The sequence below is a fragment of the Cornus florida genome, unplaced genomic scaffold, assembly GCF_030987335.1.
Source record: "Cornus florida cultivar Cherokee Brave unplaced genomic scaffold, ASM3098733v1 CherokeeBrave_3.0.0_Hap2_Chr11, whole genome shotgun sequence".
NCBI lineage: Eukaryota > Viridiplantae > Streptophyta > Magnoliopsida > Cornales > Cornaceae > Cornus > Cornus florida.
In genome coordinates, this window is record NW_026775581.1 from 133,997,298 (window position 1) to 134,049,672 (window position 52,375).

General features: G+C 38.0%; 1 protein-coding gene and 1 pseudogene across 1 annotated transcript; both read right to left on the minus strand.

Annotated features, from left to right (window-relative positions):
• Positions 1 to 7,217: 7,217 nt before the first annotated feature.
• LOC132282184 (proline-rich receptor-like protein kinase PERK1) lies at positions 7,218 to 33,796 on the minus strand (annotated as a pseudogene).
• Positions 33,797 to 40,985: 7,189 nt separating this feature from the next.
• On the minus strand, positions 40,986 to 41,769 carry LOC132282185 (receptor-like protein kinase FERONIA). Its single transcript, XM_059783803.1, has 2 exons — positions 41,554 to 41,769; positions 40,986 to 41,102 (listed from the first exon to the last, which is right to left on the minus strand). Exons 1-2 carry the CDS (start codon positions 41,767 to 41,769, stop codon positions 40,986 to 40,988), a joined length of 333 nt encoding a protein of 110 aa, XP_059639786.1.
• Positions 41,770 to 52,375: the final 10,606 nt, after the last annotated feature.

Here is a 52,375-nt window from a genome sequence, read left to right on the forward strand (position 1 = left end):
TCACTTATTTCAGAGAGATTAATAATTCATACATGCATACAAGATTTGATATCATGTTCGTTTAATCCATTTTTAATCTTTAATTAATCCCTAGAGTCTAACCAGGCATGCACAGAACATGAATTAAAGGGAAAGAGAAGAACAAGACTTGCCTCTAATTTCCGGTTAAAAAACTGAAACTGTCGTCTCTAAGTTTTCCGTCAACGTTGTTGACTATTGTTCTACACCTCCAGCGCTATTGGTTCAACCCAGAAGCACTCCATTACAACCTCCTTGAACCACTCTGCAAGCTCTCAAGTTTCCACTCTCTGTTTTTCTGTGTCTCTCTATCTCACTGTATACGTGAATAGGGTTTTGTTTGTAACCCTAAACATACGTATAACGCAATACATATATAGGGCGTCATTAAACCCTAAGTTTAATTCTACACCAACCCTAAGTCAGCTATATAAAACCCTAATGATACGTTAATACTTTACAACCATATAATTCATTAAACAAGAAATCCAACTAACGTATTTAACTAATTAATATAATTAATACAATTACATCAAATAACCAATAAAAACAAAATCCAATTAACTAGAAAAATTAACAAATAAATACAACACTTAATTTAATTAAGGAAACAAAACAATTAAAATAATTCATCAATGCATCCAAATAATAGCATTCAATTAAACAGTTCAACACTAAAAAAACACTTAAACAAATAAATTAAATTCCAAGACTGTCCTTTTAAAATTAGGAGTATTACACAAACCCACAAACAATCCCTTCTTCCTTGGTCCGACCTTCAATTATGGCCGAAACCCTAACTGGTTCCCTCCATTTTCCTCTCAAGTCTTTCTCTGTTCGTGAATAGGGTTTTATTGTTTTTAAACCCTAAGCAGACGTATAATCTTATATATATAGGCGTATACAACCCTATTTCTAATTATACTTAGAGAAGGAAAAGAAAAGAAAAGAAAATAAACATATCACTAGGTTGGCTAACCCATAATTCCATAAAAACATATAAAACCCTAATAGTATATTATAAATTATATAATGAGTAATTATAATACTAATTTAATTATTAATAATTACCAACAATTTGTGATGACCTGAATTTTTAGGAATTTAAATTATATTTATCCCATAATTTTTAGTTGACAAAATTAATCATTTTAATTTTAAATTGGAGATTGACTATTTAATTGGAGAGTTTATAAGGATTAGACTTGGGTTATTATTATTTGTGTCCTTAGTAATTGTTCTTTGTGGATTTTTTTTTGTTTGTTTTTTTTATTCATTAAATTAGTGGGTTTCATTGTTGGATGCTTGATATGTAGCAACATACATATAGGTAATGAAGAATATAAGCAGATGCCGAAATAGGAGAAGAAAGATAGAAATGGTAATGAAGTAGGGTCTACCACTAGATGATGTTTGGGTTGAATTTGGTTTTTTGTATATATATATATTTGTGGTGTCTCATTTGGTGCATACATCAGCCAAAGGTGGTTATGTGATAAAGAGAGAGAAAGTGATAGGTTGCCATGCACTGCCAACCGTGGGAAAATGAGGGAAGAAAATGGGAATTTGTGGATGGCGGGTCCCACAAGGATTTTTGTTTGGCAACATTTCTTTTGCTTCTGATTTCTTCATGTGGGTTGTAAGCTTTGGAGTGATAGTTAGTGATTAGGTGATGGGTGTTGTAACGAGATGATAAGAAGATAAGATGATGGCGATAGAGAGGGTCCACTAAAGACTTTTTGGGTCAAAATTGTGCTTTATACACGTGGGTTTGTTGGCTAAGGTCGATGGATTTGCATTATTTGTTCAACTATTGTGTGCACTAAGTATACAAAAAATGCAGAGAAGAGGAATGAGAGAGAAAGAGAGCAAACGGAGAGGGAAAGTCAGATAAATTAGAGAACACGGGGAGAGTGAGTTGAGAAAGATAGAGTGAGCAGAGAGAGTGAGCCGAGAAAGCCAAGATGAACAGACAGGGAGAGGTCCGAAAGTTGCAGAGAAGGCCGAAAGTTGGAGGCATTGATGATCTTGTGAGGAAAATTCTTTTTCAAGGTAGGGGTTTCTAATCCACAATTTTTTTTGACTTTTGTGAGTTTTCTTATAAAAGTTGTTAAGTTGTTTATTAAATTATGAGTATTGTTTATGGTTATAGACATTTTATGTATAATGAGCATGACAAGGTGTATATTGTGTTGAAAGTAATAAAAATTGCTTGTATTATTTATTGATTTTGAATATATGAACTTGAATGCTTCAATGTCAATTACTATGTTGTCAAAATTGTTAATTGAGAGTTTATTAATTTAATTTACCAAAAGCATGCAAATGAGAAATAGATGAATTGTATGGAATTGTGAACTTGAATGGTATGGCGATCAAAGCATGAAGCATTCATGTATTGCATTGGGCAAGAGAAGGAAAATTTGTTTTGAAATGAAATGAAATAATTTTGGGAAAATTATTTTGGAAAGTGTTTGTGAAAACCGGAAGTCTAGGAGGCGCCTAATGGTCCGTGGTGTTAGTGTAGTCTAGAGAGGACTAAGGATTGAGTTAACTAGGCCGGATGCGACGCCTTAGAGGTGCCTTGTGATCGTGGATAGTTAGCCAATCCCTCTTTCGTGATGCCTTGGAGGTGCCTTGGGTCGGATTACACTAACAGTTTGGAAGTTGAAACGGTATTGTTTCAGAAATAGGGAGTGACATTGCATGGCATGGCGCATCATTGGCATACTTGGTGCATTTGGTAGTTGGTTGATATATGTATGTTTGTTGATGATACAGTGGTTTTACTCGACCCCCGAGATATGATCTCGTTCTCATGCTTTCTATTCTCTATGTGGATTCACAGGATCATAAGAGGTGTGTCTTAGGCACTTCCTACTGAACAATTTGTTCACTCCTTATATTTAACATTTTTCAGGACACGGACGGGAAGTGGCGGACGACGCTCCCCCACAGGGTTCGATGGGTTAGTAGACCGTTTTGACATACTTTGTAACTATAATCTCATTTTATAATTATTTATTTATTTTTTATTATTATTTTTTATAAACCCTGGGATGACACGTATATTATGTATTGACATAAGAAAAGACGGTAAAGTTTTTAGTTGATCTCGGGTTCGGGTAAGGATCCGGTTAGCAATTCGGACCCTCGGGTACGGGTCGTTGAATAATTAACCTAACCTTATATACATATATATCCATATATACATGTATATACATCCATGGGTAAAAACTGTACCCATTTAATCCCTTATCCAAGCCCAACTCCGTTTAAAATAAAAACAGAAATAAACATATAATTACAACTAACCACTTAATCAATTTAATCAAATAAAACAATTAATTCCCTTTCCACATAAGCATATAATCTCATCCAAAACAAATACTCAATTTAAACAATTAAATAATTAACAAATAAAAACAATCTTAAATAATTAAGTAAAGAATTTAAAATTGCAAGAAAACCATAAAAGAAAATTTTGAGACTATCCTTTTAAATAAATCTTGTCTTATATCTCTTGGAACCATCATATTCGTCTTTGACCTTGTACACCCACTTGTTATGAAGAGCTTTCTTTCCTGTTGGTAACTTGGCAAGTTCCCATGTTTTGTTGGAGATAAGGGACTTCATCTCATTTTCCATTGCAAGCTCCCACTTGCTAACATCTTCAACCTAACATGCTTCGGCATAGCATTCAGGCTCACCAACATCTGTGAGTAACATGTAATCCAAAAACTTTCGATTTGGAATAGGAATTCGTGGGGACTTTCGTTTGGGTATTGGAGTTGGACTTCGCTCTAAAGTTACCAAATTTTTCTATTTATTGGGACATAGATGAAGTTTCAATGGTTATAGATGGGCAAAAGTGTAACTAACCATAAAGTGTAATTCATTCATATTTTGACAAGTGGCAAGTCATGGACCATAAGTCAAATTTTGATCAAACCATTTCATTTCTCTCTTCCTCTCGGCAGAACCCATTTCTCTCTAAAAACCTTCACTTTCTCATTCTATATCTTTCTATATACACTTATTGTCTTCTAAGCCATTGATGAAGAAGCGATAAGCTTGAGAAGAGCTTCTTATTGAGACCAATATTGCAAGGGGTTTAGGGAATTTCGAAAATTGGAAGCTTTAGGGCTTGTTTGGTTTGGCTAACTTCTTTGAGGTAGGAGTTGTCCTAAACCCCAATTCCTTTACCTTTTGTAAATTAATCTCTTAAGTTTTGAACTAATATATGCCTAGAATTGAAATTTTTTACAAGCATGTATATGTTAATTTAATCTGAAATTTTGTAGTTTATATAACAATGATGTGTTATGTGTTATAAATACTGAAATTGAGCTCTTCTAAATGTTGGTCGTGTTATATGCATTAAATTGAAAATTTAATAATTTCAATGGTTATGTTGTTGTTGCTTACAAGCTGAAATTCCATGTTTAATTTGCTTCAACTATTGGATAGTTTTGTTGTAAGCTTGGTGGAGTTGTTGTGAATTAAAAACTGCCTTCATAGTTTGTTACTAAAGCTAGAATTATGGTTGTGATACTTGAGGCTGAAATTAGCATGTAACATAACATTGAATGGCATGTAATACTCATGCATTGCATGACTAGAATTAAATTTTCTTTACAAGTATGTTGTGTAATTGAAATGCTGAAATTTTTTAGCTTTTATATTAATGATGCATTGTGTGCTTTAAAAGTTAAAGCTCAGTTCCTGAAATTGTTGAATGTGTTGATGTGTATAAAACTGAAAGTTTAGTAATGATAATGGTTGGGTTGTTGTAACTTACAAGCTGAAAATTTTATGTTAAACTTACCTCACATGTGGGACTATTTTGTTGTAAGGATTGTTGTTGTTGTTGTTACACAAAAACTGAAATTTTTAACTTCTTTTATGGTGCGTATTGTGTAGTTAGAAACTGAAATTAAAGTTTCCTCAATGTTGGTTTTATTCGATGAGGTTGAAACTGAAAATTGCATGCTCAATTGTATTGCGTAAAGTGATACTAATGTTGAAATCAATATAATTTGTATATGTTTAAAGTACCTTGGTGATGTTGCTGATTTGCTGCATGAATGATTGAGTTGTTATGTTTTAAAAACTGCCATGTTAACTTGTTATTAAAGCATGGTGTATAGAACTGAAATTTTGATGTGGAATGCTATGACATTATGAGACTATGAAGTGTGTCATTCATGCATTACATTGGGTACTACTTGGGGCAGAACATATTTTTGAAAAGGAGAAGATTGTGTTTTTGAAATGAAAGCAAAATCTGAAATTTAAGGAAAATGTTCGCTAGAATTTTGGATAATGGGGAGAGACATTGGCACCTCATTAACATTGCATTCTGTTGCATTTACGAGATTGTATTATGTGATGATTATTACTTTCCGAACAAGCATGACCCTTTTTTTTATCGCTATTCTTTGTTTGGATTCACGGATGCATTAAGGAGTGTGTTTTAGGCATATTCTACTGAGCCGTTGTGCTCACTCTTTACTATTATTTCTCAGGACACGAAAAGGATGTGGCAAAAGAAAATCCCCACAGGCTTAGACAGGACTAAATAGACTTTCTTGTGTTAATTTTCCGTTGTATATACAAGTTTTGTAAAACTTTAAACTTGTTTTGTATTTCTTTCGTAAGCTTATGTTCAGGGACTATAATCGAATGTAATGTATCATGTAAATGAACTTTTAGTTTTTCGTCTGTGTGAGATTATGAATTTTACCATTATAGATGCATGTGGTGACTATTGTGGGACAGGGTTAGCCTTTTATATGGCTCACAGATGAGTTTGGAAATTACAGGACTTTAGAAACTTAGAATCTGTATTTCAGTTTTCAGATTTGGTATGATGTGTTCCCTTGTAGTTTAGAAGTGGGAATGACTGCAGTGATAGTAGATGACCTTGGGTTCGAGTAAGGACCCGGATACGGTTCAGACCCCTAGGTTCGGGTCGTTAAATTCGCGATGTACTCTGATCGATGCGTTCATGCTGTGAACTCTCATCTATCTAATCCTCATCATCTTTTGAGTCATTATCCAACTCGACATACTCAGAGCTCCTCTGTACAGGACTAGTTGACTGTGTTGCATCTCTATCCTTATACATCACTTTCTCTACTTCTGATGATTTTCTTATTCTGGTTATCCCATAGTCGATAACCAAGTTCATCCCCACCATAACCAATGAAGATGCATTTTAGTGACTTAGGGTCGAGCTTTCCCCTAGTATGGTCACTAATATGTGCATATGCAATACAGGCAAAAACTTTCAACCATAAAAGATTTACCTCCTTGCCACTCCATACCTCATCTGGTATCCAAAACTCCAACGGCACCGACGGTCCGTGATTAATCAAGTAGGCTGTCGTGTTAACTGTTTATACCCAAAACTGCTTGGGTAGACCCGCATGTATGCGCATACTTCTGGCTCTCTCCTTCAATGTTCGGTTCATCCGTTCTGTCACCTCGTTCTGCTGTGGGGTTCCTTACATAGTTCTCTTCAGTCTAATTCAATTCTCAAAATAGAACTTCTTGAACCCAGTGTCGTTATACTCTTCACCGTTGTCTGATCTCAACCTCTTGATCTTCAAACCTGTCTCATTTTCTACCATGGCCTTCCAATTCTTGAACAGCTCAAACACTTCAGATTTGTACTTCAAGAAATAAACCCATACCTTCCTCGTGTGATAATCAATAAAAGTCATGAAGTATGATTTTTTGTTAATAGATGAGACTGTTGCTGACCCCCAAACATCTGTGTGAACTAGCTCAAGCTTCTCCTTCCTGAAAGTTCTGCCACTCCTTTTAAAACTAACCCTCTTTTGCTTGCCCATCACACAACTCTCACAGAAGTCAATATTAATCTTCTGTATGCCTAGTAGTTTTCCTTTTGAGTGCATGATCTTGAGCCCCTTTTCACTCATGTGACCTAGCCTCCGGTGCCAAAGGTTGTGATCCTCGTTATTTTTTGCAACTGCTATTGACCCAAAAGCACTGGTGGTTGTGTAGAGAGTGCCAGCCTTCTTACCACGTGCAATGGTCATAGTGCCTCTAGAAACCTTCCACGAGTTTCCATTGAAGGTTGTAACGAAACCTTCTTCTGACAGTTGAACCATAGAAATCAGATTCTTCCTCAAGTCAGGGATTTGCCTCACATCCTTTAACTTCCATACAGATCCATTTAGCTTGATCTATATTTCACCCTTATCGACGATACTGCAGGGTTGATCATTCCCAAGATACACCTTTCCTAGGTTACCCAGTACATAGCTCTTAAAGAGCTCTTGACTTGAGGTTGCATGAAATGATGCTACGGAATCTAGAACCCATGATTCCGCCTTGCTCTCCAAAGAGCATATCAGTGTATCGTCTGATTCTTCTGAGACCACATTCGTCTCTATCTTGTTCTCCTTTTCATTCTCCGAAGATTTGCACTAGTTTTTGTAATGACCAGTTTTGCCACAATTCCAACATTTAACATCATTATGGTTTGTGGAATTCTGGGCATTGTGACGTTGTAATCTTCCGTTCCTCGACTTGGATCTACCTCTATACTTATTCCCGCTGCCCTTATTCTTGTTTGAACTTCTGCCTCTACTGTCAACATTTATGGCTGAGCCACTAGTGGAAGCTCCTATTGTTTGCCTTCTAATCTCCTTAGTCAAAATCATGCTTACAACGTCGTCAAACGTCAACTTAGTCTTCCCTGCAGAGCCACTGATTGCCATAACTGTGCCATTCTAACTCTCGGGTAATTGCCCAAGAATTAGTAATGCTTGGATCTTGTTTTTGAAGTCAATTTCAACAGACTCTAATTGGCCAACAATCTTGCTAAACACATTTAGATGCTCGTTGAATCTTCCACCTTCAACCATTTTCATGTTGAACAATTTCTTAATCAAGTGCACCTTGTTTGCTGCAGATGGCTGTTCATACATACTGGAAATGGCCGCTATGAGAAACTTCGTTGTCTTCTCGTTCTTGATGTTTAAGGCAATTGTTTTTGACAACATCAATCTGATAGTGCCAAGAGCCTTCCGATCAAGCAATTCCCATTTTAAACTTTTTGTCTCCTTCGGCTTATCCCCCAGAGGTTGATGCAAATTCTTCTGGAATAACAAGTCTTCAATTTGCATTTTTCAGAAACTGAAGTTTGTACCGTCAAACTTCTCGATTATGGATGATGATTTATCTTCTGACACCATTGCTCCCATTCTAACGAACAATTTTGTGAATAGTACCGTATATTAGAATAGTGCCGTATTCAGCTACAACGACGTCTTCTGAAACGGTTCTGTATACTGGAATAGTACCATATACTGGAACAATATCGTGTTCTACTATAGTGACTTCAGCAGAACACTATTTGCACAGTACCTCAACAGTACTTGCATAGTGTAATGACGGCGAACTGGGTTCTGATACCAATTGTTGGGAGAATTAGACGCCACTAATTCCTTTAGGACCCTGCCATCAATACGCACAATAACATGCACAAAATCACAAGACAAGAATTTATACATGGTTCGGCTAACTTTACCTACGTCTACGGCGCACACCAGAAATTTACTATATCTGTTGAATAATTACAAGATGTGAATCACTAGATTCCACACACACATACACCGTGTATCTCTCTTTCACTCCTGAAAAATACACTGTGTTTTCTTGCTTACTCTCTGAAAAATACTCACACTGTATTTCTTCTTCTTCTTCTTCTTCTTCTTCTTCTTTTTCTTTTTTTTCTTTTTTTTTTTCTTTTTTATTTTATTTTTGTGAAGATTTGCCTTCAACTTCTTCATCCTATTTATAGCTGAAAATAGGAGACAACATCCCTTAAAAATAGCCTTGAATCAAGGCCTATGGAATGCAAAGTCAAGTGGTGCGTGGCTGCCATCTAGAAGGCAGCCATAAATGTTGAAAAAATGAGCCATATTCTAACAGTGATAAGTTCGTTAATTCCATGACATAAATTTTGTTTTGGTAAATTTCAGTTCCATGAGATAATTGATTTAAGTCATTGTAGTTAATCAGAGTTGGAGAGTTTTTTTGGTTCTACTTTTTGAACTCCAATAAATTTTGAAATTAGAGCTGTGCCACATAATAAATTTTAAAAATATATATTTGCAAATTTACCGGGCAATGTCTCAAATTTTGTTTCAATCGTATTTAATTATGAGTTCCGTGTCAATTCAAAAGAAATAATTGAACTTGTATCAAAATTGTGTCTGTGATACCGTCAATGTCACTTCCGGCGTCATTGACGTGTTTCCTATACAAAAACTAATGAAAAATAGGACGAGAACACCAGAGGCCTTAACATGTGCAGTGAGAAAATGTACCACGTAATCAAGTTGAATTGCTTTCTTCTCTTAGGGAATGTTTGCTGTATCTAAACACTCTCTCCATCATCTAAACACTCTCTCCATCTTTTTTCTGAAAATTATTTATGTTGAAAACATACCAAGTATTGGGAAAGATTATTACTATTATTATTTTTGTTTTCATGAAATTTATTGATACAACTATTGGAACTTTTAAAATATGAAGAAGCTACAGAACCGTTGGAATCATGGTTCAAAACCAAATTGAATCGGTCTTTCACAATTTGGTTCGGTTCAAAATAAAGTATCAACGATTCCAATTTTTTAGAAATGGTTGGAATCAATCTGGTTCTGATTTAGCCTGAAATGCCAATGATGCATTTGTAAGTCTTCATTAAAATGATGAAATTGCCCCCTAGAGAACAACTCCATCACTTGCAATGTAAGCTGGCAGGGACCAATTTTGGATAATATTTGGATCAATTTTGGATAAGCCATATAAGGCCGCAGCCATTAGGAGCCCTAATTGTCACTACTAATAAATTCCCCCAATGCATAATCAATGATGTCTCAACAAACAATAGAAATAACTATTAAGTTTTACTGCTAAAATTCTCAAATGCTTAACACAAATCACCACTACAACAACAAAATTCCATTATATATATCAAGACATTGAATAATAGAGGAAATAGGGGAGTTGAAGGATGTAAGAAACAACCAACAAAAACATCCATGCAAAGAGCTCTTCATAGGAAGTGTAGTAGCAAAGTCTTCACACTAGTGGGGCTCAGTGTGGCTAGGCTTGATTTTTATCTTACCCTTGGATGAGGTGGAGAACGATGGTGCAAAGGTTGCTAGGCTTGACTCTGGTTTTTCATTAATGGTTTCAATCAATTCTAGATTCTCCACAACTTCTTTCATTGATGGCCTGTCTATGGGTTCAGGTTCAAGACATCTTAGAGCAAGTTGAGTCATTTGTGTAGCAGCTCTGGAAGGATATGTCCCTTCAAACCGGGATTCAATTACATCCTTCAACTTCCTTCTGTTATATAAATGTGGTTTGATCCAGTCAACCAATTTTCGTTTCCCATTTGGGCGGTTTGGGTCAACAAACCGTAAGCCTGTTAGCATTTCAACCAATACAAAGCCAAAACCGTACAGGTCGGTCTTTACATACAGATGTCTTGTTAAACATGACCCCATTTATTTAGTTGGCCAAGCTCAAGTGGCTTTAGATCATGCAAAGGCCAAAACTTTGATTCTGATCAACATTTACCCTTAGAAGCAACGAAGCTCAAAAAGGTTCAGGGGTTACCTGTGGCAATATACTCAGGAGCATATGTGCCCATAACTCGTGTTGTCACATGGGATTTACTCTTGGAGGGGCCCAATTTTGCCAGACCAAAGTCTGATATCTAGGCATTATAAGACTGGAAAAAAAAGACAACAAATGAAAAAAAGATAGAATCAGTTTATTGCATAGTGTTGACTGCACATAACTTACCGCACCAAGCAATATATTTGATGTACGTATTGAAGTCTCTATGAATTATTTGTTTTTCTGATGTGTGCAAGAATTCCAGGCCTCGAGCTGCTACCATTAAAATCTTAAGCCGTGTGCCCCATGGAAGTGACTGAATAGCTGATCCCCCTGCACTAGTCAAAGCATTTGGTGTAGAAAAGTGTGTTAATATTCACTGATGTTAGCACATTTGCATTAATTCACATACACACAGTCTGTCTTCCAAAAAGGTGGTTCTCCAAGCTACCCTTTTGCATGAATTCATAGACAAGGAGTAGCTCTTTATCCTCCCAACAGTATCCCAGCAACTTAACAATGTTAGGATGAGAAAGCCTTCCTAGGAAATTCACCTCAGACTGCAGAAATAAATGAAAAAACAAATACATAATAGCATTTAGAAGAACTACTATAAAATCCTTTTATTAAAAATAAAAATAAAAATAAAAATAAAAATAAAAATGGTGAAAAAGAACTAGTTCTCCACATGTCAAGGGGAAGAGTAAATTCAATGCAGTAGAGTATTAAGAACTTATAAATTTTAGCCACATTAAATAAGAATTTATTTTTTTCCTAGTTGGTACTCATAAACCCCCCTCCAAGGAATTGTTTGCACTTAACAGGAATCGATACTGAGACTAGATACTTCATGAAGCACCAGGACCCAAATCTTTTCCAACTAGGTCAACCCCTTGGGGTCATTAAATAAGAATTTAAGATTAACAATATCACTTCTCACGTAATTAAATTTTCCAAGAATGAATAGAAAATCACATTAATAATTTTTATAATATATAATAAATTTACTCCTCCTTTAAAAGTGGTTGCAGATACCAAGAACCAACTAATTGGTATTTAAACCAGAAGATTATGCCGACACCTCTGAATCTTTGATTGAGCAGCCAACTTAAAACTGCACCTAACAACTTTCAGCCATTTACCCAACAATTCATTTCAGTTTATGCTGTTCCCAATCCGTAATTTTTCTTTTTCTCTCTCTCTCTCCCTCTCTCTCTCTCTCTCTCTATTTCTTCTAAATGAACAGTGGAGGAAGAAGGGGTTTTGCAACACCCTTTCGTCTTCATAATTGAAATCAGAATAGCAGCTAACACCTGATGCTACACTAGAAAGACAAACAAGATGGCTTCTGACTTCAATCATTGTTTTGCAACAGAACTTCAGATGTGTTTTCTGTAATTTCCCAGTTTTAATTACAAATTTTATAAAACAGAAGAACCTGTGGTCATTTAACTCCAAAATCCACTCTCACTAGATTCACTAAACTTTTTGGCTGCAATTTCTGTTTTTAATTAGAAACAAAACTGAAGGAGCTTTTAACCTTCCATATTTAAAATATTTAAATACTTCTAATTGGCGCTAGACTGTCAAAATTTTCTAATCAACTACAGGTGCTACATAGCCTTTAAAGAACTTACAGTTATCAAATGGGAACCTTGAATGTAAAAACATTTCCATATTGCACCATTTAAAAGATCATTAAATTATTCTCGTGGATAGGAAGGAAATCTAGAAATATGATGAATGGTTTCACTTCTCATACTACAACAATATTATAAGAATGTGGAAAATAGAGAAGAGCTAGAGTAGAGAAATAAATTACTATGTAAGAAGGTAAAAGACAAAGAAACAGCACTAAATTTGTATCTGATAAAAATGCATATGACTAGGGGTTTCATGATAATAAAAATGAGATACGCATATTTCTGAACACAACCACCCTTCCCCACCATCCTCTATCCCTCCCAAGAAATGCATACACGCCGGAAAGAAATACAAACCCGAAACAAAAATTTAAATGGGTAGTGACTATTTTACTTTCTCGTGTGAAAAAGTAGAACCGCCCTTAGCCATCATCAAGCCACTTTATGGTGCCAGTATTTAAGTTTCTGCACTAAGAAAGTCCCATCCATTTAGAGAGAAGAAAAATATTATCTCACAAAAATAGAGATGACAAGAGGCATCTCGATTGCACAAACCCCACCAAACCCAATAAAGTTAAGTCCAAGGCAAATTTCATATTACTCCAATTAAAAACTGTTTTAGGTAACCATTAGCAGTTGATTGAACAAGATTGTGAAACCATCAATTCATTTTAGAAAACTGTTTCTTGATCAACAACTATTCATTTACATGGAAATGCACAAATATAGGAAATTTAGGCTCATGAAAAGAAGAAATAATTAAATTTTAGTCTATGATTCTGAGCTTGAATACTTGACAAGTATTAAGCTATGAAAGGCAAATTAAAAAGCACACAAGATCAAATAAGTAAAATGACAAATTGAGGAAAGTTGAACTACCTGCCACCCTTCAAATCCTTGCATGCTCTCAGAATTCAACTTCCTGACAGCAATGACTGTTCTACCACCGTTCTTAGATGTCGCCCTCTCATCCAGCCAAGCCTTGTAAACTTTCCCGAAACATCCTTGCAAGCTCTCAGAATTCAACTTCTTGCCAGCAATGACCGTTCCACTACCGGTCTTAGATGTCGCCCTCTCATCGAACCAACCCTTGTAAACTCTCCCGAAACCTCCTTCTCCCAACACTGTATCAGCTCTGAAATTTCTAGTTGCTGCTTTCAATTCCGCAAATTTGAAGATTCTTAAATTGGGGGTGGGCAAGATCTGCCCAGTTGGATATGCCTCATCCCCACCACTTGCAAAACTGAATACAGATTATAGTAAATATGCAATAAAATTGTATGAATTTCATTATCTATTAAAAAACTAGTAGAAAGATAAGTACACCCAGATAATTAATTGAATAATGTTAAGTACTATCACTTGATTTCCATAAGAAACGCTGAGGTCAAAACAGGATTTTAGTTAACAATATACAGAATGAATGAAATGAAATGACATTTAGCAGCTATGGAAGAAATTCATTTTAGAAAAATAAAACTCGCTTAAAATTACTGGGAAAGTGTAATGTCTGGACCTTTGGCGGCTGGCATCACCTGGCAGAACAATTTCTTGATCTGCATAAGAATAGGCCTTCTCCTCAGGCTGCATTGAATACACGAGGCTAGCCACCACATCAGCTATTGTAAGCCGTTCATTTGGATTATTGCACAAGCATTTGGTGGCAATTTCGGTAAACACTTTCAAACAAGGAGGCGATATTTGCTCCATCATGCTGGGATCAACTAATTGATCAAGTTTTCCCTCTTTGATGTAATGTTTGGCCCATAGGGCTAGACTATGTTGCTCATGTTCAAGTCTTACATCAACAGCCGGCCTCCCACACAATACTTCAAACAATACCACACCAAAGGTATACACGTCGGATTTCTTTGTCAATTTACGTGTCAAGAAATACTCTGGATCTAAGTACCCAAATGTGCCTTTAACATCAGTGCTAATGTGGGTGTGTGACTGGCCTGCATTGTCCATTTTAGACAATCCAAAATCAGATATCTTAGCCACCCAATTTTTATCCAACAGTATGTTTGAGCTTTTTACATCACGGTGTATGACTCCATGATGGGCGCCATGAAGGTAGGCCAATCCACACGCAACTCCAATGCAGATAGTGAGCCGTTGTGTAACGACCCAAACTCGAGGGTCCGAATCGTTAACTGGGTCCTTATCCGAACCCAAGGTCAACTAAAGATACTATCGTCCTTTCCTATATCAATACATAATATAAGTATTGTAACGTTTCCAATTTTCAGTATTTTTCATTTTTCCGAAAATTCCTAGAAACAAGGGTATTTCTGTCTTTTCACGTTTGTCATTTGGGATGGTAGTTGGGTCCATTTGCATTTTTAGACATTTTAGATTATGTGGATTAAGTGGTATTTGTATGTGATGCATTGTATACGTGTATGTGGTGTAAATGGAAGATTAAAGAAAAAGAGAAAATAAAAAGAAACTGTGGGGCCCTTCACTATCTCAAAAGTGGTCTAGAGACCACTATTTTGCTCCCTCATTTCTCTCTCCCCGCTATTCTCCTTCTTCCCTTCTTTCATCTTCATTTTTCTTCCTTCTTTTGCTTCAAGCTTTGATTCAAGATAACTCTCTCAATTCTTGGAATTTTCGAGTCACGTTTGAGGCGAAACGGAGAACACGATGAGCTCTACGCGCTAGTGTAAGCAATTCCAGTTTTGGTGCTTCCCTTGGATTTCGAAATTCTAGATCATTTTAAGGGTTTTGCTCAATTTGAGGTAGGGCTTCTTAATTCACATTATTCATGCACCTTTGTGAGTTAATCTACATGAATTGTGTTATAACATGCTTAATTGTGTTAATTGTAGCCCAAATTGTCTTGATTGTATATATGTGAATATGTGAAGACTTGTCTTGATTGTACTATATGGAAAGCATGCTTATATTATGAGTTATGCCTATATAGTTCACATGCTATGAATGGTGTAGGAAAGCATGCCATATCGTATTTTGTGATAATCCATTATTGTTTAAATATTAAAAGTATGAGAACATGCTTACTTGTGTTGTCGCAAATTCCTCATTTTCATACTATTGTGTGACATTTCCAATTTTCGTCATTTTTCTTTTTTTCAAAAAAAAAATTGTCGCCGCAAGGGCATTTCCGTCTTTTCATGTTTTGCGTACAGGATTGTGGTTGGGTCCAATTGCATATTGTACATTTTTATTTATGTGGATCAAGTGGTATTTGTATGTAGTGCATTAATGTGTATAAGGTGTAAAATAGAGATATAAAGAAAAAGAGATAATAAAAGAAAATTTTGTGGGGCCCGCCACTAATCCCACATGTGGCTAAAGACCATTTTTTTTAGTCTCTCATTTCTCTCCTCCCGTCCATTTCTCTCTCTTTCTCATTTCCTCTTCATTTTCTTCTCTTTTGGCTTCAAATTTTGATCTTTGATTTCTCACTCCACACTTAGTGATTTTGAGTGCCGTTTAAGGCGAAACGGAGAGCACGGCGAGCTCCACGCGTTGATATCAACAATTTCAGCTTTGAGCCTCCCCTTGGCCTTTGAATATTTGAACCCATTTTAAGGGTTTTGCTCTAAATCAAGGTAGAGCTTCTTAATCCACGAAGTTCTTGCGCTTTAGTGAATTAATCTACTTGAATTATGCCTTAACATGCTTAATTGCTTTGATTTTAGTTTAGCATCACTTAATTAAGAATATGTGAATTTATGTGAATATGTGTTAAATTGATTGAATAAAAGCATGCTATATGTTGAGTTTTGTATTCATTGTGTTGCCAATATACTATGAATGATGTATGAAGGACATACCTAAGTGTTGAATTTATAATTCCATTATGCTATATTTCTATTGTGTAAAAGCATGTTGTATACTCTTTGGAGAATTCTTGTGAATGTATGCCTTGATGACTAAATTTGAGCTAGTTGTGAGATAATGATTATGCATATGACATTAGTGCATTTATACATACCATTAGGTTTGCATGAAATGGGAGAAATTGCTTTTGAAACGAAAATGGGAAGTTTTGGGAAATAATGTATTGATACAAGTGTTTTGATAAAACCCGGTCGCTGCGGAGTCACCAATGGGCCGGTAGGTTAATGTAACCTAGAGGGAACTAGGAAGATTACCCTAGCGTGGTTGAGCTATCTGGGCCCCATAATGACGCTGCGGAGTCACCAAAGGTCAGGGACAGTAGCCAATCCTTCTCTCGGCGCTGCGGAGTCACCAAAGGGGGTTACATTAACAGTTTGGAAAGTGATGGATGAACGGTTTTGAAAATGGGGAGTGACATTGACATGCATTGCATTCCATTGCATTATATTGTTAATGTTGAGCTCGGATATGATGTTGTATTTTCTCGACTTTGTATGACCCCAATTCCTATCGCTTTATTCTTTACTTGGATTCACGGGGACACAAGAGACGTGTCTTAAGTGTCACCTACTAAGCATATTGCTCACCCCATCATATTTTACATTTTTAAGGTCATAGAAAAGAAGTAGCCGACGGTAATCCCACTCAGCCTTAGCCTGGAGTAGGAAATGTCTTTTTGCTAGCTTTTGTAGTTGGACTTAATTTTGTAAAGATATAGACTCAAAATGCATCATTTTTGCAACATGTAAAATATTTGGATTTATTGTGTATATGGTCATTGGGCAATGTAATTATGTTTTACTCACTCAAAATCAGTTTGTGTATTTTTAAGTAACGTGGGGCAAATTACGTTATTTCGTGGTTGTTATTATTGTATTAGATGTTGGAAGGTATTGAAAATGACACGTAAGTGTAGTGGCATGGGTAGTTGAATTACCAAAAGTTGGTGTTTATGGGTTACATAGGACAGTGGGAAGTGGAAGTGAAAATTTCCCAGAACCAGTCGACGTGTGGCTTCCCAAACGTCGACCGGTATCTTCACAGTGAAGTGGTTGTTGTACATAACCCAAACCAGTCGACGTATGGCTTCCCATACGTCGATTGATATCCATTGTAACTTATGATTCCAAACCAGTCGACATATGGCTTCCCATACATCAATATCACGTCCCAAACCAGTCGACGTATGGCTCCCCATACGTTGATCGGTATCTCGGCAGTGGGTATTTCCACTGTTCATAACCCAAACCAGTCGACATATAGTATACATACGTCGACCGGTTTCTGCCTTTTAATTAAACTAAATTTTAGTTTCCCAAATTACACTTTGGCACCCAATAAATGTTACACATATTTATTTTATAGCCCAATAAAGTGCAATAATTATATTTTAACCACCGAAAGGACTATATTGCCCCGAACTTTATTTTATTTATTATGTGATCCAAGTTAATGACCATTATACCCTTTGAGCCTCAAATTATTGAATTGTGGTAATTTACCATTTTATCCTCTTTGGACCATGATATTTAAATTTAACGTGAAATTACCGTATTACCCTCGGATAATTTTGGGTCGGGAAAGGACCCGTTTAATGATTCGGATCCATGAAGAGCTAGGTCGTTACATATTGAGATCACGAGACATACATGTACACCATTAGGTTGCATGAAGGGAAGAAATTGTTCTTGAAATGAAAATGGGGAGTTTTGGGAAAGAATGTTTTGATCAAAGTGTTTTGAAAAACCCGGTCGCCGCGGGGGTACCAAAGAGCCGGAGGTTAATATAGCTTAGAGGGGACTAGGGAGTCGCCCTAGCTTGGTTGAGCTAGCTGGGCCCCATAATGACACCGCGGGGGTACCAAGGGTCAAAGACACTAGCCAATCCTCCTCTCGTGTCGCTGCGGGGTCACCAAAGGGCGGGCTGTATTAACAATTTGAAAGCAATGATTAAATTGTGAAAATGGGGAGTGACATCGGCATACATTACATCTTCATTGCATCTTATTAATTGTGCAGAGATTGGTAACCATGTTGTATTTTCCCCTACATTGTATGACCCCTACTCCTATTGGCCTATTATTTGTTTTGGATTCATGGGGTCTCATGAGGTGCGTCTTAGGCGCCAATTGCTCACCCCACCATACTTATATTTTTTTTCAGGTCATGGCAAGGAAATGGCGGATGAAAATCCTCTGCAAGCTTGAAAGTTGTTAGAAGATGATTTTTTTTTTTGCTATTTTGTATTTGACCATTTCATGTATAATCATAGTTTTGGGGAATGTAAATAAGTTTGTAATTTTGGCCATTGGGTAATGTAATTAAGTTTTATTCACTCAAAACCCTTTATTGTATTTTAGTGATGTGTGGCAAATTTTACTAACAACGTGGTTGTTGAAATTGTAATTTAGTGTTGAAATGTATGTAAACATGTACGTGAATGTAAGGGTGTAGGTGAAAATTACCAAAAGTTGGTGTATATGGGTTTACACAGGACAGTGGGATGTGGAAGTGAGAATTACCCAGAACTGGTCGACGTATGGCTTCCCAAACATCAACCGATATCTTGAAAGTGAGTTATTTTTGGCATACGTTCCAAACCAGTCGACGTATGGCTTCCCATACGTCAACGTATCTCGGCAACCCAAACCAGTCGACGTATGATGCATATCCGTCAACCGGTTTACGTCACATATGTAATTACTATTTAAGTTCTTAAATTACACTTCGGCACCCAAGTGAGGTTACACGTAATTATTTTATGACCTACTAAAATGCAATAATTGTATTTTAACCACCGAAAGGACTATATTGCCCCGAACCTTATTTTATTTATTATGCAATGCAAGCAAATGACTATTATACTCTCTGAGTCTCAATTTATCGAATTATGGGAAATTACAATTTTACCCTTTTGGACCTTGTTATTTAAATTTAATGTGAAAAGACCGTTTTACCCTCGGATGATTTTGGGTCGGGTAAAGACCCGTTTAATGATCCAGATCCATGAGGATTTGGATTGTTACAGAATGGTATCAGAGCCTTGGTTCGAAAACCTATAGGACGACAGGTAGAGGCCTACATAGAGTTGCATGGGAAGTTGTTTGCATTGTTTACGTGACTACTTGCTACGTGTATTATTTCATGAATAAGCATGTTTAATTGCTTATGTGCTTACGTTCTTAAATGTTACGTTAAAATGTTTCTTGTATAGTTGTGCATGCTAAGTGTTGGTACATCATCATTTTATGTTGAGTCATCCACGGTGGACTTTAGCATCATGTTTTTGAACTGTTTTCTCGTTTTATAGTACGATGTCACGGCGTGAGGAAACCAGGGAAGTTGGCCCAAGGCCGACAATAGGTGATGTTGGCGAGAGCTCCAGCTCCAATCCGGAGGAGCTAAATGATGAGAACACACTTCTTAGGGACTTGATTCCCCCAAGAGTTGTCCCCACGAGGAGGGATAAGGTTGAAGCACCCGTAGAAGTGGATGAAGGTTCTGTGGCATTGGAGTTCAATCGTTTGTTGCAAAGTGCCATGAGGGCAACGATTATGGCTCAGTCGTAGTCGGCACCACAACCTACAGTTCAAGTTGAGGAGACGCCAGCTCAAAATCGTCTCAAGATCATTAAAGGATTTTCTTAGTTGATACCAGTAATGTTTAAGGGCGGTGCGGATCCAATGGTAGCGGACGACTACATGGATCAAGTTGAAACTCAATTGACCTCAATGGATGTGGCAAAGGATCACCTGAAGATCATCCTAACAACTTACAAGTTTGCTAAGGATGCCAAACTTTGGTGGAAGACAGTTACGAATCGGCATAAGGTGAAAGAGATGAGTTGGGACAAGTTCAAGGAACTATTTTACGAGAAGTATTTTCCGCTTTCTAAAAGATGGGAGTTAAAAGACCAGTTTCTTGGCCTTATTCAACGCAATATGTCAGTGGCAGAGTATGAGAATAAGTTCATTTCACTTTCTCACTTTGCTCCGGAAATGGTAAGAGATGAAGTTGACAAGACTTGAAAATTTGTTTCCGATCTTAATGATAGAATGAGGCCGTTGATAACGGCACAGTTTATCAAAGTTTATTTTGAGGCAGTAGAGAGGGCCTTGATGCTTGAGGCCGATATTAAAGATAAGGATGCAAGAACGGAGCAATGGAAGCAAAATAGACCTTTGTGTTTGACCTTATCCTCCTCGAGATGACTAGTTTTGATGTCATCCTCGGGATGGACTGGTTAGCTTTCTTTTGTGCCACGATTGACTGTTTTAGAGGAAGAGTTACAGTTTGCACTCCTGAGGGAGATTGTTTCTTTTTCATAAAAGATCAGAGTGATTCCCAGCCTTCATCATTGTATAGAATTCGAGAATGAAGTCGTGGAGACTATTTCTTGGCTAGTTTTCTAGCCGAAGAAGATGATTTTGTAGGAGAAGACTATCCGGAGGTAGTTCGTGATTTTCTGGATGTGTTTCCGGAGGATTTGACAGAGTTGCCTCTACACCAATAAGTGGAGTTTACAATTGACTTGATGCCCGGTACCGCGCCGATTTCTATGGCACCGTATGGAATGGCACCCATTGAATTAGAAGAGTTGAAGAGGCAACTTGATGATTTAAGGATGAAAGGTTTCATCTGACCTTGTGTGTCACCCTGGGGCGCACCGGTCTTATTTACTAAGAAGAAAGATGGTTCTTTGAGATTATGCATTGATTGCTGGAAGTTAAATCATGCCACCATCAAGAACAAGTATCCTTTGCCAATGATAGATGATTTGTTTGATTAGTTGAGGGGAGCCAGTTATTTCTCGAAGATTGACTTAAGGTCAGGCTACTATCAGTTATGGATTAGGGATGAGGATATCCAAAAGACGGCATTTCGTACTCGGTACGGACATTATGAGTTCCTAGTTATGCCACTGAAACCCTAACTGGCGTATCAACACACAATGCCCGATCCATGAAACTGACCTCTAACCCTGATGCAAGTGCAAATGATGATGAAATGAAAGAATGAGATGCACCAGAGTCAAACAAAATACGGGCCCAAGAACCAAACATTGGAAATATTCCTCGGAAAACTGACGGTCCAGGAGATGCATCAGTCGGTGCAAGTGCAAAGACACATCTCTGCGGTGTCTATGCTTGAGAACTATCACCCTGAATATCGGACTGCTGCGCTGGTACAGTAGGAGCATCCCTCATAACGGATCGTGAACCCTGTGAAAACAGAGCAGGCTGTGATAGTGGCGGTGGTCTAAAACCTGACTGAGCTATAGCCGATTGTGACGGCCTCTGTCGTGACCCTCTGCCACTACCAGTGCCTGTTCCCTGACTAGGACAGTCTCGAATCAAGTGACCCTATTGGCCACACCCATAGCAAGCCTTTGGAGCTGATTGACTAATACGCCAACGGCATTCATGGACTTGATGAACTGCGTCTTTCACGATCACCTGGACCAATTTGTGGTGGTTTTCGTGGATGACATTCTTGTGTATTCATAATCTCGGGAGGAGCACGAGGTCCATTTGAGTATTGTTTTACAGATTTTACGAGAGCACCGACTGTATGCCAAATATAAGAAGTGTGAGTTTTGGCTACAAGAGGTGAAGTTTTTGGGACACGTTGTTTCGGAAGGTGGAGTGTCAGTTGATCCATCAAAGGTTGAAGCAGTTTTAAATTGGGAGCAACCCAAGAATGTTTTTGAGATTTGGAGTTTCCTTGGCCTAGCGGGTTATTATCGGAGATTTGTGAATGATTTCTCCCGTTTGACCCGGAAAGGGATCAAGTTTGTGTGGAATGAAGCCTATGAGTCATCTTTTCAGGAGTTGAAGACAAGATTGACTACAGCTGCAGTGTTGGTGATACCTGAGCGTGGCTTGGGTTATGTGATCTATTGTGATACTTCACGTGATGGTTTGGGATGTGTGTTGCTAAATGATGGTAGAGTAGTGGCTTATGGGTCTCAACAACTAAAGATTCATGAATACAACTACCCTACTCATGATCTGGAGTTAGCGGTGGTTATGTTTGCCCTTAAGTGTTGGAGACACTGCTTGTATGGTGAAAGGTTTGAAGTGTTTTCAGACCATAAGAGTCTCAAGTACCTTTTCTCCCAAAAGGACTTGAATAACAGACAGAGAATATGGGTTGAGTTCTTGGAAGATTATAATTTTGATTTGCAGTATCATCCGGGCAAGGCAAATATGGTAGTAGATGGCTTGAGCCGGAAATCTTGTTGAACTTTGGCCGAATTAGCTATTCGAAAATGGAAGATACTTAATGATCTGGCAGAGATGGGATTGTATTGTGTTGATGACGATGGTTGCGATGAATCAGCATTCTTGTTTAGTCTTGTGGCCCAGCCTACTCTTGTTGTGCGAGTGATTGAGTCACAGAGACAGGATCCGAATTTAGATGCAATTTACACTTTACTCTCCAATGGTGAGACAGTGAAAAATTGGACCCTGCGTGCAGATGGGGGTCTACGGTTTAGAGATTTGTTGGTTTTCCCCACGGTTTGTCGTGAGGATGTTCTTCGAGAGTTTCACACTTCCCGCTTTGCAGTTCATCCAGGTGGTACCAAGATGTATCACAATTTGAGACGTCAGTATTGGTGGAACGGGATGAAGAAAGATGTTGCACAGTTTGTGGCTAAATGCCTTACCTGTCAACAGGTGAAGACCGAGCATCAGAAACCGGCTGGGTTGTTGCAACCATTGCTTGTAGCGCAATGGAAATGGGAGTAGATTGCTATGGATTTTGTGATAGGTCTTCCAAGATCACGGAAGGGCAATGAAGCCATATGGATCATCACTGATAGGTTGATTAAGATGGCTCACTTTTTGCCTATTAAGGCAACAGATGATGTAGAGGCACTTGGTGTTCTTTACGTGAAAGAGATTATAAGGTTACATAGAGTTCCAGTAACCATTATTTCGAACAGGGATGCTAAGTTCACTTTGAAGTTCAGGGAAGGAATTCAAGCAGCGTTTGGCTTAACGTTGCACCTGAGTACGACATTCCATCCGCAGACGGACGGCCAGTCGGAGCGTACTATCCAGATTTTGGAGGATATGCTTTGGGCATGTGTGCTTGACTCAGGTGGTAGTTGGGAAGATCATCTACCGCTTATTGAGTTTGCCTATAACAACAGTTATCAGGCGAGTATCGAGAAGGCTCTATTTAAGGCATTGTACGGCAGACCTTGTAGGTCTCCAGTTTATTGGACAAATATGGACGAGACAACCACCATAGGACCCGACCTTATGCTCGAGACTACCGAAATAATTAAATTGATCAGACAGAGAATGCTCACGGCTCAGAGCCGACAGAAAGCTATGCGGATAGGCGGAGACGACCTCTGTCTTTTGAGGTGGGAGACCATGTTTTCTTACGGGTTTCTCTACGGAAAGGTTTGATGAGGTTCGGGAAGACTGGCAAGTTATCGCCATGATTCATTGGGCCGTTTGAGATTTTGGATCGTGTAGGGGAAGTTGCCTACAGACTCGCTTTACCACCACTGATGGATAGGGTTCACAATGTGTTTCATGTGTTGATGTTACGGAAGTATGAACCGGATCCATCTCATATTTTGAATTGGGTCGATGTGGACATTGAAGAAGATGTCACCTATAAAGAAGGACCAGTTCAGATCCTTGACACACGGCAGAATGTGTTAAGGGATAAGACAATATCGCTAGTGAAAGTTCTTTGGAGACACCACGGAGTCGAGGAGGCTACTTGGGAGCTTGAACAAGAGGTTCGCTCCAAGTACCCGGGGTTGTTTTCTTCCCCAGGTATGGCTTGATTTCAGGGACGAAATCCTTGTAATTTGGGGAGATTGTAACGTTTCCAATTTTCAGTATTTTTCATTTTTCCGGAAATTCGTAGAGATAAGGGTATTTTTATCTTTTCACGTTTGTCGTTCGGGATGGTGGTTGTTTATATTTTTAGGCATTTTAGATTATGTGGATTAAGTGGTATTTGTATGTGGTGCATTGTATACATGTATGTGGTGTAAATAGAAGATTAAAGAAAAAGAGAAAATAAAAAGAAACTGTGGGGCCCATCACTATCTCAAAAGTGGTTTAGAGACCACTATTTTGCTCCCTCATTTCTCTCTCCCCGCTATTCTTCTTCTTCCTCTCTTTTATCTTCATTTTTCTTCCTTCTTTTGCTTCAAGCTTTGATTCAAGATAACTCTCTCAATTCTTGGAATTTTCGAGTGACGCTTGAGGCGAAACAGAGAGCACGACGAGTTCTACGCGCTAGTGTAAGCAATTCCAGCTTTGGTGCTTCCCTTGGATTTCAAAATTCTTGATCATTTTAAGGGTTTTGCTCAATTTAAGGTAGGGGCTTCCTAATTCACATTATTCATGCACCTTTGTGAGTTAATATACATGAATTGTGTTATAGCATGCTTAATTGTGTTAATTGTAGCCTAAATTGTCTTGATTGTATATATGTGAATATGTGAAGACTTGTCTTGATTGTACTATATGGAAAACATGTTTATATTATGAGTTATGCCTATTGTATTGTTCACATGCTATGAATGGTGTAGGAAAGCATGCCCTATCGTATTTTGTGATAATCCATTATTTTTTAAATATTAAAAGTATGAGAACATGCTTACTTGTGTTGTGTCAAATTCCTCATTTTCATAGTATTGAGATCATAAGACATGCATGTATACCATTGGGTTGCATGAAGGGAAGAAATTGTTCTTGAAATGAAAATGGGGAGTTTTGGGAAAGAATGTTTTGATGAAAGTGCTTTGGAAAACCCGGTCGCCGCAGGGGTACCAAAGGACCGGAGGTTAATATAGCCTAGAGGGGACTAGGGAGTCGCCCTAGCGTGGTTGAGCAAGCTGGGCCCCATAATGACGTCACAGGGGTACCAAGGGTCAGGGACACTAGCCAATCCTCCTCTCGCGTCGTTGCGGGGTCACCAAAGGGAGGGCTGTATTAACAAGTTAAAAGTGATGATTAAATTGTGAAAATAGAGAGTGACATCGGCATGCATTACATCTTCATTGCATCTTATTAATTATGTAGATATTAGTAACCATGTTATATTTTCCCCTACATTGTATGACCCCGACTCCTATTGGCCTATTCTTTGTTTTGGATTCATGGGGTCTCATGAGGTGCGTCTTAGGCGCCACCTATTGAGCAAATTGCTCACCCCACCATACTTATATTTTTTTCCAGGTTATGGCAAGGAAATTTTGATGACCTTGTGAGCGGGTGTGTTGTAGGCGGGTGCGAGAGACACTGTCAGGCTACCACACTGGCGAGCTACGAGTGCACAAGTCCCACATCGCCTGGGTAGAGGAAATGTGAAGTGATTATATGTAAGTGTGTTATCTCCAATTGGTATGAGGCCTTTTGGGGTAAAACCCAAGAGCAAAACCGTGCGGGCTCAGGCCCAAAGCGGACAATATCATACCATGTCGTAGAGTGGGTTGTTACAAATGGTATCAGAGCTTGACCCAGTCGGAAGTGTGCCGACGGGGACGTCGGACCTCCAAGGGGGGTGGATTGTGATGACCTTGTGAGCAGGTGTGCTTTAGGCGGGTGCGAGAGACACTATCAGGCTATCACACTGGCGAGCTACGGGTGCACAAGTCCCATATCGCCTGGGTAGAGGAAATGTGAAGTGCTTATATGTAAGTGTGTCATCTTCAATTGGTATGAAGCCTTTGGGGGTAAAGTTCAAGAGCAAAACCGTGCGGGCTCAGGCCCAAAGCGGACAATATCATACCATGTGGTGGAGTAGGTTGTTACAGAAATGGTGGATGAAAATCCTCCGCAAGCTTGAAAGTTGTTAGAAGATGATTTTTTTTGCCATTTTGTATTTGGCCATTTCATGTATAATCATAGTTTTGGGGAATATAAATAAGCTTGTAATTTTGGCCATTGGGTAATGTAATTAAGTTTTATTCATTCAAAACCCTTTATTGTATTTTAGTGACGTGTGGCAAATTTTACTAACAACGTGGTTGTTAAAATTGTAATTTAGTGTAATGTATGTAAACATGTAGGTGAATGTAAGGGTGTGGGTGAAAATTACCAAAAGTTGGTGTATATGGGTTTACACAGGACAGTGGGAAGTGGAAGTGAGAATTACCCAGAACTGGTCGACGTATGGCTTCCCAAATGTCGACCGGTATCTTGTCAGTGGGTCATTTTTGGCATACGTTCCAAACCAGTCGACGTATGGCTTCCCATACATCGACCGGTATCTCGACTGTGGGTATTACCACTGTTCATAACCCAAACCAGTCGACGTATGATGCATATACGTCGACCGGTTTATATCACATATGTAATTACTATTTAAGTTCTTAAATTACACTTCCACACCCAAGTGAGGTTACACGTAATTATTTTATGACCTACTAAAATGCAATAATTGTATTTTAACCACCGAAAGGACTATATTGCCCCGAACCTTATTTTGTTTATTACGCAATGCAAGCAAATGACTGTTATACTCTTTGATTCTCAATTCATCGAATTATGGCAAATTACCATTTTGCCTTTTTGGACCTTGTTATTTAAATTTAATGTGAAAAGACCATTTTACCCTCGGATGATTTTGGGTCGGGTAAGGACCCGTTTAATGATCCGGATCCATGAGGATTTGGGTCGTTACACGTATCATCCTAAGGTTTAAAAAAAATAGTAATAGCAATAATAATAAAATGAAATCATAGCTACAAAATATGTCAAAATAGTCCACTAACCCATCGAAACCTGTGGTGGAACGTCGTCCGCCACTTCCCTTCCGTATCCTGAAAAATGTTAATAATAAAATGGGGTTAGCCAATCGCTCAGTAGAAAGTGTTTAAGATACACCTCTTACAATCCCGTGAATCCACATAAGGAATAAAGTAGAAGTAAATGGGATCATGTCTCGGGGGAAAACAAGTAAAGTAACGATAATATCAACAAATAAATACGCAAGTCGTCTAACCACCAATGTACAATGTATGCCAATGAAATATCATGCCATGCAATGTCGCTCCCCATTTTCGAAACAATACCGTTTCAACTTCCAAACCGTTAGTGCAATCCGACCCAAGGCACCTCCAAGGCATCACGAAAGGATGATTGACTAATTTTCCATGACCACAAGGTAACTCCAAGGCGTCATATCCAGCCTAGCTAGTTAGCTCAACCACGCTAGGGTCTCTCCCTAGTCCCCTTTAGACCACAATAACACCACGGACCACTAGGCGCCTCCTAGGTGTCTAGGTTTTCACAAACACTTTCGAAAACGTTTCCCCAAAACAATTCCATTTGCTTTTAAAAAAAAAAAAACAATTTCCCAAAAATCAATTTCATTAGTTTTTACAACAAACTTCCCTTTCTTTCCCAATGAGGTGTGTGAATATTACATGCTATAACCAATCAAGATAATTCATAACCTTCCATCATGCGTAATCAATTACAACAACATAACATGCTTTAATAGGAATTTTAGAAATAGCCAACATGCACTCATACAATAAATCCAACATATACATACACAATTTTGTCATTTAAATATAGCTCATCACAAAATAGCAATTAGCACATGGCATACTTATTTTACACAATAAAATTTCATATACAACATTTGTATCACATCTCAAGGGTTCTACACCTATTAAGCATACTAGTATCAAATTAATGAGGGAAAAATTCACTGAGGGCAAAGAATACATGAATTAGATCACCCCTACCTCTTAATTGAAGAAAAGTCCCAAAATCCCCAAATCCATGCCCTAATTTCGAAATCCTTAAGGGTGGCCAAATGGTGATTGGCTTCAATCAAAACGACGGCCTCGACGAGCTCTCCGACTTTGCTTTACTATCAAATTCCCAAAGGGTAAGGCTTAATCAAGCCTTGAAATGGTGAAATGAAAAAAGAAAAAAAGAATTACCAAGGCACAGAGAGAAAACGTCACTGAGATGAGAGAAATGCAAGTCTGGGATGAAATGAAAGTAATGACTTTTATAGTGGTGGGTCCCATGCATTATAAAAATATTTCTTTTATCATTATTATTATATATATACATAATAAACATTATACAACCACATAGATTAATACACCACCATGAAATTGTGCAAAAATAACAATACATGAAATACAATGGACCCGTGACGCAACTCCAGTACACAACAAATCCGGTAGCGGGTCCCACCCGGGACTTTCCAGTCCAAAAAACACAAAAATGCCAAAATGGAAACCAGCGCATTTCCAAGATTCCTGAACTCAAGAAAATGCCCCAACCAACTCTCAGGCAAATCTGGCACACCCCAGGGTGTTCGGCATGCAAAACAAGAAAAGGTGAAAAATAATCCAGAAAAATCCAAAAATCCAAAAAATTGAAAACAAGGAAACCAGAAAACATTACACGTTCCCAAGAGAGAGGAGATTTGTCATCACCTTTTATTCTAGTTTTGTAAAGATGATCAACAAGAGTCCCATTGGCCATATATTCATAGACTAGAAGCATTTCCTAGGAGTCATCACAATAGCCTATCAAAGAGACGAGATGAACGTACTGAAATGTCGAAAGGGTCTCAATCTCCATGTAATGTTTCTGAATTTTGCCATTTTCCATTTTTTGGAAATTTCTTTTTAAGGATATTTTAGTCCTTTCTCGTTTTGTGTGCCGTGTGGGTCCCAGTGTTATTTTCCCAATTACCATGCATTTATCTTTATGTGAGTTAATGCGTTAAATGGGTATGCATATGTGGCATGTGGGTAGAGATTGATATTTTGTGGCAAGGGTGTGATTTTAGTGAGCCTTGGAGGGCATTTTTGGCATTTGAGCATGGGTGGACTTTGACCCATTTTGGACCACACATTTATGAAAAAGTTGGCCTAGTTTGGACACTTTTCCTTCTCATCTCCCTCACTTCCGGTTACATTTTCTCTCCCTCCTCCATTTCACTTTCTCTCTCTAAATCTCAAGCTTCTCTCTAAGGTTTGAGCTACCTAAAGGAAGATATAGGTGGGGAGCATAAAGGAAAGTTGTTCAACTCTTCAAGATCTTCATTTCTTATCCGGACTTGCATGTGTTTGGGGAATTTCGAGCTTAGGAACTAGGGGCTTTGGGTTGCATTCTTAAGGTAGGGATGTTTAAAGTACCATGCTTTATCTCTTGTTTGAGTTTCTTTATTTGATTACGTGTTTTACTTGTTCTAAATGCTAAATCTCAAGTTGAAATATGTTGAATGTTGAATAGAGAAAGCATGTTTATATGTGTTGTTAATTAAATGTGTAATTTGGTTGCTATGACTTTGAAAACATGAAGGTATTAATCTCTATGAAACATGACTTCATTTGTGGCATGAGCATGGTTAGCGAATTGTGGTTCAAATGTTGTTTGTAAAAAGGAAAGTGATTTGGGAATGGTTGAAAAATGTGATTTTATGAAAGGAACTGGGTTTCGCGAGCTCGGGGCTAATTCAACCTAAAGGGAGCGCGTGCCGGATTCGGACGTGTAAAGTTAGTTGTTAGGCCCAATTAGTTGCCGGATTTGGAACTACAGATGGCTAATTAATCTCGCCTCAGTAAAGTCAGTTAGTGGTTTTCAGTGTGTGTTGAGTTGGACCGGGAACTTGGGGTCGAGAAAGCATGACATTCGTGACATGATGGTATGTTTGAGCTGATTGTGGTTTATTAGTATTTTCGTGCATGACCCCGAATTCCTTTCTCTATTCTTTGTTTGTTGACTCAAGGGAGCCCAAAGCTAATACTTTAGGCATCCCCTATTAAGCCATTGTGCTCACCCCATATTTATCATTTTCAAGATATGGCAAGGACATTGTAGACGATGTACCCCCGCGAGCTTAGAGTGTAGGGATCAGTTTTTGACATCTTTTGTAATAGACTAGAGTGAACAATGATTTTGTAATGTAATCATAATCTTTTGTATTGGTATAAATGCTTCAAAGATGTATGAATGATGATATTTGTAAATTTTATGCAATGTTAAATGGTTGATGATGTTCATGAAACCTTGAATTTCATGTTTAGATGGTTGGGAATTGAATTTGACAGGGCTGGAAAACAAAATTTTCGTTAGAATCATTCTATGGCACTGCCCGGTTAGATAGGAAAGAACCCATCAAACCAATGCACTACCCCTTTTCATCTAACCGGTTATGAAAACCTCATAAATGATTAGATGTGAAGGGACAGAGAAGGGGGTTGGATAATTTTCCTTAAGTAACCGGTTAGATAAGGTTTCCTAACCGGTTAGATCTTTTTTTTTTACAATTTTTTTTCTTCTGGCCATTCATGCAACCGGTTAAAAGAAATCTCCTAACAAGTTAGATGAAAAAAAAAAAAAAAAAAATTGTTATATTTTAAGATAGTTACCCAATGACCCCCAGACCCCAACTAAAGTATAGAATAACCCTAGAAAATGATAGAATTACCCCTGAAAGGTATAAATGTTGTATTTTGACCAGAAAATGACTATTTTGCCCCTAAAGGTTTTTATATCACTATTTCAATGTAGTAAAAGTCTATTTTACCCTTTTAGGTTTATTATTATTTTATGGCCATGCAAAAAGACCATTATACATACCCCTGTGAACTCTAAGAGTATTAGAATGACATGGTTTGACTATAAGGCCTTCGGACCTCTTTTAATTCATGGAATGACTCAAGTAAATGACGGTTTTACCCTTTGTGGACCTTAAATTATTAAATTAATGTGAAATGACCGTAGTACCCCTACGCTACCTCGGGTCTGGGTAAGGACCCAGTTAGCAATCCAGATCCCCGGGTTTGGGTCGTTACACTCCATCCAGAACTCATCAGCCCCTTGCTTGGACTCTGATTTCAACCGCTTTATGTCAACAGTCTTTGTTCCATTAATGATTAGCCCTTTGTACACATTACCAAATCCCCCCTTCCCTATAATAAATTCATCCCTAAAGTTATTGGTCGCTAACTGGATCTCTGCAAATGAGAAACATCTGCACACTACCTCCTTTGACAATGTTGATAATATGTTCTTTTCCCAAAAGTTTGACCCCTAAATATTTGTGATACCCCTCGGATCCGAGACAAGGTTTATCAGGCCCAGGCTCAAACCTGAGGGAAATATCAAATAATTAATACTTTCATGAACACAGAATACAAGACGAAATAATAAGAAGGAAATAAAAATGGCTGAAAAGAACTCTAATTGAAAATCCTCAAAATAATGATATATATATCCAAACTCCAAAACCTCCAATTAATTAACAACTCGGGAATCCATCTAGTGGACCCCTAATAAAAATCCCAACTATAAAATGAAATAACTGAAATAAGATCCAAAGCTAATAAGTAAACAATCCTACGTAGTTTGTGGAATACTGTATCTGTTCTACACGACCAAGCTCTAACCCTGGAACTGACGAGCACCTGAAAATAATAAAAGAGTGGGTCAGGCCCACATGCAAGTCCTGATCTACTACAATCCAAACAAGAATCTGATATGCAGATACATCTTAGATAGACTCAACAATATCTAGAGTAGTCCATATATGTATATATTACACACTATAGGATGCTCACTAGTCCAATAGGTCTGTCTCAGCCTAAGTAGAGATACCATGCAAATCGCACATTACGTGGTCATGTGTACCTAGACCTACTAGGGAATAGCAACTGCTGTCCAGCTATCTATCCTAGGCGATATACGCACCCTAACCATGGTCACGAGACTCAAGCTCATACCATGGCCTCATAACATAAATATATAAAGTCCGTATCCTCCAAATACAGAATATCACCCATCTGATATAGTGGCGTGATATCTGTATAACAATTCATCCCAGAAATCCAATTATGTCATTAAGTTATTTATTGACCTGACACTCACAGAAGTCGGACTTAACTTTTATTGTTAATCCAAACTTCAATCCAGATTAGGTAGGCTTAGTGTTTGAACCAATCTATACCTAGTATACCACCGTCCCATACCGGTGCATACCATCTTTCAGTTAACATAGTTGACAAAAATAGTATAATTATCTATCAACCACATTCCAAAATACTCGAAAGTATAGTTTAACATGTGATTCACTAAACCTTGCCTCCACTGAAAATTCAGAATTCAAGTTTCGGTCCATTAGATTGATAAAATAGGTTTATGCAATTTGTTTCTCCAAACAGTACCATAACTGGTGCATTTATGTACAGATTTAAGCATCAGTTTATTCCAACTAAGCATACACATTATTGATTAAAAATATGCTTAAAACACAATTGTAAAACATGATTCAAAATTTAAGATCATGCAATATTAATTGTTTAATATTTCCCTCGGGTTTAGGCTTGGGCCTGCTCAATCCATGTCTCGGATTCGAGGGGTATCACAGAAGCATTAGTTGATGTCATTTGACACAATGCAGATACATTCACCTGGGATCATTCAGACATGCTAGAAATCAGCCCTTCCGTCTCATGCCACAGCCTGAAGGTGGATCCGAGATTTAAACCGGTCAAGCAAAGGCACAGAAGGTTCGCTCCCGAACACAATCAAATTATTACTAAAGAAATCAGCAAGTTGCTCCAAGCAGGCTTCATTCGAGAAATGCACTATCCACAATGGCTCTCAAACGTGGTGGTGGTTCAAAAGAAGAATTTGAAATGGAGAATTTGCATAGATTTTACAAATCTCAACAAAGCTTGCCCCAATGATAGTTTTCCACTACCCAAGATATATAAAATGGTTCATGTTATAACCAGTTATGAAAGACTCACATTACTCGATGCGTATTCCGGTATAATCAAATCCCTATGAATCTAGAGGATGAAGAGAAAACTGCCTTCATAATAAATAAGGGCACTTACTGCTACAAAGTCATGCCCTTCGGACTGAAGAATGCTGGGGCAACTTACCAGCGCCTCATTAATAGTATCTTTAACTTAATGCTCGGAAGGACAGCCGAAGCCTACATCGATGACATAGTGGTTAAAAGTATGAAGAAGGAGGATCATCCCAAGTACCTCCAGGAAGTCTTTGACATTTTGAGAAAGTATAACATAAGGCTGAATCCTTCTAAATGATCTTTTGCGATCTCATCAGGGCAATTCCTCGACCATATTATCAATAAGAAGGGAATAGAGGTAGGCCCGGCTCAGGCTCAGGCCCTCATACAGAATCAAGAACCGAAAACTCGCAGGGAAGTATAGGTTTTAACTAGATGAATCACAACTCTTAGTCGCTTCATATCTCGATTGTCAGATAAATGTAAGCCATTCTTTGATGCCATAAGATCAAAGAATAAGGATTTATAGAGACCTCAACAGCAGAAAGCATTCAATCGGTTAAAGTGTTACATGGCTAAACCCCCAATCTTGTCTGCTCCGAAGCCTGGTGAAGTCTTTATCATGTACTTGGCAATTTCCAGTATAGCTACCAGCGCCGTACTGATCTGAGAAAAGGGAAAGAATCAGTATCTGATCTTTTACACCAGTAAGACGATGACAGATGCTGAAACAAGATATAACAAAGCAGAGAAGATCATACTGGCTTTAGTGTACGTAAAGAGGAAACTTCGGCACTATTTTGAGTCTCACAACATCTAGTCCTTCCTAATTATCCTATGCGATCCATTCTTTCCAAGCCAGACTTGTCTGGAAGGATTACCAAATGGGCAATTGAGCTCAGTTCCTTCGATATAACGTATGAGCCAAAGGTGTCACACAAAGGACATGCACTAGTTGATTTTCTCTTGGAGTATGAGGATAAACCTGAAGAACCTGAACTTCTTGAGCCTCACTGGGAGCTTAAGGTAGATGGCTCCTCGAATCTGACCAGGGCAGGGGCTGGAGTGGTCATTACAACCCTTGAAGGCACCAAGCTGCAGCAGTCAATCCAATTAAATTTTTCTGCCACTAACAACGAAGCCAAGTATGAGGCCTTGCTTGCCGGGCTTCGATTGGCAAATCAGCTCCAGGTAAAGAATCTAAAAGTTTCTAGTGACTCCCAACTTGTTATGAATCAAGTGATAGGCAAGTACCAACCCAAATAAGAAAGATTGAAAGCTTACAAGGAGGCTGTAGAGAGTGCTACACATGGATTCGATCAAATCGAATTCCACCAAGTACCTTGGGAAGAGAACTCCGAAGCAGACCAATTAGCCACAATGGCGTCTTCCTAGGATAGTGCCAATCGATATCCTCGACGCACCTAGTATGAGACCTCAGCAGAAAGTAATGGTGATCCTGAACATTCCACGAGAACCATGTTGGATGGATCCGCTGGAAGCTTACCTCAAGCACGGAACTCTTCTGAACCAGAAGGCCGAGGCGACGAAAATAAGGTTTGCTGCAGCTAAATATTCCATTATCAATAATCAATTATACAGAAAATTATTTTCAGGTCCTTACCTAAAATGCATAAGCCCCACCGAGGCCCTTGTAATATTAAAGCAAATTCATGACGGAGATTGTGGCAACCATTCCGGCGGAAGATCTCTAACACATAAGGTCTTAACTCAGGGCTAATTCTGGCCTTACCTAGCTCAGAATGCTAAAGAATACGCCAAAAGGTATAACCACTGCCAGCGACATGGCCCAATGAAACATCAGCCTGCTGAAGACTTGCACGCAATGGCGAATCCATGGCCATTCGCACAATTGGGGATTGATATGGTCGGACCTTTGCCCAAAGTTGTGGAGCAAAAGGAGTATGTATTGTTAACCACAGATTACTTCACGAAATGGGTAGAGGCAGAGGCCTACTTAAGCGTAACCCATGAACAAGTATAGAATTTCATATGGAATAATATAATCTGCCGATTCGGAGTGCTAAAGGTTATTATGACAGATAACAGTAAGAATTTGGACAACAGAAGCACCAGAAAGTTCTTTGCCGAGCATGGGATCAGGCAGAAGTTGGCTGCGGTTAGTCATCCACAGGGAAATGGCCAAGCCGAAATAACCAACTGAACTATCTTCGGCTGTTTGAAGAAAAGTTTGGAGAAACTCAAATCAAAGTGGTACGAGAAATTGCCCGAGGTACTTTGGGCGTACCGAACCACCCCACGCAGGCCTATGGGTTCGAACCTATCATACGGAGTCAACAATCCCCACTCTTCGGACACATCTGTGGCTCAAGGGAAAAAATGATACACAACTCGAGCACAGCCTCGACCTCTTGGAGGAAAAAAGAGATGCCGCAGCAATTAGGCTCGCATCATACCAACAGCAATTGCGTAATAGTTACAACAAGCGAGTCAGGTTCAGAAGCTTTATAGTCGATGATTGGGTGTTGAAATAAGAAACAACACATGTAAAGAAGTTGCAACCCAATTGGACCGGACCCTACAAAGCCACAGAAGTGGTAGGGAAAGGATTTTACCGCCTAGCCGAAGCTGATGAGCGAACAATTGTACGCCCATGGAATACAATACACCTCAAAAGGTACACGAATGATCAATAGATCTATGTTCCCAACAGTCACATATGACTTAGATGTTGATGTGGGTTACTACTTAATAGTTTCTTTTCCGTCATAAGGGGCAACACATATACCTTACTATACTATTGATATTACGACAAAATAAACTATATTTTTTGGCTTTTTAGTTGCACCTTTGTCCTACATCGGTAAATTATTGTTCTACAAGTCCTTCTATATAGAGGCGTATTTTAACATGAATGTATATTACAACGAGTGCCCATTGAAAATTCAAACATGCATTTAAGCCATGTATCCAAAGGACACTCTTTGCAATAATTCTTTCTTATTTAAACCCAGAGTTCCTGGCCCAAAATGTAAACTCTACTTTTGTCCCACATCATTTAAATACAAAAAGAGTGTATAGTTAGTATAATTGTGTCACATTAACAATAAGTGCTAGAAAATGAGTCTCCGAGACAAGAGACTTCCAGTCACATTTATGGAAAGTTACGCAATCTTGGTGACTTTGGACTTTAATAGCCAAGGAAGTACATGCTTTGGACTTTAAGAATTCGGTACAATCCAACTCTTCTCAGGCTTATAGCCGAGGAGTAACCCACCTCGGACCCCAAGTGTCCGAAGGTATCCATAATCTTCTCTCAGGCTCATAGTCGAGGAGTAACCCACCTCCGATGTAATACCCCTAATTTTAAAAGGATAGTCTCGATATTTTTAATTATTGTTTTAGTGCGTTTTTACTTGATTATCTGATTATTTGCCTAATTGTGTAATTATTTTTATTTAATTGAATTAATTATTTAATTATTTTTATTTAATTGAATTATTAGAATTAATTGTTTAAATGATGTAATTTATGAATTATTTGAATTAATTGTTTACTGATTTAATTTAATTATTTGTTTCTTTTATGTACGCTTAGGTGGAGATTTAATTAGTTGTTTTCATTAATTGTTTAGTTAGGGTTTATATTCTTTTAGATAATCACGTATTTGATATAGCTGACTAGTTTTTATTTAATATAGGGTTTCGTTTCTTAATGTAAGTAGAATTAGGTTTTTCGTTAAAGCCTATATAAAGAACAATACGTCTGTCTAGGGTTGGAAAACCCTATTCACATACAGAAAGAGACTTGAGAGAAAAACAGAGAGGCTCAAGGAGGAAGGAAGGAGTGTTGCTCATGGGTTGAACCAAGGGGCAACAGAGGAGGAGAATAGTCTAGGGATTTGCCGAAAACTTAGAGACGACGGTGTAAGGTTTCGAACTAAAACCTAAAGGCAAGTTTTATTCTTACTCTTTCCCCTTAACCTATGTTCTGTGCATGCCTAGATGATCTCTAGGATTTTAATCAAATGTTAAATTAATCCTGTATGCTTTTTAAATCAGAATTTAACCATTTATGTGTTGTAAATTCAATTTGTTTCTTCGCATAAATTATTTGCTCATATGTGTTCTGAGGAATTTTGGGACATGAATTGAACCCTAGAAATTGTATTAGACATCACAGAAGGTTCTGCAAAGTCGTTGGAGGCGAAAAAGATGAACCAGAACGGTCTACAGCTTTCTATGAGAGAAAGAGCCGGCTCCCTAGGTCACAGAGCCCGCTCCCAAGGTAGGGGAGCTGGCTCCCAATGGTTGAGAGCTGGCTCTCAACTTGTGCAAGCTTGCTCTCATGCCTAATTATGTACTGGACGTGGATTTATGGACTGTTTTGGTATTTTTGAGGTTTCTGGACTGTTTTGGATTATTAGTAAGGACTCTAAACATTATATTATGTTATATTAGAACCCATATTGCATAAATAAAGTCTTTATGCTAATAGATTTAACAGTATGAAAGTTTAAACAATCTTGCATGCTGTTAACGGATAAAGGATATAATTGCTTAATTTTTATTTTAGCAATTTAACGGACTGTGATATGATTTTTAAATCTTGTATTGGATGCATAATTTGGTCATATACATATTAGACTTTATTTATGCTTATTTTGGGAATAAGGTTGATGATTAAATTTATCATTTAGTGCATCAATCATTTGATTTGTGAATTGTATGCACTGGTATGGGACAGTGGCATACTAGGGACGGATTAGTTCAAAATACTAAGTCCTACCTATTCTGAAATAAGTTGAATTAACTATAAAAGTTAAGTCATACTTATATATATGTATATGCACCGGTATGGGACGGTGGCATATTAGGGATGGATTAATCTAAAATGTTAAATCCTACCTATTCTGGAGATGGATTAGTTCAAAACACTAAGTCCTACCTATTCTGAAATAAGTTAGATTAACTATATAAGTTAAGTCCCACTTATATTAATGTCAAGTCAATAAACAGTTGAATGACATACCTTGTTTTAGATAGATTTTATATATATGATTATGGTACCGTGATATGAGCTTGGGTCTCAGGATCATGGTTAGGGTGCGTATATCGCCTAGGATAGATAACTGGATATAATTGTTGTTCCCTGGTAGGTCTAAGTATACATGCCCACGTGATGTGCGATTTGCATGTTATCTTCTATTCAGACTAAGACAGAACTATAGGCTAGTGAGCGTCTTATAGTGTGTACTTATACATATATGGACTATTTTAGTTATTGCTGAGATATCTAGGATGCATCTACGTATCGGGTCTCTATATGAATTGTAGTAGAGTAGAACTTGCTAGTGGGCCTGACCTACTCTTATTTTTCAGGTGTTTATCAGTTCTAGGCTTAGAGCTTGATCATGCTGAGCAAATACAGTCATTCACTCCTCCGACTACGTAGGATTACTTTTCATGTTTTAGTTTGGATTTTGTGTCCGTATTTTACGTTTCAGTTTGGGATTTTAATAGGGGTCCACTAAATGGATTCCCGAGTTGTTTAATAATATTGGAAGTTTTAGATTATTGGATTTAAATCATTTTAAATTTGAGGATTTAAGATTTGGAATTCTTTCAGTCTTTATTATTTATTTCTTAATTCTTTAGTATTCTGTGTTCATTTAAATATTAATTGTCTGGTTTCTCTCAGATCTGTGCTCGGACTTGATCACCCGTTGCTCTAGAATTAGGGGATATCACATATTTTTTCTTACATCAACTCTTATTTCCTTTCTTACTCTGTTTATACATCTTTTCTCCTACGGTCATACCCTAATTTCCTTTCATCATCTCCAAATTGTATCATTTTGGGCCTTCTTTCTTCATGGGCTGACTTGACTTCTTGCTTGTGCGCTTCAGGATGGGCCGATCGGATCGAGTATGAGTCAAGTCCATTTGCCTTGAGTGACACGCTGGCGTGTTATGTGTGTTGTGTAAATTTAATTAACGCATTGAAGGACATCATTCTGTACCTTCACCTATATTTATATATTGAAATCTAGATTAGCAAATTTGTCCTTGCTTTATTTCATATTATCTGAATGAAAGTTTTACAATGGATATTGAAATAATTTAGCTAAAATTAGGTAAGAGAGAAACACCGGGACATAAAAATAAAACAATTTTTAATATTATTTTGTACAATTTTACCACAAAATGTTGACCTTCCCTAAACTTTATTATTCAAACAAATAATAAGCTTCATTTTATAATTATTTTATTTAAATCAAATTCTATCAAATCATTATCCTAATTGACAGGATGATCGTGGGAGTTCAGTTTTTTGTTTTTTTTTTTTTTTTCAGTAAAACTTTAACAATTGAATGATTATATGTAAAGACTGAGTAGTTAAATAAAAATGAAAGACCTATGTGTATATCATAATTCATAACACAAATACATAAATGAGATTCTTTTCTCGTTTTATAAATGTCTTTTATTTTTAAATTTATTCCCCTCTCCAATCAAATTGTAGTGACTTTATCTTTCCCAAAGTTAAATTTATTCCCCTCTCCAATCTCCCGTCCATTATCCCTTTTCTCCAAACTTTTAATAAAATAAAATAAAATAATTATAATTTTAAATATATTAGTAAAATATGTATTGTACTTTCTAATTAACGAAAATATTAAAATATTTTACAAGAAATAAATATAGAAAAAACAGTAAACATATCATGGCAGAAACCGTGAAGCTGGAAACAGAAGCCCACGAGTCCAGAGCAAAGAAACTAAAAGATCACAAGCCAATCTAAAAAACATAATAATATAATTTGTCGTCTTGGGAGCTTGAATCCATACTTTAAAATTAAAATTGAAATCTAAACAATATATATTAGTAAAATATATATTGTACTTTCTAATTCAACCAATTCTATTTCCAAGATACCTTCATTACTTTGCATCCGGTCACACCTTACTTGAGATCGAAGTATATATTAATTAAAGAGAAATAATTAAACCCCACTAAAAGAGTTTATAATTAAATTACTCTTACTGACATGTACAAACAGCAGCAGTGTTATACTACGAATCCTTTAGACACTTAAAAAATAAAAGCAAGGTATTCTCATGAGACTTGATTTTTATGAGTTTATTCGTGTAGGATTATATATATATATATATGTGTGTGTGTGTGTGTGTGTGTGTGTATATTTGTGGCAGTAAATAATCTATAAGAATAGATAAAAGCCATGATTCCGGCAAAGGTTCTTGCTAAGGAAATTGAGAATTTCTACAAAGATTCTGGTAACAAAATTATATATGAGAATTATAAGTATTCCATTTAAGTGTTGAATTTTGAATCTAATTTTTCAAAATTATATTGTATTGCAATAGTCATCTTGATCAAGCTTAATTGACCAAAAGTTTCAAAAGTGTGCACATTCGGAACAGAGCTTTTAGGAACTCAAGTTCACGGGAAGAATTGCTTCTACAGTACTTCTCAATAAGCGACTAATGTCTTCATCCATAAATAAAATTTTCAGTAAAAGTTATTCAAAGAAGGAAAAAGAACAAGAATAGTGTTACATTGTTTTCAGTAGAATTTTGTTTCAAATATATATATATATACATACTTTTCACTTATGTTTTGCGATTTCCAGTAATTGTTTCCAATCTGCATTGTTGATTTTTAAATCTGCCAAAAAATTCTAGACATTTTCATATGCTTTAAAATCAGAAACATTATAGCCTACAAATGACATTTATTGTATTACCATCAAATCAAAATACACACCATCTACTCCAACGTAAAATCATTCCCTGCGCGAAAGACTGAACAATAGCTTCTCTTGAAGAAATTAACGTCAAAGTTCTTTCGAGCTCTGATACACTAGTAGTGTACAACAGCTACAAACTTTGGATGATGGCATATCTAGCTTTAAAACACACACTCTCTCTCTATATATATATTTATGTATCTTAAAAAGATGGAATCCAATCTCTATTAAGTTTTACAAGAACACAAGTGATTCAGCGTGGGCCAGAGAGCTCCATGTCTTGCAAAGATGATGAAGAATAAGAAATGGAGTAAGGAGGCCACTCTGATGAGAATGACTCAGAACTATAGTCGGTTGCTTCTATTAGTCCCTGCAGAGAAGATGAGTGAAAAATAATAAGTAGAATAATAGGTAAAAATTAATGTAATTTGCTAAATGTTACTTGTAATTATGGAGTTACATATTTAAGAAAATCCATAAAAAAAATTTGGTTTGTAAACCAATTGTCATAAACTGAGTGAGGATTAGTTTAAAGAAAATTTAGGATATTTTTTACAAGGTTTAAACAGATATTGTAGAATCGACAGTGTTTAGTACTAGTGTAATGACAAATCAAATAAAAGTAAAATATTTACAAGTGCTAATAAGAACTTGGAAAGAGTAAGACGGTGAACAAGTTGGATAATCCGAGTTTGGTGTCCAAATCGTCTCAGCATGCATACACGCTCCCGGAGTTCCAGACCACACATTGGTAGAGCAATTATATCAAACATGTGGTGAACTAAATAAAGTTGTTATTACAATTGATAACTATTACCAACCTCATGCATAGGCTCCGCAGTTTCCTGCCGTTCCAGAGCAAGCTCCAAGTTGCACACAACATCAGCCATTGGAGGCCATTCAGATCCGCTCATAAGCACACATTTCCTAGCAATTTCCACAAATATGCTCAAACAAAGAGGCGATATCTTCCCCTTCAGATATGGATCAATGATCTTTCCAACTGACCCTGCTTCTATGCACTTTACTGCCCACATGCATTGCAAGGGATGGCAATTTCTTCCAACCCGCTGGGTTTCTGCCCCGCTCCGCTCCTAATGGGGCAGATTTGGTAGCTCCATAAATTGGTTTGGGACGGATATAGTAAAAGAATTCAAAACCCGAAGCGGGTTTGGGGTGGGGGCGGATTTAGTGATGCCCCCACCCACCCCCACCCCCGCCCCCGCCCCCGCCCCAACCCCGATTATATATATATATATATATATATATATATATATATATATATAAAGTATATATTTAATTTAAGTGTCCATTAATATATTTTGACTAAATATTCGCTAGAATCACTACTTACTAAAATTTTACAATTGTGCACGTGATTCAATCTTTAAAGATTCAAGATCTTAGTAATCTATCCCAAGTCCAAGAATTAATTCAACAGTTTCAACTTTACCGCAATTAAACGGAGTATGCGGGGCGGAGTTGGTATTTTGTCTACCGGAGTAGGGGCGAGGATGGTATACCAATTATAAACCCGTCTCGGAGTTGGAGCGGAGTTGGTATTACGAATTTTTTAATGGGGCGGATTAAGGTTTAGCCAACTCTATCCCAACTCCGCCCCATTGCCATCCCTATGCATTGCATAGATATTATTTTCTTTGCACACAACAATTCAAGCAACACCACACCTGTAACGACCCAAGAAGATACCAAATAATAATAATAAAATATATAAAATTTCAGCATGACCTATGCAAAAAAAGTCCATCTACAACCTGTTGAAATATATAAAAATACAATGGCCTCATTAGACCTTGAAACTAACATATCATGTCCCAACGCACAATACAATTATTATATCACATTCCCAAAATGATTACATTCACATAAAAAGTCTCGTTCCTCCATCTCATCCAAACAAGGAACACACCTTAGTTACATCAAGTTACAGTCCATAAATGTAGCTAAAATTTAAAAGTCGATAGCTTACAACATTATACAAATTAAATTAAAGTTTCACAAAATAGTTAAGATTAAATTTACAATATGTTATAATTCTAATACAAAAGATAGCAAAATAAAATAAATCTTCAATCTCATCTAAACTTGTGGTGGATCGTCATCCGCCACCTCTTTTTCGTATCCTGAAAAATGTTAAAAATAATGGGATGAACATAAGCTTAGTAGGAAGTGTCTAAGGCACACTTCTTATGACCTCGTGAATCCACATATAGAATAAAAAACAAGAGAACGGGATCATACTATACCGGGGATGTATACCATAACCACAACATCCAATATAAACACATATGCCATCCAAGTCACAAACACGCCATATATGCCAATGTAGTGCAATGCCATGCTCATATCGCCTCCCATTTCCGAAACATATCCGTTTCAACATCCAAACCATTAGTATAATCTGACCCAAGGCACCTCCAAGGCGTCACGAGGGAGGGATTGGCTAAATTTTTCCCCGACCACATGGCACCTCCATGGCGTCGTCTGGGTAGCTCAACCACACTAGAGTCTCTCTCTAACCCCCTTTAGATCACACTAACACCACGAACCACTAGGCGCCTCCTAGGCATCCGGGATTTCGCAAATGCTTTTAGAAAACATTTTCCCAAAATTTAATTTCCTTTGTTTTGAAAACACTTTTCCCATTTCTCTTCCCAATGGATACAAGAATGCTCCATATTTCAAATCATTAATTCAACAATAAAATTTTCACACATACCATCCAACATAATTTTCCAAAAAAAACATAATTCATGCTTTCAATCAACATCAATTTAACAAGGTAAGTATTTAAAACATGAATTTAACTTCACATAGATATATATATATATATAATCACTATACAACAAGTAACAAGTAGTCACATGTTCCATAACCAATATTTAAACTAGTTTTGTAAGAGATTATACAAATTAAGCATACTTAACATCAAATTAAACAAGAAAACTCACAAAAGCATAAGAATTTATGTATTAGAACACCCCTACCTCAAATTGTAGAAAAACCCTCAAAATGAGTCTCAAAACTTGAAATCCTAGGGGAGGCCAAAACTAAAATTGCTTGTACTCACACGTAGATCTTGCCATGCTATCCGTTTTGCCGTAAACAGCTCCCGAAAACTCCAAGAAATGAGAAAATAATTGAAACTTTAGTTTGTAGCAAAAAAAAAAAAAAAAAAAAAAAATGAAGAAGAAGAAGAAAAAGAAGAAGAATGAGAGGGAGAGGGAGAGATTTACGAGAGAGAGGAAATAAGAGACCAAGTGTGGTCTCTAGACCACGAAGGTGATAATAGTGGGTCCCCTCACTTACCAAAATCTCATTTAATTAATTTTTCTCACCACAAATATATATACATGTGCACCAATTACTACAACCACACAAAATAACTTACAACATTAAAATTGTACACAATTAAATATGTATTATATGCAAATGGCCCAAGACACAACTCTTGTGTACAACAATTCCAGTAGTGAGTTCCACACGAGACTGTTCAGCTCGAAAAATGATAAAATGCAAAAATGACAACCCTTATATTTTCAAGAGTCCTGAACTAAATAGAATGCTCCAAACAATTCTCCAAACACACCCGGCACACTCCACGGTGTCCGGTACGCGAAACGTGAAAAGACAAAAATACCCTCGAAAAATCAAAAAAAATCAGAAATTAAAAAATGGTAAAATTTGGAAACATTATATTCTACCCTCCTTAAGAGATTTCGTCCTCGAAATCTACCCTCCTTATAGAATAAGGCCCACAGCCACACACCTTCCCGAGAAACACCTCACCAAACTATAGAGCTAAGAACTAAATAACCTTATTGCCTTTGGCACCCAATGCCAATAAGCAAACACACACTGTTGTCAGAAGAACTCAATGTTCACCACCCTATGAGGGTACTCATTACTCACAACATCATACACAAAACCCGCTGAATTCTACACTTGACTTAGAACCAACACTAATCCCCTTTACACCGCTACACAAGACTTCGGAGCCCGAAAGAAAAATGGTCACAAGACTCCTGAACATAACAACATCCTATCTCAACTCATCCTATAAAAGGACATGCAAGACCCTAAATGAGGAACCCTGTCCATCTCACAATCAAGCTCAACTCTAATCTACACATCTCTGTCAGACCAAACACTCACTACCTCACACTTAACTACACCATTACATACCCGTACAACGACTACCAACCACACCAAGCGACAATCACTAAACTTATCATCCTCAAGATGACTAAATAATGAATCTCCCAATGACTACATAATCATAAGTCACCAGAACAATAAAACCAATTATCCTGTACCCAGGTCACAAATCCTCAAAACAAAATCTTCAAGAATTAATAATCAAATCGTAAACCCTATACCAGACACTTAGTATTACCTAATACACTTCGTCACCCAAAACAAATCATCCGAATCCACACAGTCACACCGACACAACGCGCAATACCGTGCTCTCACTTCCTTTAACAAATTGAAACAATCATTGACCTTTGACCCGACATCGTGCTAAGAGGGACTGATTCAGGAGAAATGGTTGGTCAGGCCATTCTCATCATCGATCCGGTCTAAGCACAGACGTCATTTCTGTCCTCAGGTCCAAATCTCAAACACATTTTCATACAATCCGCAAGACAACCATGAGATTCACTCGCTATCAATCCATCGTTCTACGTAACCGTAACGGCTAAACAGTCACATACTTATTCTTTAAATCCCAATCATACTTTAATCATACAACCCTAACAAACTAGTAATAACACAGCACCAAACGTCATAATCATCGACCAGCGTAAAAACTTTCTAATGATCTTATAACACCCTTACCAGGTAGACGACTCCATAACATCATTCGGTTCAATTCTTACTTCTTCAAAACACACAATACGACCGTCTCATGCCTGAAACCTCAAAACCAAAATCAATCTTCCTATTAATTCTCAACGGAATCCTACATTCACTTTCTTTATTCACGTAGTTCTAAGGCGACATCGACACTTGTCCTCGAGATACTGTTCGAATCAAACGCCTATAAAAACATCCGAGTACATGACTCACATCACATCACCTAACCATCCTCAAGCTTATAATTCACAACACACCCCTGGCCATCACCGAAAGTATTAGACACTGGAAACACAACCCCTATTCAGCAACTCATGCCGTCAAAACCATCCTCAAAACAAGCACTACAAAAATCAAAGACTACACCTCCCTCTATGGGAATGAGTCAACCAAATCTTTACCGATGAACTCAGCAACATAACAAATCATACACAGGTCCGTCCACTCACGAACACGCACAACTCCTAAATGAAAAACAAGACTCATGACAAACGGCATTCTTGCTAGGACTAAAACAAATGGAAAGGGTAACAAACCCCGCTCTCATAAAGGACTGATGACTTGCACCTAAATGTACCCAACACCTTGTCACATGCTACACACCAACTGTCCAACCATGGACACCCAATCTCACCTGAGATAAACTAAACTCCTTACACACAAAGAAGAACCAAATGGATACCCGTACAGAACTACGAACTCAATTCTAGGCGACCTCGCCAATAACGGACCGTCATACACTATCAACACAGAAACCTCGTATACGATACCCCGCAACGCTCATGCTAACCAAAACCAATCAGATCCCTACCACCCATTCGTCGAGTACTAAAATACAACTTATAACACAACCATTAGACAATAGTATAAATGCTCACAACATACCAACACTGGAAATGATCACAACCCATCGGACACCACATCCCGTCACACCCATATGCCATAAAATGACAATTTACCACCCGTTCCATTACTACCTTCCTAGACGATATTGTCTCGATCACCGTGCACACCCGACTCGTGACCTCAGTCACAACAATCCACTGACTCGTCAAAAGAAAAAGGTGTCTATCTGGCAACATCGTCCCCACTGGCTCTAAAAGGCTAAACAGTCCATAATCGCCTCGACTAGAGCATAACCCCATCACCTACCTGACAACACATAACAAACAACTCACAATCTTTAATCCATCCTCGAATCATCCCTGAAACCATTCTGTTCATCAGTACTAAACATCACCTTAAAACGCCTCGACTACCATCATCCTCGAATGACACTCGAACCTCTCATCTTTACCAGACCATAAAGCTACTACCAAATGATTCATCCTCAAACATCCTTAAGGTAACACCATCATAACAAGAGAATAAGCATCACTCTCGATACTCCCCCATAACAACCACTATTTACCACAAGAAAAGAACATCCATACGGTAATGTCATGTCAACAAATCCTCAAAATAAAAATGAACATAAAAATCAAAATGTTCAACACTCAACTGTCACCTAAAAACTATCATCGATGCAATCCATCATTAATGCTTAACCGGCTACTCAAACCACTGTATAACGACCCAAACCGGGGGTCCGGATCGCTAACCGGGTCCTTACCTGAACTCGAGGACATGCTAGGGGTAATATGGTCATTTTATAATGTGAAAGGATAATCCCTCCCTAAACTAGTCCAATGAGGTTTAAAATAACTATTCTAGTCATTCCATAAAGCTCGGTGAAGTTCTACGGTCACCGGATATGATTTCCTAAAAATGCCCTTACCGGTTCAAGATGAATTCCGACACTGTCCCACTAAAACCACTATAACTCTCAACATGAAAGGAATTTGAAGATGAGGTTAGTCTCATTGGAAAGCCAACTCAAAATCCTTAAAAATGGGCTCCAGAATGACCCTATTCGGGTTTAAAATGAAGAAGTTATGTCAAAGATGATAAATCTGTGAAGACAAAAATATACACTGGAGGGTTGGAACTGGTTCCCAATATTGCTACCAGTTCCATATGGACAGAATGCCATAATGCAAACCAAAAACACCCTTGAACCAGTTCCACAAAAGCTGAACCAGTTCCTGAAGTCCAGAAACTTGAAAATAGCCCAGAAAACTTAAAAATGTACACTTGCGCCTATAGGCACCCCTTTGGTCCCTTGGTGACCTTACCTATAGTCCAAAACCATCCCAAATCTTGTAATAACAGTGTAAAACATAGTTAAACCCCGTGCCTTCAATTAAACCGAGTACAAGCCCAATACATCATTTAAAGATTGAGTCATACAAAATCTCATTTTATACAACTTCAAAAGAATTAAATACAAGACTAAGGCCTCTATAGCCAAAATTTTACATAGCTTTAATATAATTAAAATGGAATGAATTCCTAACTACATCAATGCCCACGGATGCATATCATTCCCCGGCTCACCTCCGAGTTCCTGAAAATGTTAATAATAATAGGGTGAGCTCAACAGCTCAGTAGAGAAAAGCCTAAATCACATTTCTAAAAATCCCGTGAGCCACAACCAAAGAAAAGGGAATCAAGAAAAAAGGATCATGGGATTTTTGAGTCATGCCAATCATACATACATTTCACCAATTCATAACTCTACCATCAAACATGAAATGCAAATGCTCTTCTCTTCCTTTCCAGCTCAACCTCATGAAACTTTCTTAACCATCACTTTGGCTCACCACACAAACCACTATCTCGTTCTCTAACCTTCCTTCCCACATCAACCTTCATCCTCTCAACTTACCCCTATGCCAAGAATATGTATGTCATACAACCATTCATTAATACACAAATTATAATTTACATCAAAGTTATCATATCAAACATCCAAACATAAAAATTTATCACATAGATCATACTTTCACATTTTCTCATATAAAATAACATGCTTAGCATAATACAAGAAACCATCATTTTCTCATCCTACAACAATTGAATCATCACAACTCATGCTTAACACCATAACCAAAATTTACAAAAAATAAACATGTTACACAACCTCAAAAGTATCATGCAAGAAGGCATATAAAAACTCACTAAAACCATAGGAATTTTGTAATTTAAACTTTCTCTACCTCAAGATAATTAGCCAAACAAGGCCTTAGCAAGCCCTAGCCTTGAAATCCTCAAAACCTTAGCAATATGGGTGCCAAATGGAAGCTCTCCTCAAGCTCATCAACTTCCTCTCTATGGCATCACCAAAAACACCTTCTAATCTCCCCAAATCCAAGGTTGAAACATATGTGAGATATATGAAATATAGATATGGAATATAGAGAGAGGAAAAAGAAAACTAGATAGATGAGGAGGAGGGGGTTCTCAGCCAAAATGAAAAGGAAGGGGAAATTGGGTTGATTTTTCACTTTGCTTCCAAGGCCAATAATGTGCCACTTGTCCAATTCTTGTGGACTACTAGATTTGGGTAAAGTTACCTCCTTACCCTTGGTCTTCCATAGAAATGACACATCTACCCCCAAAATATCTTCTCAAGGAATACATATAAATATACACACACGCATGTGAAATGCCAATAACGCCTCTCACTTAAAATGAGAAAACCGGGAGAAATTCCCGAGTCCGGAAATCGTCCCGACTTTCGAAAAATTCTAAGAATGACACCGTCACTTCTAATTGACTTAAAATGATTAAAATACACTTCTAAAACCCTCGGCTCAAGAAAATGACCAAAACACCCCTCAGGGCCCGTGTGGCACGCAAAACGAGATAATGATTAAAATAATCCAGAAAAATCAAATAAATTCTCAAATAAGAAAGTAGGGAAAATCGGTAACATTACAATCTCCCCAACTTCAAAAGATTTCGTCCCCGAAATCAACCCACCTCACAAGAGAAAGACAAAAGGATACAAAAACAGAGTACGTCTCCGAGTACCCCACGCAACACACTATACCTCAAAATCCCAACACAAGGAATCCGGCGTCCCATGTCACTCACAACCCAATGCTTGTAACCCAACGCAACAATGGCCGAACAATGACCACAGTCACATGCAATCTTTCCCTCACAACACTAACTGGGCATAAATGCATAGCTTATGCCGAACAAAATTCTCTATCACCAAATGCCAAACACACGAGGCACAAGCCCCCAACCAACTCTATAACTCCACTGAGTCCTGACCACTAAGAACCATTAGGATTGTCATCCTTCCAACCAGAACATACCACTAATCGATACTTAATCCGCAAACGGTGACTTCAGTCAACCCACATAACAACACGCATCACGAAAAGAATCATTCAATCCAAGTCACCATGACACTTAACCATCTACTTCTGCATGTGAGATCAAGGGAAACACTCAACCCTGGTAAAAACCAAAACCGATTGACATTCCACCAGAAAGCTGTTGGATCCCTTACACAGTAGCTCCAACCAACAGCGCCTCACATAATTCACGTTAAACGTCTTAAGGCTCACAAAACAATGGTTACAAAACCGCTCAACAAACCAACACGCAAGCTCAACTTGCGATCCCAAAGAAACTCTTAAAACCATCTCTGACAACTACTGCCTTCAATAATAACATTATAGCTAAACAACCACAACTGAAATCAAGAGAACCATCTGACCAATCAAATGTACCATCAGGTACCCATAAAATAACCCATCAACATAGCTCAAGGATCAACTGATCAAACAACTGAAATTCCTTGGACACGTAGTCCCATACCAAGTGCACTACCATCCACAACAAGTGACCTGAATATGTACCAAGAACACCATTAATCCCAAGTGAGACTCACTCTAAAATGGGATCGTACTACCACATGTACGCAACGCATAACACCGAACTCCGACTATCACCAAGCATACTAAAATCAATGATTATTGACCTTTGACCCGACATTGTGTTAAGGAAAGACTGACTCAGAGAAATGGTTGGCCAGGCCATTTCCATTGTCGATCTGACCTCAACACCAACATCGTTCTTGTCTTCAGATCTAATCCTCAAGCATATATACATACCAATCCTTACGCCTAACACTAGACACACGGTTCATAACATACGGTTCAACCATCCTCAACACACGAGTCACATCATAACTACTGGATACTATCATTAACTCCAGACTCTAAAAAAAACATATACACTGGTAAACAAGTCGCGTCTCACACCGTATCGGTTACAACCTCTCAGAACGAATCCCACAAAACCAAGGACTTCACCTCCTACCGTAGAGGTAAGTCGAACGATCAAGATCAAACCCTCACTCGTGATCCCTAATAAAAGTGGGAACTCTAAAAAGTTCTTTCGCCCACTGACACGCACAACTCCTATGTGGAGATACAAAACTCACAAGTAACAAAGTCCTTGCCAAGACCAACACGAGAAAAAGGAAGATTAAGTCCCTCTACCGCAACAGAACAGAACACGCATTTATCGATACCTTACATAAGCTATGCCAAGAAAGAAGAACTAAACGGAGACGAGACAACTCGATCCGTAACTTATACACATAACATCCATATGCAAAAGAAAACAGTGCCCCTTCCCAAAATGCTAGGGGTTAGACAACGAATCATAGGACATCGCGTCCCATCCTGCCCAAAGAAGAACTTTATAAGCAAAATCTCATAAAAACAACTAGGAAACACTAACCACAACCTCAGTAACCTTTAAAGTAACATAGATAAAACCTTTCTGTCATTAATCCATCGATAAAACCATCACATAAAAGCTCAACTGTTCACAAAATACACATCATTATCCAATAAAACTGTCCGTGAATTTACATATAGTTTTACAAATACGTCATTACTTTAATACATAATGGCCACAACTGGTACTTCATTGCAACGTAAAACCCATACAAAACCTCTCGATCTATATCCTGCCCCAAGAGCTCACACTAAGCATCATCAACATCACCCGGTCCGGAACCACACTACGGGATATGTCCACCATCCTGGCACAAACGAACCCGACACTGTACAAAGTGTACAGGCCTCTGCCCAAACTCACGGGTAGCCCCCATTACCAGAATAACTGTGTGCAAGTACCTCCTGTCACACCCAAACTCACAGGTATCCCCCGCTACAGAACTCGCAGGTATCCCCAGCTACCAAAACTCGCAGGTATCCCCCTCTACAGAACTCGAAGGTATCCCCCGCTACCAGTCACAGGTAACCCCCGTTACTGTACCAAACTCACAGGTATCCCCCGTTATGACACGACATAACTCACAGGTAGCCCCCGTTACAACATAACATAATGTACTGATAACGACATGACAAGATGCATATATGATAATGCAACATAACTCCCAAGTAACTATGCAACACGACTGTCAAAGTACTGTGCAACACGACTCACAGACAATAATGCATCACGACTCACAGGTGACCATGCAACACAACATGACTCACAGGTAGCCCCCGTTACAACACGACACGACTCACAGGTATCCCCCGTTACAACACATGCTGGCTCATAGGTGTCCCCCGTTACAACCGACACAACTCACAGGTATCCCCCGTTACAACAGTCACAGGTAACCCCCGTTACAAAACTCACAGGTAACCCCCGCTACATTCAATACAACTGTGCACAGGCAACTGCCTAATCTCACAGGTATCCCCTGTTACCTCAAGAATCAATCACAATAATATCTCATCTCCTCTGTGGACAATCCCTCTTCATGTGGCCCGACTGACCACACCGAAAACAACTCCGGAACTAGGTCGATCAAGAGGACACTCCGTCTTGTGGTGTCCT

Bases quoted from the DNA above. Each gene is read 5' to 3' on its own strand.
- LOC132282185 (XM_059783803.1), bottom strand. From the start codon at position 41,769: ATGTGGGCAGTAAAGTGCATAGAAGCAGGGTCAGTTGGAAAGATCATT. The intron at 41,103-41,553 runs GTTGGTAATAGT...TCTTCTCTGCAG, and splicing joins CTGCGGAGCCTATGCATGAG to GGACTAATAGAAGCAACCGA.